The following is a 68,093-nucleotide window of genomic DNA, read 5'->3' as shown; positions in this document are numbered from 1 at the left end:
TTGCTCACCCTGAAACATTTACATCTTCCCTCCGCAGACTGCAAGGGAAAGCAGCAACCTCTCCAACAGCCTGTCTAGCAGTGTTTGTCCACACCAGAAAACCACTCAGACACTCTGTCTTAAAATGAGATGAGCTGATGGCACTTCACAGGCTTTGCCCTGGATGATAACACAAGGTAAAAGCATCTCAACAGTTTGGCATAAATTTCTTTCCTCCTTTTCACTCCTGACCTGACTTTTCCCCCTTGGGTTTCTACTTAAAGGTTTCCTTTTAGGTTCCCAGGAAAGGTTTTCATTATCCTCCAAGGTCAGGACATCATAATGAGTGTGTCAACTGGACAAAAGGTGGTCAGTTTTCATCAAATAACTAGAAATGAGACATCTTTAATCAAGAGATCTATGACCAAGGGTGATGATACAGGCACTGGGAAGGGACAGAGATGCAAGGAAGCTCTAAGGACTTGGCAAAGAGATCAGTCAGCACAAACCATGCTGACTGATCTCTTTGTCCACTTTGGGAGAGGAAACAGTCAAGAGAAACCAGCAACACCCCTAAGAGGGGCTTCTTTTAAGCTCCAGAAGGAGCAATGGGCACTGGAGACTCAGAGAGCCAGACAATTTCAGTACTGAGGGAAGAGTAGCCAAAGGGAAACAATCTTCTTCCTGTTTTATGAAAGGAGGAAAGAATTTGTGGGTTTTATTCTGTTTAAATAGACCACCTCCAGAAGTTAGTTCCTGCTACTTTCTCCTAGGGAGGAAAATAAATAAAGAAAAAAAATCAAAGTCGATTCCAAGTCTTTCAAGCAGACTTTGAAAATAGAGTTATTGAGCTAATTAAAACCAGAGGTGAGTTTTACCAAAATCTATTGCAGTCTTGTTTGTATCTCTCTCAGGAGAGTTGATTTTGGCTACTTATAAGACTGCTGCTTATAATACTGCTGTTTAGCTGGCATAGGTGTTTCAAGATATCGGTTCCATGCCTGCCCAGGCTCCCCTCCCTGGGCACATCCCAGCCACACTGTTGCCAAAATACCCCAGACAGCAAACAAAATAAAACTACCAAAGTGCAAAGCAGCATTCAGTGTCAGCAGGGGGATGTTGGCAACATAATTCTAACGTAACAATGATAGGTCCTTCCTGAGCCTGTGAGAGCTTCTGGTCTGCGTGTTTCTATCTTAATTGTCTCCCTGATAGATAAAAATATTTTAACTGGTCAGAATAAACCTGGCGATGAGAGCATCTCTGCTGAGATATTCCAGAAGTTGGGTGATAACTGAGCAAAGACTTAATTTTCAATCCTGTACTCAGAAAGTGTCCCTGTCGTCATACACATCTACCTGAAAGCAACTGCCAGGCTTTGTTGGGCTGAGCCTGAGCCCATCCCAGCAGCCTGATGAGCAGATCTGCATCTGAGAAAAGGTCAGCAGCGTCCCCTGATCATCCGTCACAGGCACAGCCACCACGGCTGGCACACGCCTGGCTGTGCTTCCAGGTTCACACAGGTTTGTTTCCATAACCAGCTTCCAGGGTCAATCAGGGACGTTTTTTCAGCAAAACTTCCCTTTCTGCCGGGGATTTATTACTGACGTTACTATAGTTCCCATCTTCAGCTCAAGCCTTAAACTAAGGAGGACTGCTGTGTGTAAATTGAGGGAATTTTCCAATTGCAAACTCCTAGTGCAAAGGGACACTGGCTCTTTACATACCTTGTTTTTATTTATTATATTCATGCAAAGGGACAAGTTCTCATTGTGCCACACAGCCATCAAATCAGCAGCACTTAAAGCACAGCTAGTCAATAGACCTTGTTTAATTTAAAACCTGAATGAATTTCAGCTGATTGAATGACTTGCACAGCTGTTTTTTTTTTCCCCTATTGCACAATTAGTTTTAAACGTCAACCCCACATTTGATTTTCTGTGAAGTCAGAAACCAACTTCAGTCTGTACTGTTGTACAGTAACAGATCCAGAATTGAGCGAATCAATACCTTTTGAATGGATTTCCCTGCAGCTGTGCTCACACCTTTATTTACCTCCTGCAACATTCTGGGTGAATTTAATTTACTTGGATAAGCCGAAGCCTGAGCTTATTCTTCTAGGTGTGTGCATAAGAACTATCCCTGCTCTTCATGTACGGTTGAGTCAATATAACAGAAGGATTAAACATCATGTTTTATTATGAGCACAACTGTGCACACACGGGCCTGTCGCAAACTGGCATACAGTATTTAACAAACCAGAAATGCACGCTAAACTGCTATAAATGCAGTGATTATTCAGATAGTCACAGCTAGGGCGTCCACACAGGGGAGGCAGATCTGAATAGCTACAGCACAATTATAACCCTGCCATTACGTCGGATAATTTCCTAGCAGACACGCCAGACTCCCCTAGCACACAACACAGCCTTTGAGCCAAAGATCCATAAGCCAATTTACATGGAAAATTAGGAGGTGTCAGAAGAGGCAGAACTAGACAGGTCTCAAGGATATTAATTCCTGCTCCCTTAGCCTTGAGCTTTCAACATATCATTAATTTAAGATCGTTGATGTTAGACTTTCGTCAATGCTGTGAAAAGAGGAAATACTTCACTTATGGTGTGCTTGCGCTGGGTGAAGATAAACCAGCTAAAGAACCAGTCTGCATGTGCAGGTTAAAGCACTTCAAGCCCAGCCCCACCGAGACCCTCGCTCCAGCAGCGGACAGACCGTGGCTCGCTCCCAGGTCTGCCCTGCCTGCAGGGCTCACCCCAACCCACAGCTTCGCTCTGCATCACAGACCCCAACTGCCTGCAGCAGGGAAGAGATGACAAATGACACTAAGCTACTCCCACAAAGAGCTGTGAACTTCAAAGGTTACCCAGCACCATCCTCTTCCTGTTTCCAACTCCTCTCAAGCTCCCTGACCAAGGCTGTAGGCACTCAGGGCTGTGATGACTTTGCTCTGGAGCACACCTCCCTCCTCCTGAGCACTACAAGTTATTAGTCAGAGTTTGGTGCAGAGGGGTGTAAAGGACACCCAGCACCCCGCCAATCTAGTCTACCATCTATGAATTTATGATACATCTCCAAGCAATTTGCTCTGGGCCAACAAAGTAGCAGCCAATTAATTTGTGGCTGGGTGCAGTTACATCAATAACAAAGTGGATAAGGGATGCAAACTAGTAGTGCCTGCTATGAGTAAATTAAGTGTTCGTTTAGGCAGAGTGGCACGCAGTAATGAGCTGATAACCATATCAGTGAGTCAGAGGAGAGACTAGAGCTCCCGTTGGATGCTGTTACCAAGCTTTAGCTCTCCCCAGAAGCTAGGGCTTCGTACAAAGGCAGGGCAGAAAAGGCCATTTCCATCAGGTTTAACAAATACAGCTGTGATATGCTGAGTTTTGGCCATGCTGCTTCTCACAGGGCCTCCAGCCCACAGCTGAGGTGCTCCCCAGTTTGGCTCTGCATCCCCTGCCAGTGACATCCTGCCTCTGGGAAGCAGCTCACCGAGGGCTGTGTCAGCAGGGCTCAGCGTGCAAGCTCACCTCACAGCATCGAGGGCCTCCTGCCCTGCCTGTCATCACACAGCAGCCTCTGCACATTTGTTGATTTGAATACAGACACCTGGGGTTTTCCCCCCCCCCCCCCCCCCTTTCCCCAAGAAGCAAAGGCTGGAAGCCCAGAGGATCACTATGTCTTATTGTGTGTGACACAGCAACTCCCATCCTGGATCTCCAGTTCTGGCATTTTGGGCATGATCACAACATAAATACCTGGCTTGCTCCAGTTAATACTTGCAGCGCTGCAGTCCCCCAAAATTCAGTAACATCAGACAGACTTCACACCATCTATAACCCAATAACATGGGCAGCATCCCTCCCCACAGCGCTGGAAACCAGCCTTTCAGGGGCTACAAGGACAGATGGCTGCAAGCTCTCAGCTCTCCACATACACAGAGGGTGCCTGTGGATGCACTTGTGGGGTCTCTGCCACCCACTCACCACCCTATAACCACAAGTCATTTTGGGTTCTTACCCTTGACTGTTGGTGCTTGGTGTGATGGGACTCTAACCCTCTGGCGTTTCGACTCTGCCGTAACAGGGTCAGTGTCAGAGGAGTACATGCCGGGTGTGATGGATCTTTCCCTGGCATCACATATAATTTCCTCTACATTGAGAGGGAAGCTGCCTCTGAAAGTAAGGACAGCAGCAGTTAAAAAAAAAAAAAAATCAAACCAGACAGCTAGACCAAGACTATGAACCACATCACCACACATGTTGCTGCTGTAGGCAGTGCTGCTCCTAGGGCCTTCACACTCTACCTTGTTAATAAGGCCTTTTGAGACAGACCATGAAATTATGCTAAATTAAATGAAAAACCAAGTCTAAGACTACCACATTGGAGGCACTCCTCTTCCTCCCAGGAGCCTGAATGCATTTTAACTGAAACCTAGGAACACTGGTGAGGGGAAAGTGCTGCATTTTCCCATTAGCACTTCCCCACTTCTTTTGAAAAGAAACACCAAGCAACAGTTCCAGAAACTGATTTCTCTTATGAGTTAAAGTGGTGGAGGAGAAGCAACCAGGCAGCACTGCTGTTTGCAGACCAACGAGAGGAGGGAGATGGCCTTGGCAGCCATTTCAGTCTTCCAGTTGAAATAAAGACCCTGCCCTGCAGCAGCTCCTCATCCAATTTTAACCCTGCAAGAAAGCAGCTGAGCTCTGGCCTCTCCATAGACACCCCAAACTCTGGACCCTGCCAAACCAGCTGCCCCTGCAGCAAGGCACTTTCTCTTTCCAAATCTCTACTTCAACCTGCAGCTTTTCCAAGAGATTTAAATTCATTTAATGCCACAATTAAAGCTTGATCTTTCATGTTCTTTATCCTTAGAGCTGCAAAACCAGAAAATCCTTCACATGTGAGCAGGGCCAGGTCATCCTACCTCAAAGATGGGGCAACAGAACTGCATTTGTGCAGTGGTTAACAGCTAAGGATTAATTAGCACATGCTGAACCCAACCCAGGCCAGTCACTAGTTTGCTGAGCAGCCACGCAAGAAGGAAGCTGGACATCTTTCAGCAGCAAGCACCTGCTGAGAGCTTTGTGGAGGGACACCCTTGACCTCATGTGGTTTAAAGTTTAGAGCTCAGTTCAGTCCTCTCCCCTTGCTCCATCAGAGGGGCAACACTTCCCTCCAGCCAAAGGACCAGTGACTCAGCTATGAATCACCAACCAGCCTCTTCATCTCATCCACCCGGCACCAAACCTTGCATATGAACAATTAGAGAGATCTATTGTCATGTTAAGCAGCCTGCGGGGCCCCTGCAGTCCCCGACAACTCCTTCATTCACCATCTGGGTTGCAGGGGCAGAGGTATTTTTAGTGCAGCCAGTGTTTTTGAAGAAGAAATGGAAATGGCACTTTTCTGGCTGATTTACCGGCGGTGGTTGCAGAGCGCAGGACTGCGCGGTTGCCATGCCACCTCTAACCAGAGGCGAGGAGCAGGAGCACCGAGACGCAAAGCCTGAGCGGATGAATCACGCAGAGCAGCAAGGCTAGCGAGGCTTGGGGGAATTTTAGTTGTTAGAGCGATGCACAACTTCAGAGATGCCCTTTGCAGTTGAGGTCAGCCCAGGTCCGTGTGCTGCATCCACCAGAAAGGATCCCGCTCCCAGCTGCAAACTGAGCGACAGCTGCTCACAAGAACTCAGTTTAATCATACAGATCAAGCTGGAGACTCACTTTTGCCTATGGAGAATTAAAGTGGCAAAAAGCAAAACCAAGAGGTTTCATACAAGGGAAAAAAAAGTCAGCAGTGCTTTTCCCAACAGCTGTGCAGGCAGACAGTGGCTCAACATGCTGCAGACACCCCTTGGGGGGATCACAGCGCCCCTGCCTCCACGGACCGGTGAGCCCCCAGTATGAGCATGTCACCGACAGCGATGTAGGACAGGTTTCTGGAGGTCTTCGGTCTCCAGCACTGTGGAAGACAAATCTTTCTCAAACTGGTAGACAAAATTATCCAGTTTTCCAAGCACACTGGGGGTGAAGGCAATGGCAGAGAGGCAGAGAAGGACTGTCAGCACTGGGTAACAGTACCTTTATCCTATGAGGTAAGCTACATCCTGCAGAAGAAGTAACAGCACTACTTCACTTGGATGGGATGGGGGTGAAAGGGCTCATCCAAAGCAAAACCAAAGACTCCTCCAGAAAGTGATACTAACTAAACCCTGTCAGTCACACACTGAACAATTTCTGCTTTGTAGGTTGTTCCAGAGCAGTTTTGTGAGCAGATGACATTTGAGATGGAGTAAGTTTTAGTTCTTTTTGCTAAGTGCAACATTTGGTTTCCAGGACAAAAACATTTTTATTTCAAAAGACAGATAAGAAGTTTCCAGAGTTCATTACTCTCACAACCTTTTCTGACAACAAATGTAGCTTGTGACTGTTCAAGACTGTATGAGACAGGGACAAGACATTCAAGGATCTTCTCAGCTTTAGAGACACTTCAGAAGGCAGCAGCCACTTCCAGAGCACCTCAGACACTTGAGCAGCTCAACTTCTCTGTGAATTGGGAAACTTACTTTTTAAGGATCACTTAACGGGCTGCAGTAGTTAATATAATACCTTGTCACATCCATCTTGGGAGCACTTATTCCACTCCACTTTTGCAGGTAAAAAGGATCAACCTCCACTTACCCACAGACAACAAAGCAAGTTCCCCAAAACTTCTTCCACCACCCATGCCAACAGCCTGGCTCGGACTCTGCAGGAGATCCGTTGCCCAAGTAGCCATGTCCCCCTCATGAACCTTGCCCAGCTCAGGACAGCCCCGTTCCCCACAGATGCATGCTCTGCCCCAGCCTGGCTGTGGTGGGAAGCTGGACAGGGTAAGCTCCAGTGTCTGGAATTGAAACTGCTCATCCAACAAAGTTACAGGCAGAGTTTATGATTTCCCAGCTTAAAACAAGTTTAAGAGAAGGGATCAGCTGGGATAAGGAAGGAGACTGGGAGAGGTGCCACCACCATCTTCTCCTCCCAGACGTTCAAGAGGTCCCACACTTTCCCATGCCTGTGGGAGGGGAGCAGGCTCTCGGGTTTGGACCCCATCCCCTCCTGAGCTGCCAGGGCTCTGTGCGCACACACACAGCCAGTAAAAAGGGTCAATGTCCTGACAGGCAAATTTGCCATCATATGGACCCACAGCCCAGCACCCTCCCCGAGCACACGCTGAAAGAAGCATTGCAGCAGTGGCCGCGTTGCACAGCAGGAGCCACGCAGTAACTTTACAGTCTTCAAAAAAAAAAAATCATCAAAACTCTTTGCTTTAATCATGTTTACTGGAGGCCAGAGGAGCATAGGTACAACATTAAAACTGATCCATCTGCCCTGGAAAATTCATTTGATCCCCTTCTGGGGGGAGGAGGCAGCGCTGGGAGAGTGCCATACAAAAGGAATGGGGACGGGTTCCCTCCTATTGTCCCTGTTCAGCACCAAGGCTTCGACTCCATTATAGGAGACCTCTGTCTCATCTGCACACAGGCAAATCTCAAAGAGAACAAACGATTTGAATGGACCAGCTTTTATTCCCAAAGAGAAGACGAATTCCTATTTGTTCTCAGGATTGCAATTTGCTCCCCATGCTGCAGAGGATATGAACAAACGAGCAGGGAATGAAAGGGATTAAAGAATGAATGAGTGGGACCTGGGCTCCCAGCTGCAGGAGGAAGGGGGAAGCCAGCCACAATGCGAGGGACTGACAGAACGAGATAACCGTATGGCTAGTGTTTAGCATTACAGTCACCAAAGGCTCCCAGACACCCCCCCCTCCCCTGTTCAAATGGAGATGAATTAACAAGCATCTCCGAAAGGATTCACTTAAGGGGAAATCAAACAAAGAGAAAGGTAGGAAGAGTTTAAAGTTTAGACCAACCACATATTGCATAGAAAGGGCTGGTTTTGCAAAAATGCTGCATTTCTGACTGCTGACACCACTCAGTTCCCAGCAGCCTTTGTCCTCCTTGAGATGGACCCACATCATGACAGTTTTCTCCCAAAGTCTTAAAAACTGCAGAAAACCAAAAAGGCATTTGGTATTTACACCAAGCATTGCTCATTTAAGACCTATTGACTCTGCTGTCTGGATCAGGGAGATGTAACCTGGTGGAAGCTGCAAAACAAGCAAAAATTAAATCTTTTTCTCTTATTCTCCAACTATTTTAAATCAAGTCCAACATCAAGGGATTAGAGGCAAAATTTGGGATTAGGATTAGTTTTCAACCTGGTGAGTGAGCCAGTCTGATTCACATGACAGTCAGTTCCTGGTACTGATGGCTTCCAATAAACTGCATCATCACACCCTTTGTTCTTGATGACCCAAAACCAATCTTTGCTTTGGCTCCCCAGTGTTTGGGAACGATGGGACACATGAAAGCTGCATTAAAGCCACCACAGTTTGTTTGGGTGGGAGAAGAAAGTGACACAGCCCTCTGAATCTAAAGAGTTCGCAGTTACCCATCGTGCTACTATAATGCATGGCTTAATTTAAAAACAAGCTTAATTTGCAGATTAATTATTATAGTGTCTGACTGGATGAGCTTGCAATAAATCACCAGGGTGTGAAATTGCACAGCAATTACCTGATTGTATATAGAGCATGTAAATGTTGGTAAAGAGGTGTCACCTACTGGAGACTGATGTTGGGGAACTGCAGGCTACAGCCAGCAGAAAAAAGTCACAGTGCAAAGCAGGTCAGGGGAGTAGGTGGCAAACAAGAAGAGATCAAGATGTTTAGAGCCATTCAAATCAGCCTTCAGGAGCAACATGCAAAACCAATGCAGGATTTTCAGGGACCAGCAAATTATGATGGGAACTGCTGGAGTTTCTTGCCAGCAGCACTGGGACAGCAGATTGGAGACATGAGCCACTGGTCAGGACAGCCCCAGCCTCACTAGTTCAGCAAGAAGCAACATGGACAGATCTCAGGGATATTAACCTTCAACTGACAGGGAGGTTGCATTAGATGATGGTTTTCTGGGTGCCACAAGCCTAGATTTCAGAAGCATCACAGCTCACCATGGACAGCCCAGTCCTGCAAAGCTATTCCCTTACAACAGCTATGCCCTTACAGAATCTTTGGACATAGCAGATCTCATTGACCTGCTGATCCTGGCCCTGGGACAGCATATGTGTCCCTGGGATCTTGGACCACACAAGCAAGAGACTCCCCAGTTGGGTCCCAGCCCTGGCCAGGGGACAGCTGCTTTTTTTCATGAATGCTAACATCCATGCACCTCCCACCCTCACCAGAGAAGGTCTGAAGCAGCCTGTTTCCACCACAGGTGACACCTTTCTGATAGCACAGCCAGAGCAGTAACAGGCAAGTGTCTGTCCTCAGTGTGAGTCACACCAACCCATGCAGAAACTTCTCCTTGCCTGTTTTTGGCTGGCTACAGCCTCGCTGCTCAGCAGTGACAGGCTCTGGTTCTGTTTGGGACTCCCTTTCTGAAGAACCAGACTTTCAGCTTCATTTTTAAAGAGTCTCATCCCAAGGGCATGGGGCACAAGACTAGAAATGGCTTTAGCATAGCAGGCCCAAGCGTGTTATCTTCTCTAAGCCAGGATGAACTGGAAACAAGGCAAGTTTAGAAGTTATTTTTTCACTTAAGCCAAGGCTTAAGCCTTGGAGAGCAGTTTGTGATGCTCAGAACCCACCACCTGTGGGATGTCTGGGTGACCTCTCCCCCTCCATAGCACCAGCACTCTCACCCCATGATGTGCTGCCTGGGCAGCCCAAGCACTTGCTGCCAGCACAGCACCAGCACTGCTGGGTCAGGTAGCCCAAGAGGCAGAGGAAAAACCTCTCACCTCCCTGGAGGTGACCCCGAAATGAGCAAATGGCATTGTTGAGGAAAGGTGGCACAGTCTTGCAGAGCTGGAGGAAGCAGGACATAGCAGAGCACCTCAGACCATCAACGCTAACAACACTCGTAGCCTCCTAGGTGAGATTCAATTTGCCAGAGGAGCTGGGATTTATTACCATGATCAAAGCACGAGGAACAAATGCAAACACTGCTGGATGGAAGCTGTGTACCCTACAGCATTATAAACACTCACCCAGGGCTCAAGTTATGAGAAGCAGCGGAACCAGGCTGCAATCTGCATCCAGGGCCAGGACCTTGATTAGAGCCAACAAGAGATGTGAATCCTTCTCTAATTCACAGCCACCTCCTGTCACCAAAGGCTGCCCATGGGGTTGCTCAGCAACACAAGGGCTGATACTGCCAATTTATCCAGAGCGAGATCTCTGGCTCCCAAGAGGAGATGCTCTTACCCAACAGCACGCAAGTTGCACGTGCACTCAGCTATGGTGAGCTGCCAAGGAACACCAGGAGCCCTCAGCACCCTCAAGGTAAGGAGGACATTGCTCACAGAGCTGTGACCCTGCCTGCATTGGATGCACCAAGCAAAAAGCAACACATTTGCATGGCATGGCTGCCTGCAACCCCACATTAACACATCCCATGCCAGCAAACAGGATCCTGGCACCAGCTCCGGTTGTCCAAAGTTGCAACAGAGTTAGATCCATCCGACATTGATTCTCTCTGCTGTTTCCCAGTTAAGTTCTTGACATGAGGCAGACCTTGCAGGCAAGCAGAAGCAGCACAGTTCTGCACCCACCTGACAGCATGTTCACAGGCACAGAAATGCAACAGAATCCTTCTCCAGGATGAAAACAGGTCACCATCGAAGTCCTGCAGTTGTTGCAGCCCACAACTGCAGGATTTCCATGACGCTCCTTTCCTTTAACTCCCAAATGCAGTTTTTTGGCAGCAGCAGGCCCCCTGATGCTCAGGATACTCCTGAAACAGTGTTTGCTGTGTGCGTGGCCACACCACCACAGCACCAGGATTTGTCCAAAGCCCCACAGCAACACCTAACAGCATCCAGAGATCTCTACTTCTCCTTAACCCAAAGGGCCCTTGCTCAGCAAGAGCCCCAGCTGCAGCCCTATCTACTTCCCAACACTAAAAACAACCAAAAAGGAAATATGGAAAGCCCAAGTTAATATTTATGACTCCTGATTATCTGCATTATCAGGAAATTAGCAATGCTGTCGGGGGTTGCTGAGATACTGTTCCTCCAGTCCCTGGAAAGCCCCATGAGCCATGCCTGGAAGGACTGAAGGCAGCAGGAAAATAATTCATTCTTCCCCAGGAAAGAAAAGTTTCTTGAGGAAGAATGACCAAGATGACAAAAGCTGCTTTGCTGTTGCAGAGTTCCCAGGAAAATGGGGCCAATTTCAAAACCTGCCTGGGATCTAGCAGACAGCTGCTGCGAAACATGCTGATTTGAATGGAGAAAGATAAATTAGGTTGGAGAATTACTAGCAATAAGAGAGGAGCTTTCCATGCTCTACACCCAAAGCCAATGCAAGTGGCTGTAGCACTTAATCCTTATCAACATCTGGTTGTACAGCTGGAGATACAGGGCCCATCACCCTGGGGATCACAGTGACTTCCCAGGGCTCAAGTCCGTCTCTCCACCCTGCTGTGGGTAGTTTCAGCCTCATCTTGCAACAGTGGAGCCTTTGCCTCTTCCACCTGTGACTCAGTCCAAGCTCCCTTGTTCTTTAACACTACACACAGCAGATAAGTACGCTTTGGGTTTCAGTTGTGAGCAAGTTTTGACATGTAGGATTGAGACAATCGATCACACATCTTGAGTGCCATGGCAGAGGTGCAGCTCTGTACACCCAGCAACATTCAGTGCTGAACATGTGAGGAGGTCCTAGTCCTGCAGTCCTGCCCCTGCGCCCCCAAAACCTCTTGGAGTTGTCTTCATTCATCCCTAGGAAGCATTTACCCTTTGGGCTGACACACCCAGTTTATTTACTTGCTTGCCTGGGAGCTGGTTATCTTGCTGCTAGATAGCTAGTTCCCCACAAAAAACAAATGCATCTTTGGTGTCCCTAAGAAACAAGGGCATCTCTGGAAGGTCTGGGTCTTCATTAGTCTCCAGTTTTCCATGCACAGGAGAAGGGAGAGGTTTCTTTAAGAACAAGGCAAGACATTCCCCAAGGAAGACAGCAGCTACCAAAGGAAATCACTCAAAGTCACCTCCCAACACATAGAACTTAATTAAACAAGAATTCTTCCTCAAAGGCACCATCAGATTTCTGGAGCCATTAGAGAGCTGAGAGAAGAATAGAGCTGCCTGCAGCCCCCAGGGCTGTGTTAGCAGGTCACATTTCCAACGCCAGAGAAAGCCACTCCATTTTCTTGCAAAATGTCATCAAGAGCAATGCTTCACTGAATATTTCCCATCCCCAAGTGGTGCCATAGCCCAGTGCTGCACCATCCCATTTGCACCCCTACATACAGGGCTCAGACCTGGTCTCTCTCCAGCATTAGGGCACACACAGAGGGAGCAGCATTTTAGGTGGACATTTCCATGCTCCTGTATCCTCCTTGCAGACCCGTTGTCTCCTTGCAGCTTGCAACAGGAGATCTGCTTGACCCACACACCTTTCATCTCCAGTTCATAAAAGAGAAGACAAACTTTATCAGGTGTTCTAAGCCCAGTGCTCCATTTCTCTCTACACCACCAGACAGACCCACTGGCAGCTCTTCCATGTGCAGACATGTCATTTAAATGGAATTATGCCAGTTGCAGGGATCACGCTGTTCCTGTTCTGTAGCCATGCTTTGGAAATGGATGCAAACTTATTTAATATCAAATTCTGACTTTCCTCAGATCTGTCAGTACCTCTCCCTTGGCTTCAGCACAACTGAAAGCAAGATCTAGCAAACAGCACTCCAGAGTTATTAGCAGTGCATGAATAATCTAGATACAATGCCCTTTTAATGCCAACAGCAGTGATAAAAGTGCAAGAACAGAGCCAGCAGAGGTAATTTTTCTGCTCGTATATGAACACAGCCCGCTTTCCACCCACTGCCTCTGGCGAGCTCAGCACTAGGAAGGACCACGTTTGCTGCTGGCTCATCAAACACGCTCTGGACACGAGTTTGTGAATGTTGAGGCCGAGGCAGGACCATCAGCCCACTTAACCACACAGCTGCCTTGGCACAGCCAGTATGAAGAGGGTGGCCCTAGAGGGTTCAAGGGTGACCAAGAGCCCCAAAATTTGGACCCTGCAGTCTCACAGTGCTGACAAGGGAGCCCATTCCCCACATCCCAAGGTGGGAAACACCTCCTCTTCCCATCTGCCCGCTCTAATGACTATCACCTTGTCAGCCAAATGAGGTGCTTGGTTTAGTCAAGACCCAAGACAAGTTCGGCCAATTCATGCCATCCCATCAGGGGACAAAATTTCCCCCTTGGGGTGGAAGTCATTAGCAGACTGCACAATATGTCTAGCTTCAACTGGTCTGATTTTATCCTTCAGACACAGGCTCTCATTGTGCCTTTTTTTGCAAGATTAAAGTGCTAGTTGTTATCTGGAAAAGTACTTACAGTGTAATTAAGTCACCCAGTCCTTCGTTTGATAAGGACTAAGCAGACTGAGTTCTCGCATTCCCTCCCTTCAAGGCATTTCCTTCTACATGCCTTCCAAGCTTTCAATATCCTTTTAAAAACCCTGATACCAAAGCTGTACTGTACGATTTTAACACCTCTGGCCTTGCCACTGCCCAAAGGGGAAAGAAATCACCTCCCTGCCCTTGCCCTCCACCCTGTAACCATTCCTTCTTCCCACTCAGCAGCAAGACAACCTCCCCCATCCTCCACCCCCTCGGAGGCTCCTCTATTCCACCCATTTGATAGCAGTACTGCACACTGGTAATATCAGCTGGCTGCAAGCATCCTGTTACAGCGTTGCACACTGATAACAGAAGAGTTTCTGTATCCAGGGTTACCTTTGGATGTGTAGGTATAATCAAAGGGCTTAATCTTGCCTGTTCCCACCCCAGATCCCGCTAGGCTGGCGGGATTATTGCTAACCCACATTGCAGATTGTTTCCAACAAAACTCATTCCCTCCTAATGCTGTCCCCTGCATGCAGGGCCGCTTGCTAGCGAGTATTTCAGAGTCAGCTCAGGAAGAAGCATAAATTCAATCTCATTTTAGGAGTGCACCACAGGAAAAAAAGTGGTCTCTAGATGCATTAGGATAAAGTTACACCTGGCTCAAGTCGACACTGTAAAGCCATTTCTACTGGAACAGCTTCTTGCTTAAATCTACCCATCCCTAGAGCTACTGACAGCTCTCAGCAACAGCTGGAACTCCTGAGAGAAGGAAAATGAGGCTTTCCGGAGAGAGAAACATTTCTATTCACTTTAGGGGCATTGCCCTCACTTTTCCAAGTACCTTGTTCAGAGCACTATGTACAAATATTACATCCCAGCCCAAGTTCAGCCCGAACACACCTTTTAGCTTTTAAAGCCTTATAGATGGACAGGGAAAGATTCATAGTGCCAGTCCTCAGTGCTCCCAAATGAAATAAATGAAATAAAAGCTGTTGATTTAGCTGCACACTAATGGGAACTACTCAAGCCACACCTGAGGCAGAGCACAGCCCAGGTGTCTGGAGGTTCCCATCAAGGGGCACTGCCCCTGCACTAAGTTGTGCTTCCTGATGCACAGCAGCACACAAGCAAGGGAGCAGCTGGCACAGGAGCCAAGAAGCCACTCCAGGATCAAACAAGGCCACAGAGAGTCAGCCCATTTCCATCATGTCCTCTATTCCTCATTGCAGATGCACACTGAACTCTTTACTCTGATTAAAGACAAGTATATATAGGTACTTTTTTCTCCTGTAAGACATTTTACAGCTACACCTGTCATGCTGAAGTCTCAGTTCTGGTGTTTGAGGGAAGCTGAAGAACCTCTTACAAGAGGTTTGGTGGGCTGCAATAACCACTGGAGAACAAACACTGCTCCTGCAGCTCTCGATCAGAGGCACCCATCAACTGCTATTGTGAAGCTCAGTGCCTCCAGGATGATCAACAGCAGAAGCTATCAGGACATAAACTACTCCCCCAAAGCAGCCAGGAGCTCCTCCAGCTGCCCCCTGCTCCCAGGCGAGCACAGGCAGCAGGGCCCAGCATGGGAGCAGGCTATCAACTTATTTCAATTTTTAGGAACAACGTTATGGGGAGAGATGAGGAAAGCAGCTTGGTTATTTGGAAAAGATTTATGGGACAATCCCTGCATGTGTGGCAGGAGCATGCAATACTCATCTGGATGCCCCAGGACTACTGCACACACATAGGTGGACGCCACACCTCCCCCAAGTGCTCTAACACATCTGCTGCCAACATGTTTTTAGGTGACTAAAACACACCTTTGCTGGATAAGGTGAAAATTATCCTTCAGCATAAAGCCTTGTTGAAGAGTAAAAAGCCAGTAACTGGCTTTACAAGCTGGACCCAGATCCATATGTGACTGGCAGAAAGATAACCGCCCTTCGGCATTGAGTGTTTTTCCACTTACACAGTCCTTTTAGTGCAGAAACTACCACTTCTACAAACCTGTCTTTTTAGTCCAAATGGAATCCAATCACATAAAATACCACATACACATTTGAGAGAAAGTTCTTAGGTTATAAGTTTGAAATAAGAGGGAGTTACAGCCATAAAGTGGCCCTGATAGAGGCTCTGAAAGTTGTGTACAACTTCTAATGCAAGAACCACCACTCGGTTGGGAAATGGCCTTAAGTCAAGGGTAGTCCTGTGCAAGGGTGGCAAGAAGTCAGCCAGAGTCTTTAACATCTACTTAAGGTCCCCAAGGGACAAGGCTCACCCAGCAGGATGCCACAAGTAGTGGGACATTTGGGATCAAAGACCCTCTGGGCATCCCATCAACCCCAACAGGCTCCTGATGCCACACACCCAGGGAGATTTTAAGGGGGGTTTGCAAGTGTCATATTGTTGCAAACCACCTCCCAGCATTTAAGAGAGGCTCAGGAGTGAGAGCTGGGTACCCAGCAGCAGGCAGCAGTGCAGAAACACAGGGGTTGACAGAAAGAGAAGCATCAGAGCAGTCAACAATGCAAAGGGGCTGCTATTCTTTTGAAGATGATAACATGAAGCCTCCTAGCACCTTCCTCCTCAGAGCCGAGCATGCCAGCCTCTCCAACCCATCCCACAAGTGCTTTACCAGCTGCCATGGGCCAGCTTGCAAGCAGCACAGTTTTCAAATAGCCCAAAGCATAATCACAACCAACCTTACTTCCCACTCCTCAGTCCCTGCTTCATGCCAGCTGCTGGCTAGAGACTCATCCCTGCCCACCCCATCCAGTAACCGTGCTGGCAATTTGCTTCCCACAAGCAAAGGAAGAAAGCAACATCCTTTTTAGCCCTGCATACAGAGAACAAATCAACATACTGTAGTGCTGTAACTGCAGTTGTCTCGACCTGTCACCATCATGGTGCTGTAGACAGGACTTAGTGTTCACAAGGCTGATTTGTTTGTTGGAGCTGTTAAGATACCTTCATTATTCTAACGTCTTGCTTTAGCACTTGAATTAAACATAAGAGCCCAGAGGAGCACACGTCAGTGCTCCAACTAATCAGTGCAAAGACCTTCGAAACACAGGCAGCAACACAGAAGAAAGTTTAGTGGTCTTGAGGGCTGCTGGTGCAGACACCAAGCAGCTCTTCACCCTTCCTTAGCACCTTAATTGCCCACTGCTCCCAGCCTCACCATCGTTATAAACCCAGCCTTACCAGCAACACATTGTTAATCCCATTTTGTTTAAAGCCTGGGATGCCCAGAACAGGTAAGGAACTGGAGCTTCACAAGCTAATGAGACACTGCAGAGCAGATCCTTGGTCTCCCAGTTCTTTGCCTTAAACAATATTTCTTCCTTCTCAGTCCCTAGCACAAGCCAAAGACACCCTGGGAGTCCCAAATCAGTCGCTTGTCTAACACAAAAGCGTGTCCCTACCAGGCATCTCCTTTCATGGAAAGCCCAGCAACAAGCTGGTTTTTGTTTGAGTGCTTCTCCAGGTCAAAGCCCAGGGAAGACATTTCAAAGCACCTGGCAAGTGCAAACACATTGCAGGAGAGGATAGGAAATTTGAGCAAGAAGCATAATCTGTAGCCTTGAAGTCTAAACAGTGAGGCTCCTTTACCCCAAGGCAGGCATCCCAGTGTAAATCTTCAATCTGTTCAAGTGAACCGCGAGCAGGATGCCAAGGCAAATTGGGGAAATGAGAAAAGCTTCAGCCGTTCTCTCCAGACGGAAATATCTCAGCATTTCCCCCAGCCTAGTGCAGCACATCACTGAGGTAAGAAAGACTCCTGACTATTTTAATTCATCTTGCTGGATTTGGTCTGTGGTTCCTTGGCTTTTCACATGTAATTAACAATGTGCAGGTTCCAGTAAATGATTTCAAATAAATCCTTAGACAACTAGCAGACAGCAGCTCTAGAAATTCACATAGTGGTGTATGAAAGCCTAGATTCAGATAATTACTTGGGGCTTTAGCTAGCTCATTGTATACCACAAGCCTGCATAACGATACCATATCAGTTTTCCTGCAGCAGAGCAGAGCCCCAAGAGTTGTGCTGAAGTCTATGGATAGTCACACCAAGGCGATTTCTACCACAAACTTATCAGAATAGAGAAGGCAAAATTTAATCTCCTCCATTTCTCAGCCACCTGAAGGCAGCGGTAGATGCCAGTGAACCACAGCACACACACTGGTTGTGTAGAAGTATTAACTGCTTAATCCCCAAAATCCTGTACTCGGAGACAGTTTTTTTTCCCCCCTCTAAAACCTTCTTCTTACATCTCCTAAGCCCAGCCCTGACAGGTGGCAACAGAGGTTTAGCCCAGAAATCTTCCTCAGTAATCTCTTTTTTGGGCAAAAGTCTCTTTCCATTGCCCTGCCCAAACTCCCAGCTATAACACAATGTGGGAACAATCACAGGCATCACAAGCATCCCAAAGCATCAAGGAATGTGCCAAAAACTCCTAGGTGAGGCTAGAAAACAGACTGATCCCACACCTCCCAGACAAGCTGTAACACCTGACACCGTTATCTGCTTTTCATCCAAACCCAAGTACATTAGTGTATATTTAAGGTCTGCCAAATCCTGTTGAAATTGCCAAACCCTCACTTCTTATGTTCTACTGTAAGATGTTTAAGTTGCCTATATGATGCTCTAGAAGCTCAGAGTTGAAATATTTTCCACTAGAATATAATTAAGTATAATAACAATTAGACAATTTTATGCTGAACTACCGCTAACCTGTGATAACAGGTTCGTTGAACAGTGATGATATGAACACAGCTCAGAGCTAAGCAATTGCGATAACACTGCACGTATTGCAACACACACAAGAACTGAAGCACTTGCCAGTTTTAGGGAGTTTGTAATATTCTTTTTTGTCCCAAATAACATAGAGCATTTACACACAAAACCTCCAAGTATCAGGACGTGCTCCATGGGTTGCAACAAAGTTGAAGTGGATGGGCAATGTTACCAGTCTCACTGTTTTCTAAGTGTTACCATTTGTTGGCAAATAGATAAAGTCTGAGCCACGAACAGCTGAGGCACAGCTGGTTTCTGCAGAGTTACTTAAATATTTCCAAATACCATGCCAGGAACTGCAGGAGTTCTTAACACAGGGATTAAAGCAGGTAGCCATACCTGGCAGAGATGCTTAGCTCAAGCACAGAGCACGCGATTCCCACCTGGCTGCGCTTTGCACACTACAAGAAACTAGAAAACCAATCCCAAGGCCACAGTTTCTCTTATTTTCTAAAAAAATACTGATTCTATTTACACTAAGTTCATCCAGGAGTTAACCAGAATGAATTTATGGTTACAGGGACGGCACAAACATGACTTGGACACAACAGGAAAGGACTGAAAGGGCTCAAACCTGTCCCCCCACACCGCAGCTCTGCTCTCCCCCGGAGCACCAGGGTCAGCAGCAGGAGGGAGTTCCAGGAGCAGGCTGCCCTGTTCAGAAGAAGCAGCCAGCCTACACTTTCAATCTTGAGAGACTCTTTACACTTTATCAACATTTTTCCTATCCCAAGAGAAAAAAGAAAAAAAAATAAAAGAGAGAAGTGGGCAAAATCAGCACACTTACCTGCTCTGAGAGCCCACAGTCCTGGTGCACAGCACTGGTGCATTCAGCGTTGTGTGTCTCCAGTCAAATCAAGCCCATTTCCCCTTGAGGTGAGGGCAGTGTCCCACACGGGAACGAGAAGCAGCCTTGACCTCCACCATCAACTTCCTTCGTGGCTGCTTGATGGCTGCATGTGCCACCCAGATGATGAGGGCTGGATCTTGCTCTGTGGTGTCTCACCCCCATACTCTTCCTTCCCTAACAGTCTCTGAGTTCACATTCCCACATCCATCCTTATTTCTGCTCACAGGACCCCCTGAGCAGACTGTTCACTCACAAAACCAAGTTTTGTCACTGCTCAGCTCAATAACCAATATCTTAGCTCCAAGAGCAGCTGTCTACCTTCTCACAGCCCTGCCACAAAGAGTTACTACAGAGAGCTCAGGACAGTCCCTATCAGCTGCTTTTTAGGTTTCCTGCCATGCACAGCTGCTCCACTGGAGATGCACTAAGGTCCCACCCAGAGCAAAGGGAAAAACACCTCAAACTTAAAAACAAAAACACAAATCAAAAAACAAGAACATCACAGCCATGGTTTCAAGGCAGGTAGACAGATACTTAATGTTAAAAGCCCTAACTTAAACCCAGAAAAATATCTAACAAGGAAAAACAACCCCTCCTCACCCTCCATTTGTAAGCGAGGAAAAAAAAATGCAGCCCCCAGGACCACACACCCCCAGCTGATGACACTCAGTCAATTAGGGCTGTTAAGAGGCTTCAGCTGGGGAGAACATGAGTCTCACCATGGATGAGGCTCTGCTGGTGCCCCTGTGAGGAACAGGACACCCCCCCCGCCCTGTGACAGCTAAAATCCCAGTATTGAAAAGAAACGTGAACTGAGATTAGTCTTGACATTTCTGGGTCTTGTAATCACAGTGGGTGACAAAAGCAAATTCTGGATCAGAGCCTTTCCCCAAGCAATTTAAGCACATCTATTTTAAAGAAAGACTGAGTTAAACAAAGGGGTGACAGCCCATAAATTGAAAGCCACAGGATGTGGCATCCTGGGATTATGTTATAATCAGGCAGTCTAAGTAGCCTCCAAAATACATGTTTTTTGGAAATCAGGAGGAAAAAGCGCTGCCACAGCACAGCCCGCTGCCCCTCACGCTGACTGTGAGTCCTCATCCCCCCTGCATGCCGCGGAGAGGCACCGCTGACCAAAATCACTTGATCCCTTTGCAGGATGAAGACTCAATTCAGGGGGAAATAATCAGGCAGGAAGCGAAAATTAAACCATTCAGTGGAAAATGGAGGGGAATGGTTTTTGCATTCATCTGCCTATACTGGCATCTTGTCAAAGGACTATTATTGGGAAACCACAGTGGGAACCAGGGACTTCGGTGGGGGGAAAGCTGTATTTTTCCTACTTGAGGCTCAGTGACTCCAGCAAGCTATCTCGCAGCAACAAGAGACGGGCTTGAGGTGAAACTTGAACTTTTGGTGTGTTTCTCCATCAGGTCCATTCACACCTCCCCAGGCAGCAAATCCAGCCGCGTCAGCACAGGCGTGAGGCCGCGGTGCAGGGAGGTTTCTTGTTTTCCAGCCCGGCCGGACTGCTGCACGCTCTGCACAGCCTGGCGGCACCAGCACCGCGCCGGGCGCTGCGGGAGCCCGAGCCGTGAGAAATAGTGACACCCACTGAAGGGAGAAACCTCCTTCCCCAGCACCGCTGCTCCTGCTGTGGGGGCTGCGGGACATTGGGAGAGCGCACAGCACCAGCCAGGGGGCTGCGGGGGCTCGGTGAGGAGGGGATGGGATGGGGCTGCCCCGTGCCAGATGCAGCCACTTCTAGATGGTTCTGGCTGGTTCCAGATGGTTCCAACAGCCCCATTGTGGGACATGGCTGAGCCCATCAGTGATGCTGGCGACGTCTCTGGGGAAATGTATGCAAGAAAGGGCAAAATGCAGTGTGAGGAGAGCGGAAAAACTGTGAGTGATGGCCCTGTGAGCAGCACGGTCAGGGAGAGACGAGGAGGGGAAGAGGGGGTTCAGGTGCTGGAGCAAGTGTTCCCCAGCAAGCCCCGAGGGGGCCTCACCGGAGCAGATATCCACACCTGGGACTGATATTAATTAGAAAATAAATTAATTTTCCCCAGGTTGAGCCTGTTTCACCCATGACTGTAATCCGGGAGTGACCTCCCTGTCTATCTCAATCCATGAGACGTTTCACTTTACTTTCTCCCCGGCCCTGTTGCGGGGCGGTTGTGAGAGCGGCCGGGGGAGCTGCCGGCTGCTGCCAAGGTCAGCTCGCCCCGAGGGCCCCGGACACAGCCCCGGTGCCCGCCAGCCCCGCCCAGCTCCCGCGTGTCCCGCGGCCCGGCGCGCGCCTGACTGCTGTCTCGGCGCCCCGCCCCGCCCCGCTCCCGTCCCCGCCGCCCGCAGCCCTCCGAGCCGCCAGGGGACGCGCTAGCGCCCGCCTCGCCCTGCCGGCTCTCGGGCCGGCGGCGGAAGGAAGCGGCTGCCCGCGATCGCGCCCATGGAGCCCGGCGGTTCCCGCCGCCCGAGGTAGGGCCTGCTGGGGCGGGGAGGCCTCGGGGGCTGCCCGCGGCACGGGGGAGGGGGTGGTGCCCCGAGTTGGGCGGCTGCGGCCGCAGGGAGGGTGTCGGGGCGTTCTCCCCTCACCGTGCCCCCGCTCTCTCCCCGCAGCGCGGCGGAGCTGCTGCCGGCCCGCGGCCGCAAGGCCCCTCAGCGCCTCCGCGGGCAGAAGGATTTCATCCCCGATGGTTCGGCCGAGCAGGCGGAGAAGCTGCGCCGGTGCCGGGAGGAGCAGTGGCAGCTGCTCTCCGAGGAGCGTGTGGAGCGGCTGTAAGTCCCCGGGGCTGCAGGGCTGCGCCGAGCCACCGAGCACGGGGGGGTAAAGTCCTCCTTTCCTGGGAGGGATCATGGCGGGGGGGTCAGAGCACAGCTGCTAACGATTCAGGTGTTATTGTGAGTAAAATCGAGCAGTTGATAGCAGGTAGGGGTTAGCAGAGTAACATCTCTTGCCTGTCCCCTCAGTTCAGCTGCTCAGAGCTCCCTGGCTGGAGCAATTCCAGGGCAGCTCACCCCGGCTGCTCCCTCCGGAGCAGGAGGTCATACTGGGACACCAGTGGCTTCAATGTGGGTGTTCAGAAAGTCCCTCAAAGGGCCTTTAGTTTTCTCAGGTGTGTGCATAATCGTGTAGCCTTTGCAAATAGCAGTTACAGCCTTCTTGGGCACAGTCTGAGTTACACAGCCGCTTGCCGATGCTCACGTGTGGCCTTGTGCAGATTGGACTGACTCCTGGTGTCCCTGGCTTATCAGTTGTGGTGGTTTCAACAGCACAACCAGTGTCTGGAGCTTATCTTTTTGGGGAGATTTTCACATGCTACTTCTCAGCACATGCTTTCCCTGTTTGGCCTGCTGTTTTCTGGTAACAGTTTCTCTGTCTGCACTGATTAGTAGCAGCAGAAACTATTCACATAAAATCACACCACTGGGGACTTTAGAGAGAGAATGGTGACCTCCAGCAGACAGGCAGGTCAGACGGGGTGGACTGTTATCTTCCACTGTTGTCACAGTCCTGTTTGTTCAGGTACATCCATCAGTGCGTGTCTGGGGCAGCAGTGGAGGCTCTCAGGCTGGGAGGGTGACTGAGTAGGTTTAGGTTTTCTTTCACATGGGGAAATTGCGGTACTGACTAGTAGGGCAAGGCCATGGTGAACCCTACAGGTCTTACCTTCTGTTTCCTTGAGCCAGCTGCTAAAAATGCATGTTTGCATTCTTGCGAAGTCACCCTCCACTTCTCAGCTATTCACTTATTCCTATGAGTACCTGTGGGTGGGATACAGCAATCTGAGAGGGTCTTGGCAGCATCTGAACTTGGCTTAGGCCATGCATCTCCAGCAGGCTGCTGTAGCCTATGGACAGATGTCTGCAGTGCTGACTGAAGACACTCTTAACTAGTTGTAGGTGATAAAATCTTCAGCTGGTACTGCTGGATGCAGAGGATGATGTTTTTCTAAGGCCTTACCCTCTAAAAATGCCACCTGGAGGTTTGCTGCCTTTTGATACCTTCCTGAGCTTGTTTTGTTGCTACAATAGGAGTTGATTGTAGGACATGCTAGTAATAATGAACTAATCTTTAACCTTCTTAGGGGGAGTCTGGTGAAAGCCGAGTGGAAGCCAGGACAGGGCATTGTAGAGCTGCAGTCCCCTGCGGTGAGTCTGCTGCAGAGAGTACTCGGTGCCGTCATCTCCTGCTGCCCATTGCAGATTCCTTAATTTGCTGCTTGAAATGGGAGAGAGTCTGGTTCTCAGCAGGGAACAGCAAGAGCCCATCTGGGATTTGTGCTTTTCTTCCAGGGGAAGTTCTGGCACACCATGGGGTTCACAGAGCGTGGCAAACAGTGCCTGCTGCCCGAGGAAGCTCTGTACCTGCTGGAGTGTGTAAGTAGGGTACCTGCGCGTGGATAGGGGCACTGGGTCCCTCCTGAATGATTGGAGGAGCTGTAGCAGCTTTAGACTGAAGTCTGAAATCACTTGACTTGTCCTGGTTGCTGCTGCAGTTTGAGCAGCAGGTAAACACCTGTTTCTGCAGGAATTGTCTCTCTCAGCCTGTTGCTGATGGAGCAGTTTGTCTCCAGACCATGGGTTCACATGCTGTACTGTAAAGCAGCCTCTCTGTCACTGACAGTGTGTGTTAGTTGGATCAGTGGCCAGTTTATTCAGCTGGTATCGTGTTTAACTGCTCCTACATCAAATATGACAACAGAGAATAGGAGAGTTTTAGCTGATCCAAATTTCCTGTTAGTATAGCAGTAATAAGTCAGCTCTCTTACCAGAGTGAAAGAAGTTTGAGGAGCATGTGAGAAAGTTTTCTATTGAGATCTTTACTTTCTAGCTCTGGGGGTGATGAAACACACATTTATATCAATTCTTTACTGAATCTATAGGTATAGGGACTTGAACTTCCACAGTCCAGGAAAACTCACTGTTCTGGGAATTTCTGGAAATGAGATCAAACCATTATCTTCTGTTCCTTGCAGGAGTTAATTGGAATTAAATGTTTGATACTGAGAAATCCTTTTCCTCAGAACTGGTGTACAGTTAATGAGGACATCTGAGACTGGTCAGTGCCTTCTCTGTCATAAGTTGACTTCCTGCCTTATCCCCAGTGTATCTTACATATTTTGCAATGAAGGGTGCATAAGTTCGTTAGCAGTTTTTCTGTGCTTCTCTAAGAAGCTGATAAGAATTAGTGAGACTATCCAGCTTGGTAGGGCCACATTTAGGCACTAAATCAGATCTTTCCATGTGAAGGGTGTTGGAATGGAAGGCAGTTAGGTAGCAGCCGGTGCTGTAGGTGTGTTACACTTAAGCAGAGATCTTTGGGGTTGCTACTTGGCATGTCTTCCCAGTATATATGGCAGAAAGAAATTTAAATGTGGTGGACAGGAGAGTGAGACCAGGTTGCTTTCAGTGCTTCTCTGCTTGTAGAAATGCTGGTTAGGGCTCAGTTGGATTTCTTTGCTATAGAGAGGGGTTTTTTTGTCTCTCCACCCAAACCTGTTATCAGTAGAATGGGTGCACTGATCTAAAGGGGAATTTTTTTTCTCTTAGCAAAACTTAATCAGATTGTGGACATCTGATGCTATCCCTTAAATCCTAACTGCAAAGGTAGGGCTTTTTTACCTCTGGCATTTTGACAAACAATAGATCATAAACAAGTGGATGAAAAAAAATGTTGTCAGTTGCTGAGTACAAAATCTCTCCCCAGAAGCTGAAAAGACCAGTTAGATGCCTTCAGCCCATCCCATGGGAGAGGTGTGGTTCCTAGTGTTTTGTTTTCTTTGTTTATGAATAAACACTTTCAAAAAAAAAAAAAAAAGGAAAAAGAGGCATAGCCTAAAACTGCCTCCTGGAGGTTAGTTGCTATTGTCTGGGGAATCTACCTGTGGGATGACTGGGACTGCAGTAAATGCCTCTGGGGAGCCACCAACTGATGACACCTGAGGATGCCATCAGTTCCTCTCCTAAATGTTTTTGTAGTTGCGTTGTGTCCTGAATCACTGAGATCATCAAAATTAAAGAAAGTTATCTTCCAAAGCAATGATTATTTTGAGTGTTGTGCTCCCAGCTGCATCCTCCAAACAGATGCAGCATTGGAGCAGGACCTGACAGCTGTGGGTGGGAACTTCTTACCCAGCTGCTAAAACCAGGGCATGGGGGGGAACTGGGCATGGGAGAGGGACTGTAAATAATCCAGGTTGTACATGGGGAGACATGGATATCATGTCAGGGAGGGTGCTGGGAGTAGTGGGAAGAGACTGGTGTGACCTTGCGTAGATTTGTTCCCTGTGATTCTCTCAACACCAAGCTTTTTCCCTGCAGGGCTCTGTTCAGCTCTTTTACAGGGACCTGCCCTTGTCAATCCAAGAAGCCTACGAGATCCTGCTGTCCCAGGAGGCAATGAGCCTGCCCCATTACCAGGTGTGTTGGGACCTCCAGCTATTGCAGGGAGGATGAAGGCAGAGAGCCCAGCCTCTGCCACACAACTTCCAGTGGCTGAGAGCAGAGCAGGACAGTTAGGGAGGGAAGGGGAGTCATTCTCAGTTTTTCCCATTCACCTTCTTCCAGATGATCAGTTCCTGTTTCCCCTCTTTTCATTTGAGTCCTAACCCTGGCGTTTTCTCCTCTGCCAGTGCCACACTGTGTTCACTCAGTTGTAGTGGAACTGAAGTAAATTGTTAGGTTTTAGGGTAGTCATTTAACTCTCTTGCTTTCCTTTGCTCTAAGGTGTTCAGCCACTTGAAGCAACTGGGTTATATTGTACTGAGATTCGACCCCAGGTAACCAGCTTTTTCTTTCCACGCTGCTTTCTCCTTTCTGAAGACCCTGAGCAGCTCTGTGCCCACTGCATGGCCCCAGTGGAACGGCAGAGAAGAGGATTTTGACCCTGCATTTCGTCTGTTGGGAGGATTAAAGGCTAAAAGTGGCACTCTACCCTTCCTTGCTCCTCCCTCTTGAGGAGGTGATTGGGAACGTGAAATGGGTCATGAACTGAGGACCATCCTGGTCCTGCTTGTGGATTTTCTGTGCCTGGAAGAGAAGGTTTTTGTTGCTGTATTCTGGGGGCTGAGCAGAAGGGTGGTTTTGGTGCCCCGCCCTGCTGTCAGCCTCTGTGTTGGTGTCTCCTTACAGCACTGTCCTGTCTCCCTATGAGAGGCAACTGAACCTGGAAAGTCACTGCCACAGCTCTGGGAAACACCATCGCAAAAGGAGGAGGAGTTCCAGCCCCCGGTAAGGGTGTGGCCCAAAGCCTTCTTCCATCTTCTCCCAGGCTCTGCAGCTTGGGAACAGCATCCTGAGCCCTTTGTGCTGTGGGTGACGTGCCTGGCACAGCTGCTCTTGGCTGTCCTCAGGCAGTGCAGTGCTTTTTGTGAACTCTTTGCAGTGTGCCCTTTTGTCACATCTGTACTTCAGGCAGCGCTAATAGGGGCAAAGTGCCCCTGAGCCTCCCAACTGCAGCGCCGAGATGCCAGAATAGAAAGGTGGAGGTCAGTGCAGAAGAAACACGTGGCAGATGTCTCCTCTTGCTCTTTTTTAGAGGGAGCACAGACACCACAGTGCCCACCTTGCATTTACCCACCCCCTCTCAATGCAGCTAACGTGCTAGGACTGGACAGCAGAGAGCGTAGCTGGGTCCTGTCCTTGTGCATGGCCTCTAGACGCTGCCTAAATGCAAACAGAAGCTGACATAATTAGTAATTTTGCTAATAATTATGGCAGCTTCCAGTAGGTGGCATCATCCTTTAAGAAACAGGACGAGACTGATCTGCAAGTCCTTTCCTGTTAACAAGTAAATCAGTGCCTGAGGAGTTAAGAAATTTTGGGAATTGAGAGATAAATCTGCTGGTTTAAGAATTGCCCCATCTCTGGGACTAGGGACTGAATCTCACAGCAGTAAGAGGTGCTGGCAGGAAGGTTTCTGCCTGGCCTGTGCTGTTTCGGCTGAAGTTTGTCATGTTTGTGTGGAGGTGTTTGGGTCAGTGTATGGGGTGTGTGGAGGCTGTGTGGCAGGTTGGGAACGTGTGTCTGTACAAATCAAGACTGGAGTTCTGGCGTTGAAGTCAAACCTCATGCAGGACTGCTGAGAAGTTTATTCTGCCTTTGGTATTCACTGCTTGTTTTGGTCTGCTTTTTTCATTTTCTCACACAAGCAAACACTCTCCTTCCAGCCAAGAGGTGGTTGTCAAGGGTTTGCAGACCTGGCTGGGGGTTCCTGCCACCTTTGCAGTCCTTCCTTCAGGCTCGGCAGACTGCACTCTTCCTGTTAGCGGGGAGCAGACAGGATTCAAAGGGAATAAAGTTCCACCACACACTCTCCCTGTCTTTTATGCTGCTGCTTCTGTCCTTAGGTCGCATGAGAAGAAACATAAGGTATCCGAGGACCTTCCAGAAGCTGAAGGGACCTCTGAAAAAGCTGGAGGTGACTGTGGAGACTCCAGCTGCCTTCCCATGGATGAGAAGCCCTTGTCAGAACAGCCAAAGGAATCAGATTCTGGCAGTGGAGAGGGGGAGCCAAACCCAGTTCCTCTTGATACAGGACAAAAGGACTCCCTGAGCCCCTCCAGGAGCCGGGCTGGAGACCACAAGGAGAGCAGCACTGGCAGCCATGCTCCTCGCTGGGATTTTACCACCATCATCTTGCCAAATGTGGCCCCAGACCAGCCGTGCACGCATCTGCCCTCGCCTGATGACGGGCTCCTGCCGGAGAACGTGCCGGGGAGGGAGGTTGATGCAGCTTGCTGGTGCGCACGCATCAATCAGAAACAGGAGAAGCTGTCACGGAAGGAAAGGGAGCAGCGAGAGAGGGAGAGCAGGTACAAGAGCAGTGTCAATGCGGACCGGGAGGTGAGGCACTGCTCCAACTGGCAGGAGTACAAAGCCCTTTTGGAGCAGAGGAGCCAGCAGAGGGTTTGGAGACGACCGCCGCATCTCTGGGACCAAGCTGTCACCCCGCTTTTGCGGCCAGATGAAGCTACCTCATCAGGTAGAGGCTCTGGGAACTTGACAGGGACCGTCCCCCTTCTCCCCCCCCAACTCTGTGAAACGTTGCCTGGTATGCAGCAGCAAAAGGGATTAGGTCGAGAAGCTGAACATCTAGGGGACAGTACCTTGAGATGGTGAATCTCATGAGAAGGCCTAGGCAACGCAGGCACAGAGGAGCCCAGCCATGGACGTGGGGAGAGAGAAGAAAGCTTGTCCTATGCCTTTCCATATTGTTTTATAGCTCACTCAAGTGCCAGGATAAGCAGGGCCTTGGGAGGTCTTCTAATCCATTCCCCATGTCCTACTGTATTGCAATCCTTCCTGCTAGGCTGTTAGGCATGTGAAATCAGGGCCAGCAAGATGCAAAGCAATTGCAGGGTGTTCTGGGCTGTGCGCTGGGGGGAGATGAGGAAGTTGAGGTCTTTGAAGTAGCCAGTGGTGACTGTGGTGCTGCCAGCCATTGTCGGAGGAGGAAGGCTTGTGGGTGGTGGTGGAGAGCTTGGAGTGCCCTGGGAAAGAAAATAGCTGGTCTGATCCTTTCCTGTTCCTTCTCCCTCCAGCTGCGTTCCTCCAGCAGATCAGCGTGCTGCAGCCCTCCCACATCCTGGACGGAGCCTCCCGGTTAGTATCCAGCCAGCCAGCTCATAGCTGTTAGGGAGTGGCGGTGTCTTGTGACTGTCCCTGCTTGTGAGGTCTGCGAGATGCTCGCAGCAGCAGTTTGGGAGCTGCCTGGCAGCCAGGATGCTGAGAGAACCCAGCGCTCTGCTCCGTGACCCTGTTGCATCTGTAGTGAGGGGTTGACGTTTCTGTGAAGTACCAGGTCCTGCAGCAGCAGAGCTAGGGCATTCCAGGCCAAATAAAACATCGGGGTTGCACTCATTTCCTGCCATTCTCTCTCTGCAGCCCAGCCGGGTAATCTCCCCCAGAGGTTTGGTTGGGTTTCACCTGTGCCTTATCCCTGGAATGTGCTGCCATCCCTGCTGCAGTGATTATAAAACCTTGGCTTTGGGACTTCTGGTTCTGCTCCTGCCTCAAAGAGTCGGTGTGGTGTTTGTGTGCAGTCCCTGTAGGGCAGAGCAGTGTTTTGCTTCTGTATCTGTTAGTGGTGCTTCTTGTGAGGGGGTCTGCAGAGAAGGGAGTGTGGCAGATGTGGGGCGGGAGTTTGCTCTGTTCTGACTACAGGAAAGATCTGGAAAGTAATTAGAACAGTTGCAGGGTCAGCCCTCTGAGGAGGGAAGCCTTTCAAGGGGCCCAAAGGAGCCAGGCTTCAAGAGCTTTTGCTCCCTCTTTCTCTCTGCTTTTATCTGTACCCTACAGTGTTTCAATCCCATATGAATGTGGATGTGTTCTCTCTCCTGCAGGCTGCAGGAGGACCCAGAGGGCCTGAAGATAGACTTCAACGTGTATCAGGCAGATGCTGTGGCCAAGTTTAAGAAGACAAACCCTGGGAAGCCATATGTCAGGATGTGTGTTCGGAGGTATCCATGGGTCTTATGCTGTGAAACACAGCAGTTGCTGTGTGGAAATGAAGTCCTAATGATCTGTAAATGACCCAGCATCTTGTGAGCTTTACAGAGTATCAGAGTGCCTCCCCTGAGGGTGGTCCTGCCCGGAATTTTATTTTTTTCTTTCAGTTCCTCCTTTGTTGGAGACTGTGGCTGACAGTTCCCCCAGCCTTTGCACTCAGCCCAAGCTGTCTGGTCATCTGGTTGCTGCTCATGTCTGAGTATTACTGGAGTCAGGAATAAGAAGCCACAGCTGTATTTACGCAATGCTTGTGAAACTCCTGTAGAGCTCAGTTTTGCAGGGAGCTGTATGGTACCTGGATCCTCAGCCAGCACAGATCCCTATGGATTTCTGCAGAGATGTTCCTTCCCAGAGCTTGCTACAGGCTCAGGGCCAGGGGTTTAGTACTTTGATCTTTGTCAAATGTAACTTTAAGATAAGTACAAACAGGATAGGTGTCCCCTTTCTTGCTGGATCCAGAATCTGATACTTAAACTTCAGAGGCAGGTACAAAGTTCAGTCTGTGCCTTTTCTAGTTTTCATATATACTAAAACTGTCCCTGCTCCACTTTCTGGAGCTGTAGTAGCCAGAGCAAGGAAGGTGGTAATGCAGTTTTACAAAGGTCTGTTGAGAGCAAGTAGGATGATCCTTGCTTTATAAGTGTTTTCATTTAAGAGCAAACAAACTGCAGAATTAAAAGGAGGGAAAAGCAGGTCAGATGTTGATCCCAGCAACCTAAAGATCTTCCTAGCACAAAGATACTAAGATTGCACTGGACTGGCAATTTGCCAATAGCTCTGTGAGCTGCATCTAATAGGCACAGTGTGGAGCAGTGTGCAGTTGCCCTTGTTTTTGGCAAAGGATTTGACAGCTCCCAGTTCTCGGTATCCCAGGGCTGGCAGCCTCCTGCTTTGACTGAAAGGGGTGGGGAGGGTCACTACCAACTCCTAAGACCAAAGTGACCCATTGTGATCATTGGCCAGGACAGTTTTGTGTTCTTGCTTTGAGAACAACGGGGTATTTTTCTCTCTGCAGCTTTGATGAGCAGATTCCATCCCTGCGGGCTTTGAAGCAGGTTACATATCAGAGCGGGGACGTCCCGGTGGTCTTTGCGCTGGTGGATCATGGAGAAATTGCCTTTTATTCACTGAAGGAATTCAAGCTGCCAGTTGATGTTAATCACTGAAGTTGCTGTTGCTTGCAGAAATGGTATGGGATGAAGGGAAGAGCTTTACTCAGGATTTGTTTTCTTAATTAATGAAATATTACAGAAAATAGAGCCTGTGATAACTGGAACCTTGGGTAGTTGACCAGTTTATTCACTGTTAGAGACTTCACCCAACCAGATGGCTCAGGCATAATAGCAAAATGTGCAGCAAACAAGTGTGTATGGCTTAGCTGGGCATTTCTGGACTGGAACACACACTGCTTTGTTCTTGAAGCCACTGGTTCTTCAGCTTCCTCATCTCGTGGACCAGTAATCTGCCTTTTCCATGTCATCTTTGACCTGTGGACTGTTAGAAAACACTTTGCTGGTGATCACCACATGTTAAGAACCACTGTGCTACACCAGTCCAATCAGATCAGTGGTGGTGTCCTGAGTCTCTGTCATTCATCTATGCCAACAACTGTCAGATCAGATTCTGATCTGAAAAAGGCACAGCCATAAAACTCAGCAACCTGGAGTAAAGTCTCCAGGCACTTGAGAGCAGGAAACCGTGCGTTCATCAGCTGGAGGTCACAGAAAGCCCCAGAGCACTGCGGATGGCACCACAGCCGCTGCGGTAGCGGCTGTGCTGAGATGTGTTCTGGCCACGCAGATGCCATGTTAAAGTTTGGCTGCCGATACCAGCACATTGTACCTAGTGGTCTCACAGGGCTGTGCTGCGGCCCCCTCTGTGTCAGCTTGACATCCTCTTTCCTGGCTGTGGATCCTTGTCTTGTCTTTTGCAAGTGAGATCCCCGAGTAAAGAAAGAAGCTACAAATTCCTCACGAGCCTTCCAGTCCTGTGGCTGTTGTGCTCCAAACTGAGGACATCGCTGCTTTCCAGGCTCTGCTTTGGGCACTTTCCACCAGGATATCCAGGTACCAAATTTGTTTTGGCCTCTATGCAAAAGCTCAGAGAGTCTGTTCAGTGGATGGAAGCGTGCTGAGCACGGCTGTGCTCGGTATGGAGGTTTTCAGAACTGTGATAGCAACTGGTTTAGACGCATTTTATTTGATAATTTTTGAATTCGTTTTGGAGGCGGGGAGAAGGCTAAGCAATAAAAAAGCCTTTTCCAACAATGCAAGCTCCTCAGTGTGGTTCTTAATTCTCCCAGAAACCTTAGTAGGTTATGCAGAGGGAGATGCTCTGGGGAGGCTACTGGGACTCCAGTAGCACCATCTGGTGAACTGCTCATGGTCATACAGCCCTGTGGCTGCGTAACCCCGCTCCTACGCCGGTCTGCGTTTGGATCCAGCCGCTGCCCCGTTCCCTGGCAGGGCAGCGTGACCCGGAGCCCCTCCGTCCGCGCGGTTCCTGCCGGCACACGGCACCGTGTCATCTTCCTCCCGTGTGGTCAGAGGTGCCGTAGCCCAGGGTGGCAGGGACCTGCTGCAAGCGCTGCGCTGTTCCCGCCTGGTTCACACACCCCTGTTATCAGATGTTACCAGACGCAGGGCTCTGCTGAGGCCAGGGTCTGCCAGCTCCTCCCACACGCCCTCCCCTTCCTCTTCCTCCTTCAAGCAGGGCTTTTGCTTTGATAGTCCTCTTCAAACGCAGCTCTGGTCTGTGCCCTCAGCATTCTCCCAGACCATTTTGCAGATTAAAGGCAGTGGGAAGAGAGTTTCTAAGAACAGGCGCAGCTAGAAGAGCTCCAGTCTGACCCACAGGGCTCACGTTTGTCCTGGAATTAGGTCAGACTCACCCCTGTGGATTTCAATCAGTCTCATCTGCTTACGCCAAGGTGGAATTGTATCGATGAACTCCTCGAGAGCCACCCAGTGAGTTTCGCTGGGGCAGAGACTCCCTGATTCAGCACAAACCAATTACAATTTAATAACCACTGCAGGGAGGATTGAGAAACTGTGGCTGCCTTGCTCAGCACCGCAACATCTGACGGTGCCTTTACCGGGATGGGATTATGATGCAGACTGATACCGCTGCTTCATTTTGGCCTGCGATGCGGATTGGCTGGATGTTGCAAGAAAGTGACAGAAACAAATATTTTAAGTGAAAAACATCACTTTTGGAAGCTTGGCCGAGACGTTGACCACTACTGGCCCCTTGTCAGAGGTAATTTCAAGCTTTTGCATGGACGTGAAGAGGTTGGCAGACCTTGGACTTGCCATTGCATTCTCCGTAACCGCGGACTCCTCACCCGGCTGTTGCTCCCTGCGGCAGGACAGGGGCTGGCGGCGGGCGAGCTGCGTGGCAACACAGCGGCTGTTGTGTGGTTCTTTCCAACAAAGGCTCCAACTTTCTGTTAAGCCTTTCCAGCGCTTCCTTTGTTTGCAGGAAGGTTGGCACCTTCCCTCGGCTTCGCGCCGGGTCCCTGCCCCTCGCGGGGCGGGCAGAGCCCGGCAGCCGGCGGTTCCACCCCGGCTCTCCCCGCGCGGGGAGGGGGGCGTAGCGACGCGCTCCGCCCGAGCCAGGCCGCTTTCGGATTGGCTCCGAGCGCTGGGACTGCTGAATTATTCATGAGCGCGCCGGATGAAAGGGAGGAGAGGCAGCGGCTCGGTGTAATTTGCATACGAGGCCCCGCCCCCACAAGGGCGCTTTGCATAGGCGGGGCTCCGCCCCGTGGGGCGGTTCCCGCGCCAGGCCCGGCCCCCGGGGGGCGGTTCGCAGGCGAGGCCGCGCCCCGCCGCACCCCTCCCGGAGGTGCCCTCGGAGGCCGCCGCCGCGCAGGCGAGGGGGGAGCGGGCGCGGAGCGGAGCGAGGCCGGCCCGGCCCGGCCCCAGGCCCCGCAGGTGAGCGCGGCTCGCTGGGGTTCCGCGGGGGGCGCAGGGCTGGGGTGGGCCTGACGGGGGAGGGGGGGGTCCGGCCAGCGCGGCCCCCGCAGGGCTCGCTGCGGCCGGCCGGGGCGGCCCCGACCCTGCCCGCCCCTTCTGGGCTCGGCGGCGCCCGGAGGACTTGCTCCCGGAATCCCTCCAGAGGGGCTCCGGGGGCTGGCCGGTGCCCCCGCCCCCGGGGACGGGTCCGCTTCGCCGGGGGCTCGGGCCCTCCGCGCTGCCCCATTCGGCTGAGCCCGGCTGCCGGCACCGGCGCTGCCCACACCTGAAGCCCCCGTGTTCCAGCGCACCCCGGGACACTGGGGGCTCGCCCGTAAAACTTCAACCACTGGTGTTGAGGGGTTCGGTTTGTTCGGGGGGGGGCGGGGGGGTGTTTGAGGTTTTTTTTTTTTTGGCTTATCAAGTTGTGTTTGTTTGTCCGGCGCGGGCAGCCGCGGGCATCGCACGGCAGCGTTACATCCTGGGATTTGCTGGCGGAGGTCGCGGCCGTGGCCGCCGGCTCCGTAACTTCCTGGTGTAGCGCTCGGCGGCGGTGGGGCTGTGCCGCCTTGGGGGGCTGCTGGGACCGGCCCCGGGACGGAGGGACCGGCCCGGCGGTGGGAGGTGGCCCTGCCTGCCACCTGGCCTGGGGGGGCTCCATCTGCTGCGCCTGGCTCGAAGCAGGTGTGATTAATAATTGTAACGTCGCCTTTGGAACGCCCTGTTAGCATTTTCTTTCTTTCCTTGAAATCCCTGCCTGTATTAAATAGATCATGTTACTGTTTTGGTCTTTTTTTTTTCCCTCCCCAAAGTTGTTAGAGGTTGATGGGTGAGTGAGCACAGTGAGCAGGTGAAACAAGAAGATGAAACAGGTAGTTTACCTTTGTCTCGGGTTGCCCAGTAGTTGTGGCATGGGAACAAACTGGTTACTGACTTCTCTCCTGGAGGTGAGGCTTAATCTTGGTTTTGGAGAAAGCTCTGTGTGTTTATATTTAGCGTTGTTAATGGTGTGGAGCAGTTGAAGTAGACTTCTGGGTCTGTGTTTCTGTGGTGTAGTGGCACGAAGCTTTACGCTGGTGTGAGGATAGTGACAGATAGGAGGACTGCTTCACTGACATAATAAAAGTTGTCCATTGTAATGTGTTACTTGATGGGGAGTGCTGCTCTTCGTAGTCATCTGAGAGCACTTCAGTCAACTGGAATATCTTGCTTTACCAAGTCCCAGGTGAAGTTGTATGCCCAAAGCAGCTGCCTGGTGATTTTAGCTTTGATTTGGGAAGCTGGTGCTTCTGGCAAGCGGAATGCAAAGCGGTGGTACCTCCCAAGCTTCTCCGTGCATCCTGGCACGTTCCTTCTAAAGACAGCCTGGCCCATGGAGGGGACAAGGATGATCTGTGCAAGTACTGAGCAGTCCCTAATCCTGCTCAGTGCTTCTTGTAGCTACTTGAGGGGCTCCATTTAGTTTAGAGTATTGAAAAGGGAGAAGAGTTCTCAAACATCTTCATGGTGCTGAGACACGTCTTGTATTTGGTTTTGAACAAATTGCATCTGCTGTAACTACTGACTGAAGAAAATTATTGGGGGCGTTCAGCCAGTTGTGACTCCTGTATCTTCTAGTGGCTTTTTGTTACAGTAATGTGATAGTTCCTGGGAATTGCTTATGGAGGAGGTGTGGTTTTTTTCTTGCCTGACATAGAGGCTTGAGAGATGTCAAAGAGTAAGGGTTTTTAAATATACATAATGTAATGCAGTTAGTACATGGCAATAAAAGTATGTGATACAGCTAGTAGCCTGATCTTTCTATAAAATAGTTTATCAAAGGAGGGACTGGTGGTAGCTAAAGTTTGATTTCTGTGCAGAAATTCTATGGCAACTCCAATTCTCATCTAAAAGTTTTGTGTTGCTTTAAGAAGCAAATGCTTTCAGGTTTACTCCACTGACCCACAATGTTTGATGTAAAAAACTGTTGTAAAGTTACAAGCCACTCTTTCATTTGAATCACGCTTCTTAGTAGAAGCATACAAAGAGTTTTGCATCATGTGCAATAATGTTGTTCAGTGCAAAGACTTTGTTCTGCTGTAGCGTTTTGAAACTTCATGTTGTCATGCTCCCATGACAAGGAGAACACAATAGGAGTCATAATGACACACAAGGTTTGCACAATTAGTAAATTCATTGGAAGGGAGCAGTCCCTGGTAACTCCAAGCATAAAGCTTGTAGTACATGAACTTACCTGATTTGTATGATTTGCTCTCAATTATTTTCCAAGAGTTCTTGGGGAATCTATCTCTGATCTTTTATTTAATATGTTCTGTGTTTTGGGAGGGTGGCCACCTGCACGTGGTGTTGACACAGTCTGTTCAGTTGTTCATTTAACTGTCTGTCTCTCCAGGTTCACAAAAATAAATCCTTTTTACAGGAGGATCTTTTACAGGAGGTTTACTTCTCTGCTAGTGCCTGACTACTGTCTACAAGGTGCATCTGAACACTCTCCTATTCATAAAACTGCGAGTGCCAGGGGCTGGCAGTTGATCAGTTGTGTTGTGTAAGGCAGATCTCCACATGGTCTCATTAAACTATGAGATTAATATTGTTAGAGCATCTTCCCGGTGAAGCCTTATCCTGGGAAGAGCGGGTGGTGTCTTACGCTTCCAAGGTTTCCATGTGCTGCAACTGTTCCTGCCCTTGCTCTGGCTGTTCTGTTTGGCTTGTGCTTTCTTCTTGAGTATTTGTCTTGATGGTGTTACAGCTGAGGGTGATTGTAGAGATGAACTTTACAGTGACAGCCCAGTTAAAGAATAGCTAGGGATTGTTTCATCGATTTCAGGCTAAAAGTGTTCTTAAACTTGTGATTTCAGTGAGTCATGTCTGATGGCTCCTGTAATTGATAAACTTGATAAGACTAGTATTTAAATGATGCTTTGATCATTTTTGTTGTTATGAGATCACTGGGGCTAAGAAATAGCTTTTTCCTGTGAAATTGGTCCGGCCTCTCTTCTGTTGCTGCTGACTGGGTTGGTAACAGGAACAAGGCGAACTTCTGGGTGCGGGAGGAAACCCAGTTCAGACAAGGCCATGGCGGTGACTGTTTGTTATAGGAGCACTAACTGCTTGCAGTTCAAACAAAGCTTGTTGATAAGGCCTCTTTTATTTTGGCAGGGTTGATAAAATATTATCAGATGCAAAGGTAGAAGTTCTCCCTTTAAGGACCTGTGAGCAGGAAAGGGTGTTGAGGAAGGAATGAAAAGGAGATCTAAAGCAACACAAGATTTAAGAGTTCTTGAGATACTTGATGGCATTTTGAAATGAAAGCTGTTGGACCTTATCCCATTGAAAACCTGTTCAAGCTGAGTAAAGGTTGCCTAGGAAGCACACAGATGGTACCTTGCGACTCTCCTACGTGAGCAAAATAAACTCATTATGGGTATGTTTTTTGTTGTGGGGTTAACTTGGGACCGTATCCATACTTAATACTGTCTACGTAGTAAAAACTTCTGACCTGGGCTTCCTCATCTTGTAAGGCTGGATTAACTTGTGTGATTGGGATTTACAGCATTGGTTCTCTTATGCTTTTGGCTGGAAATTCCACTATCATGGAAGGACATAAGCTAAAATTGCAACAAATTTCTACAAAGGGTAATTTCCCTCCAGCCCATGCCTAGTTGATGGAGAAAATCCTAAATGTCTCAGCAAGCTGTGCATGGGCATCAAGACACATTGCTGCATGCAAAAGCAACAAAGACAAAGCAAAACGTGGAGCTCTGGTGGGATTGCTAACACACGGCAGTGAGGAACAATTAATGCTTCTCCTCGGAAGAAGTATTTGGCCTTCTGTTGAATATGTGTCTGTCATGAGATGCAGCATGCGTACTTGCCATAAAATATCAACATCTAAAATGAACAGAACAGAGCAAGGAAACCAGAATGAAATCTGGTTTCGATGTTAACTGCTCCTTAGTCTGTGACTGGAAACAGGATCATCTTGCAATTCATGCCTTCATTGCCTTTCTATATGAATAGCGAAGAGCTTTTATTTTTTGGCTGGATCTAATCAAATGAGGTGAAAAAGGGTATCTCCTCATATTTAGCTAAGCGTTCAGCTAACAGAGCTGATGTGCAGGGCACTCTGAGCTTTGCTGTCAGGTGTCCGTGTACTGAATGTGAGCAAAATTGGGATTGACTCAGCCTTGGGCTATTGTTGCCTATAAACAGCTGACCTCAATGCATCTTAGAAGAAGAGAATGTTGCACGTAGTTTCTGGTAAAAGGCTCATCTTTGAAAGCCTAAAGAATTGTTTCCCTGGAAAATAAGAACATTAGATACATGCAGACCTGGCATGTCTTCAGAGGCTACTGGAGAATTCCTCTCTGGCTACTGGTAGCCACAAATGTTACCATATGGTTCTAAATGCTGACTGGCAGATAACTACAGAGCACATGGGATTGGAGTTTTATGTAAGACACCGAAGGTGTGTGGGAGAGAAGCTGGTCTGCTAATATGTAAATGTGCATCTGGAAGATAAGATTTATACAGATTGTGGAATCTTTTTGTTTTTCTAGAATTGGAAAAGACACTTCCTTATTGTACTAAAAAGAAAATTCTTCTCATTGACAAGAGCCTTGTAAACTTGTAATAATAATTCTGCTTGGACAACCTGTGCTACAGTGGATGCCGTTCTCTTCACAGTTCCTTCTTTGGCTTTGCTCAAAACTGCTTTTCCTCTCATCTCCCCCCGTACTCAGGAATTCTTTGGTCAGGCATGAAACCCTGATACGAGTCAATGAGAGATGACTTTTGTAGCATGCCTTCTCTGTTCGTAATGGACACATCAGTTTGCCAGGATGACGTTTCTTCAAGTGAGTTACTGCTTGATTCCGAACTACTATGCTCCTCAGCCAGTTGAGCAAGTTGTTGTGGGCTGGAGTGTGAATGCTAGATCTCTTGCATAAGCAGGTTAAAACAGCATGCTTCTAGATGCACTTAATATTTCAGGATGAAACGTTCTAGCAGGGTGTTAAATACAAAGTTATGTCTGTCAAATCAAGCCCACTCTTCTTACTTTGCTTGTAACTGAGTTTGTCTCTGCTGTCACAGCTGAGGAGGTCTCTTTTCTAAAGTGGGGAGGATAATGAGGAAAGTTTCTCTGTGGGTTTGCCTAGTTTAACAGGTCCAGGGTATTGATTGACAGTGGGAAAGGGTGCGTCTTTTTGGCACTTTCCTTTCCTTGTCTGGCTAAGGACAAACTGTGTGTTATACATGGGTGTGATATGCTCTCCTTGCATAGCACAGCAGCTTGTCACTGCTCTGTAACTTTTGCTAACTTTGAGTAAATACAGCTTTGTGTAAATAAGTCCCTCTCAGGAATATCTGGTGAAAGAAGACTTACGATCTGATACAATTTTTGAAATTTCAGTTGAAGTACCTAAATCATTGCAGAAGGATCTACTTTCCAAGTAAACTACACCTTTATTTTTCCTCTTTTTTTTGGGGTCCTCTGCTGTATGTGTTTCCGTGCACATTCTTTACCCCTGCATGTGCTGATGGCACAGTTCACGAACACAGATCTGTAGCTGCCTGCTCAGCACCATTTTTCTCCGTGGTGAGTGGAGATGCTGATGATTCTAGATGGGGACTAAGTGACTCAGGCTCTTGGGCCTGATGTGATCTTCTGGTCCCCTGAACCAGAACTGCACTGCAGTCCTCTTAGTGAGCTCTGGACAGTACTGTGTAGGTGGCTGGAGATTTTGGAGTGTGAGCAGGAAAGGTAAAAGAGGAGTAATGCAACAAAGAGGTACAGGTTCTAGTTCAGGGAGTTTCTAGAGGGACTTCTCAAAATATGGCTATGGAGCATCCTGTTTATAATGCCATTTCGGTTTTTTTGGTCCTTCACAGCTGGTAAGGCCTTGCTAGAAACCATCTGAAACACTACTTAAGCTCCTCGGGAATGACTGGCTGATTTAAGTCATTAGCCAAAGACCATCATTATTGGCAGGAGCATGCAGGTAACCACCTTGTTTGCCAGCTCTGCTAGTCCCATCTATACAGATAGGCTGTGAAAGCTCTCTTCCCTCAGTCACCCTCTAGCCCCACTGTTTGAACAAGGGCCCAAGGCTCCCTGTTCACTTGACAGTCTCTTTGGCTCTCCTAGTCCCCCTCTTTCCCTTGTGACACCAGCCTTCTCCCCCTGCTTCCCACCTTGCTGTACAAGTGTATGTACCTCTTCTGATGGTGGGTTACTGTAGAATATCTATACTGATTTTTCATTGCACCTCAGAAGTTCTGGCCCCCACTGTGCATGTGTGTTGTGTACAGAGTAGCAGGTAAATTGCCATAATTTCCTGTCCATCAAATTAAAACGGAATACTGACTTGAGTGTCCGGTAGCTGCTTCATGAACAGCTGAGCTGTCTGTACACTGGAAACTGGAGCCTGTGAAAGACGGCCAGGGCAGGCAGGAGCACTTAGGCCAAGGTAAGTTGTCAGGATGCGATTCAGACGTTTGCTCTTGAGTTGGTGAGAGTTTTACTTGCCACTTAGCACCTCTGCAGAGGGGACATGTGATAACGAATCTCTTGGGCTGAACAGAATATGAGGCTGTAGCCTAGTATCCCCAGTGTGATTGCTGGGATGCAAGTCAGGTCTAATTTGTCCTGCTTGGATCCTCCTGGTGCTGTGAGAGACGAGGCAGTAAGATATATTGAAAGGTTGTGCTTCTAGCTGCACATTGAATTGCAGGTGCAAGATTTTCCTCCCCTACCCCCACCTTGATCAGGGAGTTAGGCTTGATATTTTACAAAAGCAAGTTAATCATTAACGCAGCTACCCTGCAGGCAGCACAGCGCCCTTTCTGCGATACCCGTGGAGCGAGCTGAAAATGTGATTCTTTCTCTTTTTAGCTCAATAGCTGAAGGGTTACCTGGGGTGAAAACTGATACTAGTCAATAATGCCTGTGAGCCTGGGAGTTGGCCTTTAGATCAGGTTTGCCTAAATGTTTATGCAGATGCTGCAGTTTCGTTTGCCTGTTCTTTGGATAAGGTCAGCTGAAGTGATCACAAAATGGCCAAGTGTAAAAACTTTTCTAAAATCCTTGTGGCTTATCTGTACTGGTTTGCTCTAGCAGTGTGAAAATGGTATTGTGTAAGTCCTGCACCAGAGATGCTGCTCGGTAGTGGTATCAGGTTTTAGTTACTCGATAGTGATGTCTCATTCTGCTCTGGCTGATTTGTGTTACCTGCTAAACCAAAAAAAATAACCTACTTCTGCTTGCTTCTCTTCTTAGACTGCTCTCATTTATATGGCTTTGCTTTTTTTTTTTTTTTTGATTAGGATTTTTGGTGCCAAGATACTACAGCGAGGAAGATGAGAAGATTCTTAAGACCCGGACATGATCCAGTGAGAGAGAGGCTTAAACGTGACCTTTTCCAGTTTAACAAGGTACAGTGCTTTCCTCAAACTTCAAGGCATACGTGTGCAAGGCAAATCTATCCTGAGCCACTGCGCAGTATAAAGGGAGGGAAAAACTACTAGAGTGTGGGTGGAAAAGTTAAAATTAGGAGGAGTGGTTTGTTCTCTGTTTTTTCAATTCTGCTCTTTTTTCCCCCGATGTGCCTGACTAGTTTTCTTTAAGCTCATGAGCATGTTCTCAATTTTGGCCTTTGTTTTTAAGAGAAAGGATATTGTCACGCTGTTGAGTGGCACTTGCTGAAAGAAGAGATCTTCACAGCAGCTTTTATATACTCTGAGTGTTCTGTAGTTTGTCCTGCTGTGTGCTGTGACTACTTGTAGGTAGTCTTTGCAGTACCGCTATGGAAGTAAACATTTTTCTAAAGATATGCATAAGCCACAGCTTGCGATGCTGCAACTGAAGCCAGAGTTCCTTGTCCGTGATTATACTTTGGGTTTATAAGTACGCCTCTGTCTTTAAATGTGAATTTAAAAGTCTGTGGTAGAAATGTGGTAGCACGTAGGCAGCACAATGGCCATTAATAATGAATTTGCTATTTTCTTAGTCTGAATCTGTATCTAGATTTTTTTCCTTCCCTCTGTGAAGAGGAAACAGCAATGGCTGTGCTATCTATCCAACAGTCTGGGCATTTTTCTTTTGAGCCCTGGCCAGGAACATAGTGCTTTCATCATTGTAAATGGCTGATATTAATTCTTTGCTAGGCTAATGGCTACTTACACCTTCATTGGGTATCAGAAATACATTTGTAGGTTTTTTATTTCCAAGGCTTAAATGGAATTTTGCTGAAAAGTACAATGGATAAATGAAGTCAGCCTAGGAAATAACCTCCTTGATTCATTAAAATTCTAGTGTAGATATATACTTAAAGTGGAACTTTGGATATTTGAGGTGAATGATTTAAGATAATTTGGTACTAAACCACACCATTTCCATGCATACCATCGGGGAGACAAAAGGAACTCAAGAGTGCTTCAGGCCTATTTTCAGCTTGCTACCATGAGGAAATGCTAGTGCAGATGCTGTAAAAATGTCAGTAAATGAAGACCAGGATTGATTTGCTTGCATTTAGCTGAATGCAGTGTCAGCTTTAGAAAAGACATCCCAGGGATGGCTCAGAATTGCTTATAAACATATAAAATTGTATATACTTTGGAAAAACCTTTGCTATTTCAGGTATGTCTCTTCCTTGAATATGCCTTTCTCTTATGAGAATGTTTGGCTAAACTTTACCTGCCAGAGACAGACTAATCTGAATGATGCAAAACAGAGTTGAAAGAACTAGCTTTTGCAGCAGAGGGAAACTTCCAAATATATTAGAAGCTGGCATCAGGATTTGTGACTCCATTTGATTCAGTCCTGAAGGTAAATATTGCATCTTGTTTCTAGGGAGGCGACTACTTTGGACACTTCCTAATGGTTTACTCTCATTAAAAACTTGGTAATTAAAGGCCTTGCAAAATGCATTTGCACTTTTAAGTCACAGTAACTTGTTCTTTTCTAACAAGAATCAGAAAGGGAATGAACATTATACCATTATATATACCAGAATCTTTTACGTTATGCTTTTTTCTTGCATAAAGGCTTTTTTTTTTCCCAAGTCTTGTGTGTCCCATTCCAGTATTTCCAGAGATAATGGATCATTTGAAAGCCTCTACGCTTTGATATAGTAAACATCTTCTCACAGCTAGGTAGACTGAGAAGATCTGGGAAAGTCAGACCTTAATTCTGACCTGTTGAAGGTTGTGGCTTCAAGGAGCCAAGAAACATAGTACTTGCTGTGCCAAGACTGTCCTTGTCTAATGTGCTAGTAAAGCAAGTACATTAGTGCTGGTAAGCAAGTTTTTAAACACTTGTCATTTGAGGTTTTTGAAACACTTCTGGTTAGGAACCTGCTTGGGAAATATTTTGTGGGACTCTAAAGTCACTGATCAGCAAAATTGCATGGTGTATTTGCACCTCTTCGGTGTGTGATGCTGGTAGTGACTAAATGGAAGGTCTGTACCTTAAAGATGCTGGGGATTCCTGCCCTCATTTTATTGTTTACACTGAAGGTGAATATGAGTGCATGATGCCACACAAGTTTAGTGTTAATATAGTTCAGTGTGTTTGGCCATGGTGACCTGGTAATGGACTTAAATTAAAAAAGTCTTTTTAATCAGTGGTGGTGGATTTTTTTTGTTTTACTCCCTCAAGTACAAATAGGTTGCGATCTGTTTACTGTTTTCCCTGCTTGCATTTCTGTTCCAGGTAAGAGGTGGTCCAGATGGTTTTAAAGGACTGATTTGGCCACTGGACTAGCTTTTCAAACTGTCCTCAAACTTGTGTTTGTTTCAAAACACACTTTCCCAAATTCTGCTAGTCACTTAGCTTTGTGTATCTGTTTCTCTGTATGAGTAAGAACTTCCCATACTTGTGTGTACCTGTTGCAAGAATCTGTTTTTAGCTCAGTGGATAGAATGAAGGATAAGGTATGTGGACTTGGCAGTCTACTTCTTTAAGTTTATCCTGCTTTTGGAAGTAGTATTTGGATGCCTTTGGCTCAGTCCAAGCCCTGCAGAAGAAACATGTTCAGGCTGGCATTGTCAGACTAGATGATGGGTAACATACAGGTGAACCAGCCTGTCTTACAGCTGAATGTTACCAAACTGGGAACATTGCATTTAATTTATGGCTTTGTGTTTCTTCCCCTCTTTTCAGTCTTCCTAACCCTTTGCTAATGGGTGCGATGGATAACTTACCTTAAATCTGAATTAGTGTCTATGCAAAGTAGATTTAACACATACAGGCTTCATTGTTTCTTCAAAAGACATATTAACAAAGGTACAGGGTTTGTATTGCCTGTGGTTGGGTTTGTCTCTGCTTTGTCATAAAACAATCTGAGAGGAGAAGCGGAGAGAAATGAAAGAAGGAAGACAGCACTGAAGTTCGTCTGCACAGCTTTAGTGTGGGCTGGGAACAACTGTTAAGTTTGGCCACACTTTTCCTGCAGTAAATATGACTGACATGTAGCGTTCCTGTTAGCTAATGCTGCTGACATCAGGCTTACTTTTACTGAGTCTGACAAATCTGTGGTTTGAGGAAAATGAAAACAAAAGCTCTTACCTTTCCTCAAAGAAACAAAGGCCCTTTTGAGAAGGAGGGCACATTGTGAGCACTCTAGTTTCTTATTTCAGCTCTGCTGAAAAGGCCCCATTGTAACCTCTACTGCCTTCTGCCCCCCTCGCTCCCCCTTGCTGGGTTTACCTGCTGAGCAGGTGAAAGGATTGGCTGATGAAAGCTGCCCGAGAGGAGAGGAAAGACAACTGAAAAACTGACTTGATGCGATTTAACAACTGGGTGTAAATAAGTACAAGAAAAAGATCTGGGTAACCAGTGCAGTGAACGTGAATGCCTGGGCCTGGTGGTGTCAAATACAGCCAAAAAGTCACCCTGATGCCTTTCTTGCCCAGCTGTGGAAACAAATGACATAGGAGGGAGTTCTCTTTGTTACGTCTCATGGGCATCCTAGTTGATAATGCAAAGCTATCAGAAACCATTAGTACATTTACTTTACTGCATAAGCAGTTGTGTAACACACTGTTGTTGTTACTGATGCTTTCTTCTTGTGCTTCTTTATGTGGTACTATTTTCTGCAGTGGCCTTCTATTATTAATAGTTTACTCCTGGATGTAATAGTTACTGTAGCTTTTGTAAATTTGTCTATGAGATGGGGGGTACTGCAAATTTTCTATTGAAGGAAAACCTGGAGAAATAATTACCCTCCTATTATTATTACTGAATGGTACACACTTGGTTATGGAGTTCATAGGTCTCATAATTGAAAATGAAAGCTTTTATTGAGTTGTCTAATGTGTTTATGAATTAACACATCAAAACCAAGGTATAATTAGGCCAATATTAGGCTAGTTTTGACAGCTTCATAACAGGCAGTACTCTATTGTATAAGTCATGGTTTTCTATTATGAGAATTATGGCTAAAGCCTTATCTTCTGGGCTGGAAGAAGTCTTGGAATAAACACAGTTTCTAATTGATGTTTCGTTGAAAATGGCACCTAGCTGTGTTGATGGCATGACAGTACAGCAACTGTGAACAAGTTGAAACTAAAACTAACAGTGGAATTACATTGGTGTCTCCCTAACAAATTCCTCACTCTTGTTTTGGGGGAGAGTGGAATGGTGTCTATTGCCTAAGCTACAGCTGATTCAATTAAATGTCTGATTTGTTGTTAAGATAACCTGTTACCTTGAATCTTCTTCCCAGAATTGTATACCATAGCTTCCTACTCTCACAGCTCTGACAACAAGGAAGCTTTTCTGTGTTGTCTCAGTAGCTATCATGGTACAGAGAAATTACTCTTTGCCGGTGCTGGATTAGAAAACTGCCCTGTTTCAGTTCTGAATCCATAGATAAGTTCCTAATTTCATACAGTCTCGTCTAGGAAGTTTTATATGTGTAGCTAAGCAAAGGTTGGTTAGCAACAACTTCAAGGGTGACATTAAAAAGATTGACTTCTCAAAGTTTATTTTTAATAATACAAACTTAACGCTTAAATTACCGTCTTAGAATATAAATAAGTAAGGCTGGAGATTAAGTTATCATAAAGACAAATAAACTCAGTGGTCTTGGAGCCAGTAGTACTAATCTTAATTTACTACATATAAAAGGTTAAAAATTAGTAACTGCTCCTTTGCCCAGTCTTATGAGTTGGCAAGCATAAAATTGGGAAATGCTCCAATATTTCCAATTTTATATCCTCTAAAATGGCTTATCTTCCCCTAATAGGACCTCAGACTGGGGTAACTGATGATGTAGAGGAAGGAGGTCTATTTTTACAATTTATGAATTGTGATCAAATGGCTAAAACTGAAGCAATCTGGCAGACTGTGAAGTTAGCCATATCCTCCTGTGACTGTGTCGTTGAGCTGTTTCTACTCAAAGTAGTGATGCCACAGTAAAAGGGCATTAAACTACTTTGTAGCAGCTGGGAGTACCTCAGGCTAATGACATGACCACAGAAATGAAACTGGCTTTATTTGATTCTCCTGCAAGGCATTAAGTTGGGAAATCACTATGCCGGAAATAAAGTCCAGGTGTTACTTTTAGGTTGAATAAACCATAAAGCCAAGTGATGTGGTAGCTCTGTCTCAGACATGATGGAAATGATGGTGAGGTGCAAGTCCTCACTTCTGTAGATGGATGGTTTTCTGCTTATTCTTTTTTTGTTTGTTTGTGTGAGTGGTCCTCAGGCTGTTTTGTAACAAATTCCTATTCTGTAGCTGACCAGCTTGCCTTAGAAGAATATATTTTCCAGAAGTTGGGACTATAGGGATAACAATGTTTTCCAGGAAGTAGCCTTATTGATCTCTGGGCACACAAATCCGTCTTTACACGGCTATATGTTGTTGAACACTCATGCATACTTGTTTTGTCTAAACAATGATAACAACTGTACATTAGCACTTCTAAAAACTTGACTGAGCTATTTTACAAGCAGCTTGGTTGCATCCTGTAGGCATGGCAGAATATTATTTCGTAGTGTGTAAATGCATTGCCCATGTTAAGTGTGGTGTGTACAACATGCTCCAGATCTTCCTTTGGTGTGGTGTAAATCGCACTTTAGAGAAGCACTAAGGCCAAGTGCTCTCCATGATAGTGACTGGCATCTTTTATTACCAAATAGCTTTGAATTAGTTTGAGGTGGCTTAGCAGGCTCCTGCTCTCATTAAATTCCAGTGTTCCTTGTGCTACCTCTGGAAAATGGATATCAGTTACATCAGTTTTCCTGACTGCCCCACAAGAAATCTGTTTAGTTTTCTTGATGAGCACTGATGTTTGCTCAATAGTTCTTCATAGCTTTGCACCATTTCTTGATGTCAGTCAACAAGAGGAGGTCATGAAGGCTGACCTGTGTGGAATTTGGCAGATAAAGCTGACCTTACAATACGCAGCATTTGTGTCAGACTTTGAAATTGTGCTGAGCAGTTGGTTTACAGAAGTAAAGTTGATGTGGAGTGATGGAGTGTATTGTGGTGACCGAGTAAGCTGTGCTTATGCAGAGCTATTTATAATCTTAACATAAAGAGCTACTGGGTTACTGTTTTCAGAATGTTTCTCTTTTATTTCTGTTACACTTCTGCATATCCTGGATGTGGAGCCAGGGGTTCTTGAAATGGGTTCATCCTTAGGCTGTTGTTCAGCAAATGTAACCTGTGTTTGAACACAGAAAAAGCTACAATTAAGTGCTGTATTTCAGACTGCCATGCAATATTTAACTTCTTGTTTTTATCTGTGTACGACAATGCCCATGAAACATGCTGTTGATCATGATTTTTTCTTTCTCTCTACCAGACTGTGGAACATGGATTTCCCCATCAACCCAGTGCACTGGGCTATAGCCCATTCCTCCGCCTTATGGCCATTGGAACGCGATCAGGAGCCATCAAACTGTATTCTTTTGAACAATTTTGGCTAGATTTCTCTGACCGCATCAGAATGTGCAATTTTGAAGATGCTGTAAGAAGTTAGACTAAGTATAAATTTGCAAGCAAGGTTTACTGGAACAGTTTGCCTAGACTTGAAGAGATTTTGGTCTGATCAGAATGGGGTTATCTTGCCAAGAGCTGAACTATAGCTCAAACAGAAGCTGAGATGATGCAGATATTAGACAAGATTCTTTGTTCCTGCTATGCAGAAGGTCAGACTAGATCTGGCTGAAGTTTAGCAATCCTTCATGTTGTAAATACCAGGGTGGTTTAAATATTTGGGGCAGGGTTCCTTTTTTTTTTTTTTTTTACAGTGATTCTATTTCAAAGGTTAAAACTGAAGTCAGAAATGCTTTCAACTTCCTGAGTTTTTGACCATCCGGACATTAAAGACCTGAACATTGAAGTTGGTGACTTTTATTTTTAGGTAATGATGGCCAGTCTGATTTTTGTGTATATGCAAGGCACTGAGGTGATTCCCATGGCACAGTACCAGCTAGGCAAGCAATGAAACAGGCATATCACTCAGCCCAGAAAGGAAAAGTTGGTTCTCTCTCTGCCTGCTTAATCATTCATTCCTGGTGTTGTTTGTGTTCAGAGGCTGGACTTCACATGCAGGCGGTAGCCATCTGTCTCTTGGTTACAGATTAGTTAAGCAGGATTGGAGTGTCTGGGAAACCACTAAACACCTCAGAAAAAACAGGGTCCAGGCACCTCTTCTGCATATGCTCAAAGATGAAGTAAACTTCCATGTTCTCCCGTAGTGTGCATAACCTGCCACAAGCATATAAAATCAAAGTAGATTTGCACTGGTTCTTTTCAGTCCAGATCACTAACAGTAAAACATGGTTTCAAACTAATCTCTTTTCATCTTGCTTGCTAGCAAGCTGCTTATCAATTACTTGTAGCTGTGGGTCATCTTAAATACTGTAGATCCTCAACAAACTCTTCAGATATGGTGCTCCTGGGGTGGAGTTCATGGGTTTACATGAAGAAAACAATACTGTAATGCAGATTCACTTTATACCTGATCAAGTAAGTGTATTTTCAGTACCTCTGCGACTTACGTAAGACTCTCTTAAACAGGTGTTGAGTTTGTTCCAGGCAACTGGGCTCCTATTACCAAGTATATTCAAATGCTGCTTGGTCGGGAATGCTTATCCCAGTGTATTTTGTGCTCTCAGCAGCACTTGTTGCTGTGGAGATGCTCAATAAAACTCAAGAGTAGCTCTATTGTTTGTAACTGTTAGTCATTTATCTCAAACAACATATTGGGAATGGTAATAAGGCCAGAATAGTTCAGGCAATCTGCTGCAGAAGCGAGAACTTCCTTTTCCTTTTTGCAGCCCCTACTGTTTCAGTACAAGTGGGTGGTCTTTCTTCTGGAGAACAGATACAACAGTAGCTGCTGTTGAACTGATTTAATTATTTTCAGGAGTTCAAAACAGTACTGCTAACCTCGCCTGCTGTTAAGCTTGTTGCCTTTGTGTTTTGGGGTATTGAATCCTGCTCCTGGGGTTTGCTGAACAGTTATTGCCACAATCTAAAAGTAGGAAGGCAGAATTTTCCAAATGTCTGGTGGCTGTCTAACCACTTTCCCTTCCCTTGACTGTCAGACTGGTGTCTTGGCCACCTACATTGTTGCATGATGCCCCCAGTATAGCATGAGTGGCCTCTTTGAGAGGGATTTAATTCTTGAGGTGGTTTTGGGTGTCTGTTTGCTTAACTAATGGTATAAGCTGAAACTCCCATGGGGAGTGTTGCACCAGGTGTGGCTTCAGCAGGTAAAATGCTTCAATTTGAACATAGAGCCAGCAGGGCTGGGCTCATAAAAGGACTCTGACACAACCCTCCAGAATGAGGTTGGACACGAAGAATGCAAGGAGTGCGGTGTAGTAGACTGTATCAGCCCCACCCAAAGCTGGGGTGTGTTGCAGCAAACCATGCTGAGCGAGAAGGTGGTGAGCTAACAGCCTGCAGCTGCGTTGCTGAGCTTTACAGCATAGGCTGATCTTTTTCAAGAGCTTAAATCCTTGTCATCCCCCTCAGTGATAACCTGTGCCTTTGTCCTATATAAGAGGGCTTTTAGCCTTTAGGCTACTTCTTGTCTCCCCTCAACCCCCAAATCCCTTGCTGTTAGCTAACAGTGTTGCTGCAGGATATATCCACCGCTATAAAGAACTGTGGCTGGCTCCCCAGTCCTGTTTTAGCAGAGAATTATGAACAGCAGCAACTTTATTGCTGGATTTTACTGTTACATTTAATAGTGTGATTCTGAAAAAAGCATCTTGTGTGGTTTTGTAGTGCCAGCTGGTGACACTACTAGATGATAACAGCTTGCATCTTTGGAGCCTGAAGCAGCACAGTGGAGCATCCGAGCTGCGGGAGGAGTACCGCTTCACCTTGAAAGGACCACCTGGGTAATCTGCAAGAGTGTTTTTGAGCTAGTCTGGGGATAAGCAAGCAAGTAAGAAAATTCTGCTGCGGTTCTGGCTGGAGCTTGTCCTGTTCTTACAGACTCTCACTCATGGAATCCATTAAAGGGACATCCATGGAAACCAAACAGGACTTGGCTAGGGCCTGGGAGACCACCTTTTAAGTATTGTGCCATTGTAAAGGGTGACATCTTTTTTTAATACTGTGCATCCACTTCTGTGTGTACAGGAGCTGTAAATCTTAAGGTTAAGTAAATCTAAGCATCCCTTAAGTCAGAGTTTAAAATACTGCTATGGTTTTAGTTTCACTTGATCTTGCCAGTTTTGGGTGAGCTATTTTTAACTCCTTTGGGGACACAGGAAGAGAGGCTTCTTTAAAAAGGCATCTGGGTCTTTGTCCATGTGCTTGTGAAAAGTCTTTTGACATAATTTATCTTAAAGCTAGTGTTTTCCTCCTTCAAAAAAATTACGCCTGGCTCAAAATCTCTGCCTATAAAACAAATGACACTTGTAAATATCCCTGTTATCAGTTCTCTCAAGTTCAGTAACGTAGTATTTTTGCATGCAGTTGATGAGAGTCTCTTTGCATCCCCAGGTCTCCACCCAGTGCCACACAGATAACAGCTGTCCTTCCCCATTCCTCACGGGAAGTCCTGTATCTTGGCACGGAGAGTGGCAACATCTTTGTAGTGGAGCTTCCATCGTTCAGAGTGCTGGAGGACAGGACCATAACCTCCGAGGCTGTGCTGCAGCGGTGAGTGAGCAAACAGACACTGCTGTACAGAGGTGGAATCCCATTAGCAGACATATCCTTTGTTAAAATGTCACCCTAGATTATGTACTGGGGCCTCACTGTTGTGTTAAGCATTGTCCAGATCTGCATGACTCCTGTGAAAGTAACTTTTGGTCCTGGTATGTGTTGAGTAACAGTTTCTGTCCTGGTCAACCTAGTACTGTGACCGTGGAGGTATAGCGTATGGGCAGAACTATACAGGAGACACTTGGAGTAAATCTGCAAACCTTGTGCCCTGTCCCTTGTGTTTACTTTTGCAAAAAATGTTAGGCTTAACTGTAATTACCCATTTATTTTTTTGACCATTGGAAGAACTTCCAAAGCTGCTTTGTCTAAATGAGGGTTTTGTCTCTCTGGAGATTCAAGTGCTGCTGAAAACTGTCCTACTTCATGTTGCTGTTGCTTCCAACTGACACTTCCATGTTACCTTTATTCTGTAAGGGTCACAAGAGAATAGGGAGGGTGATTCAGAGTGTCTTTACACTCCTAGGATCCAGTCCTGGAATTCATTGTAAACCTTGGGTTTTCCCTGAAGAAAATGGGACAGGATGCATGTTCACATAGTGGGCCTGGTGTGATGTTTTACTTAGGATTTTTCTGCTTCTTGAAAGATTTGTGGAAAGATTGTACTTATTCTCATCTATTTGAAATTTTCATTGCTTCAATTTCTCATTCTTATACCTTAACTGTTATTACAGTCACATTAGGTTGTACCTGGAATAAACTTTTCTGGGTTTTCTCTTCTGCTTCTGTAGGGTACCAGAAGATTACTGTAACAGGCGATCATGTGAATTAGTGGAAGCCCTCCGGGAACATCCTAAGAACCCTGACCAGATCCTGATTGGATACAGCAGGGGCTTGATTGTCCTCTGGGACCTGCAGAATAGCAAAGTGACACACCATTTCCTGGGCAGCCAGGTATTAATTCAATCCAAAGTCAGTTCAGCAGGGGAGGAAGGGCTCTCTCTCATCTGGGTACTCTGAAAACAAGTAGGTGCAGGGAGAGCCTGACAAAGCTTCCTTTTTAGTAAGAATGCATTGGGTTTTGGGGGTGTTAACAGCTGTCTGGTGAGCAGTCATTGTATGTCTTTCTCTTCAGCAACTGGAGAACCTCTACTGGCAGAGGGATGGCAGTAAATTCATTAGTTGTCACTATGATGGAAGTTACACCCAGTGGCCAGTATCTAGTGACAACAGGCAGCCTGAGCCTCTGGAAAACCTTGTGCCTTATGGTCAGTAAGTGAGGTTTAATTATTTCATATTTGTCTATACTCAAACTCATTTTGGGATTGTGTAGGAAATTCAAGTCATGTTCTCCCTAGTGTTTAATCCTAATGGCAAAATGCAGAGCTGCCTTTTGAATGGGTTGTGAACCTACACTAAAGGATTGCAGTCCAGTTTTTCTTCTTGGATTTTAAACTCCTTTACATTGTTGAGGTCTGTCATGAAGATGGAGAGCAAATGTGTTGAAGAAATTAGCGTTCCTTTTGAAGAAGGGTGTTGGTGATTCAGCTCTTTGTTTTAGTTCAAGTGTCCTGTTCAGCAGGAGTCGCTTGGATCTTCTGTAATTAATAGTGAGCTACGTGTGCTTTTTGTCAACCTGAGCAGTGATGAAATGAAGCCTCTGATTTGTGGAAACCCATCAAATGGGGATGACCTCATCTTTCAAGCATATAGAAGCTTCTAAAGCTCTATCACCTCTACATTAGTTTCAGGAATGCCTGTGTTTTTAACAATCCTTTCTAGTTAATCAGCTTCTACAACAGCACTTCCACTCCCTGGTAGCCATCAGCAACATGGTTCAAAACTTCCCCTGAGTCTAATCCTTGTTTTGCTTTGCAAGACTTGTCTGATGTGGCTTGGTCTGAGGAGGTGGTGCCTACTAATTCAGGTGGCTCCCCTTGACTTGGAGGCTGAGGTGACCTAGGTGAAGCACAAGGTGAAGCACAATAATGAACCTCTTACGTAAAGGTGCACTTCTTGAATTACAACAAATAACTCTGTCCTCTTAGGTCCTTTTCCTTGCAAGGCCATCTCCAAGATCTACTGGCAGACAACAAAAAATGGGTAAGTTTGTGGTGTATCCCTTCACTCTCACCTGTTTAAAGGCATTTAAAGGGTACAGTGCATTATGCTGTAAAAGCCCTTTAGAGTAACATTATAGCAATTCTCTGTCAAAGTTCGACTTGCCTCATGTCTTTGATATTTTGCTTACTCCTCGTTTCAGCATACACCACTCTAACTCTGCCTTTCTCTTAAGGCTTCCTTACATTATATTCCAAGGAGGGATGCCCCGGGCTAGCTATGGTGACCGGCACAGTATCTCTGTTGTCCATGGCAGTCAGCAAACAGCCTTTGACTTCACGTCACGGGTGATAGACTTCTTTATAATCTTCAGTTCAGAGCCTACTGCAGGTATGTGAATTAGAATAGCTGTGTATGCATGTGGAAATCTGCCTGGTATAAATAGCATATGAAATGTGATAAGAAGGTCAGTTGTTTGGGTGTTTTCTGAGACTTTAACAGATAATCATAGAATCATTTAGGTTGGAAAAGACCCTTAAGATTGAGTCCAACCATAAAAGAGATTTGGCATTTAAAAGTGAAGTGTACAATACTGGTATAAAGAAGGGCTGGTTACAAATGCCATACATTTCTCAAAAAATTAAGCTACTCTATTAATGAGAAAAGATCTCTTAAGCTCATGTCTGTGTAAGCTGGACACTGGACATAACCACATTGTGAAAGGAGGATCTGAATATTGCTGTTTGAAAACAGCAATTCAAAGGAGGCAATAATTAAAAACTGAATTTACTCCCACTGACACACTGTTTCTTTTAATTACTACTTGTATTTATGACTAGGGCTCTGGGTAATAAATCAGCAAATGGTGCCATAGAACCAGTATATAGAAAACTTAATTTACTTGCTGCTGGTGAACATGAATGTAAACATGAATAACATGAATAACACTTATTCCACGGCTTGCTTAGAGCTTGTCAGATTCTTGTGTCGTCTGAATAGCTTTGTTGGCCTTACTTCCACAGTAACTGTAATAGTCTTTCTTTTCAAGGAATTGTAAAGGATTTTCCCCAAGAACTGTTTGTCTAGTGCTGATGTAGTTCTTGCTTCTGGTTAACTTGAAGTAACAGAGTATAAAATGCTATTTCAGGCTCCATAAATGTGCAGTATTCAAAGTTGGGTCAGACCAAGTTGCAGAAATCTAGATGCTTTTTAGGAGCTTGTAGGCAAACCTTCTCCTATTCAACCTTCTCGGGCTTTCTAGTTTCTGGCTTGCATAGTAGACTAGCTTCCAAACCTATTTGTCTTGTGTACTGCCAGTGGTGGTGGTGACAGCTCCCAGCTATGCACTGTGCACGTGTGGGCATTCAGATACGTAGATGCAGGTTGGCTCTCTCTGGCCTGTTGTACAAAGCAGACCACAGATCCAGAGGAGGACCACTTGGGAAAGTAGGCATAAAGAAACAGCTTTTGGGTTCCCCCCTGCCTCTTTCCCCAGACCTTAATGGACCCTCTCAAGTCACTGAAAAACCAGTAAAGAAATAGGCAGAATGTAACTGAGATGACGTGCCTGTATATGTTTGTTATTATAGATTTTTCCCTACACAACACTGCCTTTTATAAGCATCTTCCAAATGTGCAGAACCCATAGGTCTAAACCTTCAAGCTTAACTATGCCACTAAACTTGAGGTACTGTTTAGCTTTTATCATTAAAGAAATTAGATCCTTTTGCTTTCTATGAAGTTGTCAGAGCTCAGATTCTAGATGATGGAACAAAAGTCTTAAAGATGAAAGAAATCTAAATTTTTAGGAGAGAGATTGACTACTTAAAGTTCAATTCCTGGATATGATTAGAAGCCCTTTAGGATGAAGTAACTGAACTAAAGAGGCTTTATAGTTATGCTTCCCAAGGATTGAATTATCTAGTTAACATGACTTCTAGTGGGTACAGACAGGAGCTGCTACAGGGAGCTGAAGCTGCTGCACTTAAATGAGGAAGTTTTTTTACAACAAAATGAGGTTTCTGTGGTTGACAAGCTTCCTTGTGGCTGATTGCCTAAGCTTAGTGGATCTATGTAGCTTGCCTTGTTTGCCCTTAAGCAGTCTTCCCTGCAATGGCAATACGAAGGTATTAATTGTATACCAAAGCCACTTAATTTAATAAGTACAAAGCGTATGCATTGCAGCATGGTGGTAGCTGGTGACTTTACCCTGAATATGCTGTGGAAACAGTTTTTAAAAGGCTAGTCCTTCCTGTTTTCCTTTTTTTTTTTTTTTTTAAAAATTAGCAGGTGGATGAGTGTATGGCAGTCATGACAAATTCTGCTTGCTACTTCAGCAACTTAAAATAGATTCTTGCCATAAGCAATGAGTTCAGATGTGGGCCTTTGCAGGGAAAAAAGTTATTGTTAAAACAGAGTATATTGGATTAATGTTGGCAGCAGCAGAGCACAGGGCTGATCATGCATAATGTAGTACAGGTACGATATTACTCGTTCTATTCAGAAGTCCTGTAGGCAACTGCAAGTGACAGCACATAAGAAAGCAAAGTAAAACTGAATATAAAATGTATTTTTTTCATGAAGAAGCTGAACCAATGAGTGGTGTGTTATGGCTTTGGCTAGTCAGAGGTGAAACTTGGGGTGTCTTAACTAGAGTGGTGCCAGGTACTAATTATTTGAAGTTAATTTTGCTGAGTGAACAGCCTTGGTATGTGCTTGCTCATAGACGTGCCTTCTTGCAAGTATATTCTAGGTAATCAAAAAATTAAAGAAGGGAAATAAAAGGACAGGTTAACAGGAAAGGTCAGTGAAAAGCTGCTAGTTTGCTTATGGCTCACTGTTTATCACACCCATCTGCCTGATGTGACACATTACAGCTGTATATTCACTTAGATTTTTGTGGCTGTCTTAATTGTTATTGGTGTGAACTGATTAGTGGTTTTGGTTTTCCCCACCAGTTGCTATTGTGGCTGTCTTGCAAACGTTACTGCAGTACTGTCCTTGTAGACTAAATTTTTTTCACTTTAATTCTAGTTACAGTGAAAAATATTAACTTCTTGATTGTGTCAGGTGTCATCTGTAAAGTTACACTAGCAGATTTCTTTTGTTTGAAATGTTGTCTAATATACGTATGAATATATATTAGATGATGTACACACTCTTTAAGAAAGTCCAAAGGATGTGTCACAACATATGAGAAGCTGGGAAAATGAAAAGAAAGAGAGCTGAATTGTAAATACTTGTCAGGTCAAGCAGAGAAGCATTCTGCAGAACCCAAGGCATTACTGTGTTTAAGCAGCTTAGCCTACGTGGACTGTGGTCCTAACACAGTACTAAATGGGTCGCTGCTGGGGTGTATGCGTGTCTGTCCACCCCATGCTGTTAATTAGCTGTAGGTAAGGTCCTTTGGGTTCTGGTTGTTACAGTGGTGAATATGAACTTGTGTTATTTAGCCATGTATGTTCTTAACAAATTTTTTTATTCTGCGGTGGAATCTATAAAAAGTCACTCTTGACAGTCCCAGGAGTGGTGTAAAGAAACATGGATTTGCAGTAAATCTGTTAGTATCTTGGAATCTATTAATATTAGTGCCTTACTAGGCCCAGTTAACACAGAAGCTTTTAGAGGTTTTGCCAACAAAAATGTTTGTGTAGAGCTCTGTGATAACAGTTTTCAAATAAGTCTTACAGGAAGCTTGTTTCTATTAACCTTGGATGGTCATTTCTGTCAGCCTTAATGAATCTCATTTCTGCAGAGTTTGATGACCCTTCTGCTATGGTGGTGCTGGCAGAAGAAGAGCTGGTAGTTATAGACTTGAAAACTGCAGGCTGGCCAGCAGTCCATCCTCCATACCTGGCTTCTCTCCATTGCTCAGCCATCACCTGCTCACACCATGTCTCCAACATCCCACTGAAACTGTGGGAGAGGATTATCGGTGCTGGGAGCAAGCAGAACATTCACTACTCGAATATGGTATGGCAGCTTTAAGTGTACATGTGTTCCCATGCATTTAAGAACAGCATGACTCCTCAGAATGTGGGTGGTCTGTGCTGCTGGCTGTGTGTGGAGGGATGAGTCCCAACAGACATTGTCCTGCCTTTAACAGGGTCGAGAAAGGCTTTTTCCCAGAGCACCACCAGTACAGTTACTCACACTGGGGGATTAAAATGTGATATTTTTTTCAGGCTTTGACAAGCTAGAAGGAAAGTCTGAGTGTTCCCAGCTGTCAGTGGTAACAAACTTCTCGTTTAGAAGCATGAAGCTTTCGGCACAGCTTCTTGAGGAAATGTGTAGAGTATCTTCTAAAAAAGCACAGCTGGTGTCAGAACAGGAACATCTAATCCAAACAAAAGCTAAAAGCATGGACTGTTTCACTGCCACTTGCACTGAAATTCATGCTCTCCTGCTGACTGCATATTCTCTTCACACTGTCACTGCCTAGGAAGTCACAGTCTTCCCTTAATGTATTTGTAGCCATGGCCGATTGATGGTGGCACCAACATAGCTCCAGATCCTCCGCAGAGGGACTTACTTCTAACAGGGTATGTACTTAATTGATAACAATCAAGGAGCCCTTTCCAGTTTCTGTTCTTCCTTTTGAACTTCCCATGAGATTAAAGCCTCCTCATCTTGTAGGGTGAAGGCTGCAGCTTTACAATACAGCTTCTCAAAGCTGAGCTGCTAGCTTTGTAAAGCTGATTGTTACTTCTGAGCAAAGGGGTCGTGATGTCCACAGATAACCTTTAAAGTTGGCTTATTTGTAGTTTTGATGTGTTATCCTTTCCCCCCACAAACATCAGTGTAGAAGTGCAGGCAGTAATCCAGACTGGTTCAAAGGGGGTAATGTAAAAGTGGAGCTTAATTTTGCAGGTTTTGAAGCATTTTTCCACCTACCTTACACTGTTCTGAATCTCAAAAAAGACATTAGCTTGGACTGCTGGCTGCTTTGATCAGCGTGAACAGATCAGCATGAACAGATCTAGCTCAGCAGTGGAAGTAGCTAACAAGAGATTGTCTCATTGCATAAAAATATATCATTTTCTTTTCAAAGCACTTTGAAGAATTTCATTGGGCTGTTCTTCAGACTTCATTCTTGATGTAGCATGTTGTTAGAAGTCCTTATCCTTACCTTGGAAGAATGTTGCCAATTTTCACCTGGAGAACTAAGATTAAAGCTTGATTTCTTTCCCTCCTTCCCAGTAATAGTATTTCTGTCAGGATGAGTTGTTCTTTCTATATGCTAAGCTTTTTCTCCTTTGCAGTGCTTTTTGGAGTAATATTAAATCCTAGAGTGGTGTCAGATCATTGAGAACAAACTGGATTTAAAAAAAACCAACCTAAACCAAAACAAAACCCACAAATAAAACCAACAAAAAACCCCAAAACCCTTTCTCTTGAAGCTCTAAGTTGCCACAGCTCAGGGCTTTGTAAACAGTGTGGTTGTGTTTTTTTCCCCCTCTGTATATCAACTTCCTCCGAGTGATTTGCTGTTCTCCTGTATGATGTGTGTTTCTGTAACCCTCCCCCATGCAGGCATGAAGATGGCACTGTGCGGTTTTGGGATGCATCTGGTGTCTGCTTACATCTCCTGTATAAGTTAAGCACTGTGAGAGTATTTCTCACAGATGCTGATCCCAATGACAATATGAACACCCTGGGAGAGGACGAATGGCCTCCACTTCGCAAGGTAAGATAGCTATAGCTTGTGGAAGCTTTCTGAAAGCATGAGGAGTTTTGATTCTTGCCCCAGTTAATGCACCTGCAAAGACCAGTCACTGTATTCTCTCACCTAGGTTGGTACCTTCGACCCTTACAGTGATGATCCTCGACTTGGGATCCAGAAGATCTACCTGTGTAAATACAGTGGCTACTTGGCTGTAGCTGGTACAGCAGGACAGGTATTCAAATATAAAAAGTCATCATAAACCTTGCTTTTAGTGCAGGTTATCACAGTGCAACCTGGAGATGTGTTAAAATTTGAAATACTCATTTCTCTAGTGGTGAATCAATATGTTGCTGGAAATGTTTCACGGTTCTTTGCTTTCTCTGATCTGCATTCTAGGCATTATCTAATGCTATTTATCTGCCCTGCGAGATGCCGTAGTTTTGCAGCTGCTGAGAAGGCCTGCAGCTTGGAGGACTGCTTGCATAGTAAAACCTGTAGCAAAGTTTGTCCTCTTCCTTTCAGGTACTGGTGATGGAACTGAATGATGAAGAAGCAGAACATGTTGTGGACCATGCTGAAGCAGATCTCCTGCAGGACCAAGAGGGCTATCGATGGAAAGGTCATGAGAAATTAAAGACTCGAGATGGACCTGTTCGATTTGAAGCTGGCTTTCAGCCATTTGTCCTTGTCCAATGTCAACCACCAGCTGTGGTCACCTCATTGGCCCTTCACTCTGAATGGAAGCTTGTGGCCTTTGGTACCAGTCATGGTTTTGGGCTTTTTGACCACCAGCAGAAACGACTGGTCTTTGTCAAGTAAGTGTCTTCTTTCTGGGAGGTCTGTGGTAATCCTCTGTTAAGGATGGCCTGGAATGGCTAACAAAGCAAGTCATGATAAGCGATTTCTCAAGAGCAGTCAGTGTAGCAAGAAGCCCTGCCTCATTGGACTCTGTCCTTGAAGATCTTCAAGAATATATAAGCATGTTTTGACATTTGTGTGTGTCCTGTTGGACTCTTGGGAATGATTACCACCCAGTAAAAAGTGACTACGTGCCTATTGTCTCCCTCTTTCAGGTGTACACTGCATCCCAGTGATCAACTGGCTTTAGAAGGCCCACTGTCGCGGGTGAAATCCTTGAAGAAGTCCCTCCGCCAATCATTCAGGCGGATCAGAAGAAGCCGGGTGTCCAGTAGGAAGCGACGAGGAGGCAGTGGAAATGCCTCAGAGGTGAGGGGTTCACCTTTTTGGGGTCCTGTTTGTTTACAGCTTGGAGCACACAGAGTCCTGATTAGACTGCCTAGAGCAGGAGTTGGTCTGCAGTCCTGCTATGGTATTAGTAGCTAGTGGTATAAGGGCTAAAATGACAATTGCTGATGCTGCTACCTGTTAGATAAAAATAGTCACATTTTTAGAGAAGATGTAATGTCTGTAGTTGAGCGTATGATGCAGAATATACCTGTTCACTGGTATGATGGTGCTTTCCCTTTCTGTTGCTGCCACTCTTACTGTCTCTCTCTCTCTCCCTTGTGTCTTTGCCTGACCGACAAAACGTCTCCTCATCTTTGAAGGTGCAAGAAGCAAATGCCAAATTTGACCAAGACACATTGCAGGAAATGGAACTGGCTCCAGTTCAGCGGAAGATTGAAGCCCGGTCTGCAGAAGACTCTTTCACTGGCTTTGTGCGGACCTTATATTTTGCTGATACCTTCTTGAGAGACAGTGAGTAGAAAAAGCATCTCTCCTTTCTTCCAAATGGGTTTTTCCTCCTTCTGCCAAGGAATGTATTAGGATTTACTGCCAGGAAAATTCAGCACCTCCTGTGTCCTACTTTGTGCTATGCTGAAAAACTAATATAGAACAAGAGCATATGTTGTCATGCGGAATTGCTATTTAGCCATTCTGGTTGCTGGCTAGTCCAAGGCAAGTAGTAGTTCATCTTTGGATGCAGCCATATATATGGTTTTCAAATGTGCTGGAATGACATCTGACTTTTTAGTATAAGGTTTTTGTGGTCTCTTTACTCTATAAAGTTCACCCCTGCCCCCAGCAGAGCCTTTTAATTTTGGTAAGGATGATGGCTGGTTGTGCATCAGAGCCCAAACTGGTATCATGCACAAATTTACCCTGCTCATATGTGATCTAAATACGTGAAAACTGGATGCAGCAATTGTGGTGTCTGATGGAAACAGTACACTGTTCCCTTTACTCACATGCCATGTCCTTTATAAGGGCTGCAGATGGACGCGTATTGGGAAAAGAAGCGCCAAGAACCTGTAGTTTCCCTGGCAAGTCTGCCCTAATATAAAGATATTTAGGATGTAAACAGGGAGGATGTGTACAGCTAGTGGAAAGCAGTTAGCCAAGGATGTCACAGATGGTGCCTTGCTCACGAGCCTTCTTGTTGCTCCAGGCTCCCGCCACTGCCCGTCCTTGTGGGCAGGCACCAATGGAGGTACAGTCTACGCCTTCTGTTTACGTGTTCCTCCAGCAGAGAGGAGGATGGATGAACCTGTCAGGGCAGAGCAGGGTAAGTATGCCTTGTGAAAGCCAAGGTTCTAATGGGTCTGAGTTATCACTCGTGTAACCAAAGCAGGGTAGCTCAATTCTGCTGTTTATTGGTGAGAGTGGAGCTAAGTGTAGCAGTGTCTGGGCTAAGCAATGCTCACTGCAGCAGCTGAACTGAGGAGTGAGTGAGCTCCAGCACTGCTTGACATGCCTCAGCCTCATTTCCTACTGACTTCAGAAATTTAAATTTGCGTCAGCTGCCATTGAAGTTTACCATCAAGCCTCAGTGCACACGTACCTTATTCTGGCAGCCGGACCTGCTGTCTTTATGTAATAATAGTTACTGTTTAACACAAACCAGTTCAGACCAAATACCCCTTAACTACTAAATGTTTTTAGGCAGAGTTTCTATAACTGCATTGTATAGGTCTCCAGCTCTGAGAGGGCATGAGTGTGGTTCTAACACAGTGTTTCTGACTAGACTCCTGTTTGGTTTTTCTGTTTGTTTCTTTTCTTCCTTATATTGCTTGTCCAGCCAAAGAGATTCAGCTGATGCACAGGGCTCCTGTTGTGGGTATACTTGTCTTGGATGGACGCAGCACTCCCCTCCCAGAACCTCTAGAAGTAGCACATGACCTTTCTAAAAGTCCTGATATGCAAGGCAGCCATCAACTGTTGGTGGTGTCTGAAGAGCAGTTTAAGGTAAGTATCAGCCAGGAGGTGAGTGTGAACTGTGCATAAAATCTGCTAAAGCACTGAGCTGCTCAGTGGAAAGATAACTCTTGGGAGTGCTGATTCTTGTGTACCTGAATAACACCCCTGGGACAGCGTTCCTGTTTGGTGCAGTCCATAAATCGGGTGTGTGCTGACAAATTGGGTATTCAGCATAGTGATGCACATGCTGAACATAGACATTTTATTTCTATATTACGTTATACTCTTTGGACAAGGCTGCTTCTGCTTTTGGGAAAGAGCTTTTGCCATGGTTAGTACAAGAGCACAAATTGGTAGGCATTTCTATGAAGCAACTAAAAAGCTTCTTGTTTTGCACACTGACTAGTCAGCATAAAAGAGAAGACTAGAAGTAGCTTGCTGTAGGCTGGCCCTGTTTTTTTAATGCAGAAGAGCACACAGTTAGTGTAAACCCTGTTCTGTTTCTGTAATAATTTGTAGTCAAATATGGAGGGGTTTTGACAGAACTAGGGGAGAAATGCAGTTTGCAGCCTGACAGGTAGAACTGCTTGATGTCGGAACAGAAACAGATTCCAACACTGACAGTGGCTGATTACTACTTACTCCCTGTGAGCAGGGAGCCAGGCTGACTCAGATTACACCTGCGTGTATTCACTGTGAATGAAAACATTGTTAAAGGAGGGAGCAGCAGTCCTGGGGTGCGGCTGCTGCCATTGTGCAGAAAAGAGATGTCAGTGTCTTGTTTCTGTTGACAGGTATTCACATTACCCAAGGTTAGCTCCAAACTGAAGCTCAAGCTGACGGCCCTGGAAGGCTGTAGGGTGCGAAAGGCAACGGTTGCAAACTTTGGCAGCTGTAAGACTGATGATTACAGTGAAAATGACCTGGCTGTCCTGACTAACCTGGGAGATATTCAGATCATCTCGCTGCCCTTTCTCAAGTTACAGATCCGCTACCCTTGCATCCGCAAAGAAGACGTGAGCGGCATTGCGTCCTGTGTCTTCACCAAATATGGCCAAGGTAAGATGTGCTTTTCCCGAATCACTTACCTCTATTGCATGTTTGAGACAATGGAAAAGGGATTATAGGGCTTAGTTTAGACCTGGCTGTGTAATTTTGTGAATATTACGTAAATATGTCCATTATATGTTTCTGGCCGGTACCAGTTGGCAGCAGGTACTGACATGTGAATTAGCAGAAGCAGAACTGAGTTTATCCCATTGTTAATGAATACACTGGTTTTCAGATAACAGCTCGGATGTGCCCCATAGGTAGCTTCCATCTGGGCACCCTCCTCTTGTCTGGGGTGGAGAGAATGGCTCTCCAAGCAGCAGGGACTGTGGAAATGGCTGCACTGTGCCTCCTATACACACCTGTGGCTCACCACTCAAATTGCAAAACTGGGATCCAACATCCTGTGGCTGCTGAAGGTGGATCACTGCTTTACAGTTCACTTTTTACATCTTTCTATGCTGCTTTTCATAAGTGTCAGCACGGGATGATACAATTATCTCCCAGCATAATCTTAAATTGCTCAGTCTCTAGGCTAACCAATCCTTAGGAAACTGGGGTAATATGTTCCTCAATGATTCCCCCTCATTTAGACAGGAGGAAATGCAAACCCTTTCTGCCAAACATAGAGGATGCTTAGATCTGTTCTTTTTTGGATCACTTCTAGTTCTGGAACTGTATTCTTGGACTTGAGAATTGCTTATAAATTCCCAATCGTCCATAGGTTTCTATTTGATCTCACCATCGGAGTTTGAGAGGTTTTCCCTTTCTACCAAATGGTTAGTGGAGCCCCGGTGCATTGTGGACGTGCCAGAAGTTACAAGCAACAATCACGTGCACAGCAAGTCTGGCATGGAGAATGCTGCAAGAAAATCGAGGTAAAGTCTGTAAAAGTCTTGCACACTGACTGTGTCTGAGTAGTGAGATCTACTCAAGTGTTTCCAACAAAGTTTTGTATTTCGCAGAAAATGTAATTTAAAAAAAAGACTTTGAAGTCTGTTAACAGCATTCATAGATGGAGTGGCATCAGGAAACGTGACCTTCTCCCTGATGGTTTTCCTACTTACAGTACAGCCGGTGGGACAAAGTAGTGAAGCATTGGAATTGGTATCCCTGTCATAAACTGCAAGCTCTGGCTTGCTTTACTTGTTTCCTAAAGATGTGTCTGACTGGCCCCTGACTCTTGCATACTTCAGGGGCTGTGTGTTACTGATGAGGCTGAACTGTTGCTCTGTGAAGAGAAATCCAGTGCTCTTCCTGTCCTCTTGGAACATCAGCAAATAACAGATCTGACACTCATGGAGATCCTATAGAAATTTTCTATGTTCTCTGGTGCCTGCAGACTTCTGCATCACCAACATGTGATGAAGCCCTTCTTACATTCTTGCCCAGCAAACCATTCACTTAGCATGCACTGGAGCTTCTGGTAGCTGCCAAGAACATAGATGAATTCTCTGCACTCCTATGCCTCAGAGTCAGTGATTGTTTTCTGCCTCCTTTCCTTTTCTAGGGGATCAGGAAGGAATTCAGGTGACTATGGAGAAGATGGTAAGCAAAACATAATTGTACTAAATGCGGCATGGTGATGTGTGAACCTGAAAGATCTTTCCTGTTGCTACGGTTGTTATTTTCTACCTGAGAAAGGGGAAAGTAAAGAGGGGCATGAGGGAAACATTGTGACCTGCCTGGGCACAGTAGCTGCTAGCTCTAAAGTAAGTTGCATGTGGCAAGATTGCCTTGAAAGGATAGAACGTAGTTTCTGCTGGAAGGAAGAGGCTATGGGAAAGTAAGGTTTGAAATTACAGATGAGATCTTCTGTTAGCCAAACTAGTATTGCTGGAAAATACAGTTCAGTATGTGAGAGGCTTTAAGGCTTAGTTGTGAAGCATTCAGTAAAGTCAAAAGGTACTTAATGGGAAAAAAATAATCCTGTTCTATTGTGGGTTTCAAAAACTGCACATATTTCATGAAAAGGGGAAAATACTGTTAGGTAAAAGCTTTTTTCCTACTCTTTTTTAGAAAGGAAGTCTGGGAGGCTGATGGAACATGCCTTACTCAATGATGAAAGTGAGTGAGATGAAGTCTTGCTACTGGCAGGGCAGGTGCCTTTCTGGGTGGGAAAAGAAGCTGCTGGGAATTTTGTGGATTCCAGTACTCAGTTCCAAGGGATCTGCAATTACACAGGACTGGTAGAAATACTGGATTTTCATGTATCAGTAGAAGTGAGGGGTTGGACAGATAGTCATGCCCTCAGGCAGGGCTTGTTTCACATAGCTGCATTCGCTGCTGTGATAAGAGAAGGATCTCTACTTTCCAGTAGGATTTGAGTAAAATGACAGCTGGAACAGACTGTTCCTTTGGGGCTCTGGTACACTGGGACTGGCAACATTTCCTCTGGCAAATGACTGCCTCAGTCCTTTATGCCAGCCTGTTCAGTAAAAACTCGGTACTGTCAAAGAGGCAACGATGCTGACCTCTGTGTTGTGGGAGACAGGTTTTAAAGGCTGTTCAGGGGGAGGTGGAATGTGGTTAAGCTGCTGCGGGAAAGCACATCTCCACTGGTTTGGCTCACTGCTTTAACCCTCTGCTTTCCAGAAGTCCTGAAGGAGATCCAGAGTACTCTGGAGGGGGGCAAAGGGTGAGTATCAACCAACGTCTGTTCCTAATGGGTGGGACTGGCAAGGGAGGGCATTTCTAGCTGAAAGCAGGGGGATGTCCAACATGATGGCAGGGATCCTTGTGCTGGAATCTGGTCATGTATGTGTTCCACACACTACCGAAGGGCAATAGTAAGAGAGGCAGGTTCTCTTTCACGTGTTGTCCCTTGATGTGTTTTATGAATAATGCTTTGTCTCTTTCTCTCCGAAAAGCAGGAGAGATCACATTCCCACATCCCAAAGGAACAGGACTCTGAGTATTCGCATACAGGTTTCTATTTGTGTCAACCCATACTGATCTAAGGGCAGGCCACATGGGCTTAGTTGGTCGAGGATGGGACTCTGGAGTTTTAATCCTGGCTTGACACTGTCACTTGGACACGTTCAGTATCTCTGCTCCCATTCTGTCTATACAGTAGAGCTAAGCTACCACCATGGGTGCGGGGCTTTATCTTGTCTCCCTAGAATACTGATGTTCAGGTGACAGGGGCTACGGAAGTGTAGACAAAGGACTACTGTTTGCAACGGATGCAGGAAGCTTGGTGGGATTGGTAACTGCTGGTGTGTAAGGATAAGTGACTGCCTGACATGCTCTGCTCTGTGCACTTCCTCTGGACACTACCTAATCCTGGTCTTCTGTCAGCAGATGGGAGTGGATGGGGTGATACTGCATTGCAATAATGAATCTTTTCTTGTGTCATTGCAGGAGCTATGCAGAAAGAAATTTGGCAAGAAGTCCGTTAGGTCATGGACTAAGTAATGGAGGAAGTAAGTGAGACTAAAGATACTTCAGATCCAGTGAAGTAGCCAAAGGAAGCAGAAAGCAGAATGAGGTTTCTTTAGAAAATTCTGTTCACTTAAATGGTTTGCAATAGTGCAGAAGTCTGATCAGAACTTTCAGGATGGGAATCTGCTGGCTGAGTGATGTACTAGCTCTGTTCAGCACCTTACGTGCCACCTGAGTAAATATGCTCTATCAGTTTTAAAGGAAGGGCTAAAAATCCTTTAAATGTTTCTGTCTAACTCTTAACCTTACCGTAAAGCAAGCTGGAGAGGTAGCCAGAGCTCGTAGCAATAATCTGTGGAGTATATCACCGCATTAGCTCTCATTAGCTTTCAACTTCTGTTTTCTAAAATGGCTTTTGCGTTCTTTTATCCCAAAGCAGATTGACCAGAACTCATCACGGACTTTCTGGCATTAGATCGAGTGCCATAACACTACTGATTGGGCAAACCGTCCCTGGGGAGAGGGCACCACCACTGCTCCCTGCATCGCAGGCTAGTGAGCTGCAACTTGCATGCGTATGCATGCCTGCCTCTGCCTCCCCTTTTAGTGCCTCATTAGAGACATCTCCTCTTGGAGCCCGCCTTGCATTAGGACAGAAGTGGATCACCAGGTCTGATGCACCACAAGCCTCTGAGTACATCTAACTTCTAAATGTTTGCACATTTCTCTTTTCTACTGGGCTGGATTTTAAATTATAAATGTTACTGCCTTGGTGCAGGATTTTAATAAACGCACACTGTTACCTCCAACTGGTTTAAAATTATTTTTTGTACAATTTTTTAAAATCGTATGGGTATTTCAGTTTTAACGGAAACATTTTAGAAATTTACTTTTTAAAAAAACCCATTAAATAATATATGCTAGATTCCTGTGACTGCTGTATGTGGTATCTGAATGAGTAATTTTGGTTTTTGTTTGTTATGGTACTGTTAACTGGCTTTATGGATTTGGGTAGAATCTATTTTTGTAGCCATTCAAATCAGAGGAAAACTAATCGAACTTGATTTTTGTTTCAACACTACATTGCTCTTTTTTGGAAATAAAACTCTGAATTCCCTTTTGTGATCCTTGTCTGCTCTCATTATCTATTTTTTTTCCATCAGCAGCTTCTTTCACATTGACAACAGGCTCATGTCCACTTATCCCTTGAAGAAGGTGGAGCTATCCCTCTCTGAGCTGTGGAGGCAAAGAGCACTCCTGGGCATTAAGTGGCCTCGTTAAGGAAGGTGGTGGTTTGGAGAAGAGGCATGTCGAAAGCAACTGATTGTTATCACTGTCCTGCAATCCATACATCGTGTTGCTGGGAAAGGGCACTGGTTCAGATTATAGTCCCTGGAAGGTCATCTGCTAGCTTGTTCTGAAATAACTTGGGTGATAACACACTGAAGAGAGAAACAGTTACCTGGCAATGCTGCTGTACTAATCAGCCAACAGATTTTGAACTGAAACTGGTAAAACTCTGCGTAGAGCAGTTATTAACTCTTTAAACTTTTTGGTTCCTTTGTCCCTGACCTAACATCACTTCCTTCTTTTCCAGCTAAGAAAAAGCACACAGTATTCTCTGATTTCCCTCCTGTAACTTGCTTGTAGCACTATGAGAGTCAGTGAGAAAGAACTAAATCCTCCCAGACTGGGTGCTGAGTTGTCATCCTTGGCATGCTTTGGAAACCTTTCCTTGGAAGTCCTCTTGTTTTTACCTTCCCGAGCAAGGTGGATGGATCCTTTCTTTCCTGGAGTACTAGGGTGGCACTTTCTCTTCTGCAGGAGAATAAGTTTGCAGAGTTGCTGTTGCTCAGGTGGTGTTTCAGGCACCCTGCCTTCGAGAAGTGTTAGTATCTCCTTTGAGACCTAATTTATTGCTAATGACATTTTAGAGAGCCTTCTCTCCTACTCAGCATGGTCTGACAAACTAGTTTCTGTTTCCTTATTTCTACTAGCTTCATTATTTCCTTGTTTCTATTGCTGCAGGATTAAGACTAACAGAAAG

General features: G+C 46.1%; 2 protein-coding genes across 8 annotated transcripts; both read left to right on the top strand.

Moving 5' to 3' along the window:
- The first annotated feature begins 21,528 nt into the window (after positions 1-21,528).
- On the top strand, positions 21,529-31,898 carry TSEN54 (tRNA splicing endonuclease subunit 54). Of its 4 annotated transcripts, XM_074888906.1 has the most exons (11): positions 21,529-21,597; positions 21,739-21,897; positions 23,208-23,271; positions 23,416-23,499; positions 25,444-25,542; positions 25,849-25,901; positions 26,254-26,352; positions 27,471-28,105; positions 28,665-28,725; positions 29,466-29,582; positions 30,647-31,898. In XM_074888906.1, the coding sequence occupies exons 1-11, from the start codon at positions 21,569-21,571 to the stop codon at positions 30,795-30,797; spliced, it is 1,551 nt and encodes a 516-aa protein (XP_074745007.1). In that variant the 5' UTR covers positions 21,529-21,568; the 3' UTR covers positions 30,798-31,898. The 4 variants fall into 4 exon arrangements, with proteins under 4 accessions (XP_074745007.1, XP_074745008.1, XP_074745010.1 ...); XM_074888907.1 differs by lacking the exons at positions 21,529-21,597; positions 21,739-21,897; positions 23,208-23,271 and adding exons at positions 24,673-24,729; positions 24,830-24,876 and having other exon boundaries at positions 23,436-23,499; XM_074888909.1 differs by lacking the exons at positions 21,529-21,597; positions 21,739-21,897; positions 23,208-23,271; positions 23,416-23,499 and adding exons at positions 24,119-24,181; positions 24,830-24,876.
- Positions 31,899-31,996: 98 nt separating this feature from the next.
- LLGL2 (LLGL scribble cell polarity complex component 2) lies at positions 31,997-67,171 on the top strand. Of its 4 annotated transcripts, none has more exons than XM_074888903.1 (26): positions 31,997-32,889; positions 40,914-41,021; positions 47,402-47,499; positions 48,489-48,570; positions 49,840-49,955; positions 50,566-50,724; positions 51,519-51,681; positions 51,863-51,995; positions 52,776-52,830; positions 53,024-53,178; positions 56,543-56,760; positions 57,262-57,329; positions 58,321-58,474; positions 58,581-58,685; positions 58,976-59,268; positions 59,527-59,680; positions 60,022-60,172; positions 60,864-60,980; positions 61,494-61,660; positions 62,407-62,671; positions 63,387-63,540; positions 64,173-64,210; positions 64,682-64,729; positions 65,258-65,300; positions 66,026-66,087; positions 66,483-67,171. In XM_074888903.1, the coding sequence occupies exons 2-26, from the start codon at positions 40,947-40,949 to the stop codon at positions 66,488-66,490; spliced, it is 3,081 nt and encodes a 1,026-aa protein (XP_074745004.1). In that variant the 5' UTR covers positions 31,997-32,889; positions 40,914-40,946; the 3' UTR covers positions 66,491-67,171. The 4 variants fall into 4 exon arrangements, with proteins under 4 accessions (XP_074745004.1, XP_074745003.1, XP_074745006.1 ...); XM_074888902.1 differs by lacking the exon at positions 31,997-32,889 and adding an exon at positions 33,498-33,566; XM_074888901.1 differs by lacking the exon at positions 31,997-32,889 and adding an exon at positions 38,427-38,443.
- Positions 67,172-68,093: the final 922 nt, after the last annotated feature.

The sequence above is a fragment of the Strix uralensis genome, chromosome 19 (assembly GCF_047716275.1).
Source record: "Strix uralensis isolate ZFMK-TIS-50842 chromosome 19, bStrUra1, whole genome shotgun sequence".
NCBI lineage: Eukaryota > Metazoa > Chordata > Aves > Strigiformes > Strigidae > Strix > Strix uralensis.
Note: the sequence above shows the minus strand (reverse complement) of the source record. Positions and strands in the feature narration are given on the sequence as shown.

Excerpts from the sequence above, each read along its gene's own strand:
- TSEN54 (XM_074888906.1), top strand. The coding sequence starts at position 21,569 with ATGGAGCCCGGCGGTTCCCGCCGCCCGAG. Across the intron at positions 23,272-23,415 it reads TAGAGCTGCAGTCCCCTGCG|GGGAAGTTCTGGCACACCAT; the intron begins GTGAGTCTGCTG and ends CTTTTCTTCCAG. Across the intron at positions 28,106-28,664 it reads AGATGAAGCTACCTCATCAG|CTGCGTTCCTCCAGCAGATC; the intron begins GTAGAGGCTCTG and ends TTCTCCCTCCAG.
- LLGL2 (XM_074888901.1), top strand. Across the intron at positions 64,211-64,681 it reads AGGTGACTATGGAGAAGATG|AAAGGAAGTCTGGGAGGCTG; the intron begins GTAAGCAAAACA and ends ACTCTTTTTTAG. Across the intron at positions 65,301-66,025 it reads ACTCTGGAGGGGGGCAAAGG|GAGCTATGCAGAAAGAAATT; the intron begins GTGAGTATCAAC and ends GTGTCATTGCAG.